Source organism: Hoplias malabaricus, chromosome 11 (genome assembly GCF_029633855.1).
Source record: "Hoplias malabaricus isolate fHopMal1 chromosome 11, fHopMal1.hap1, whole genome shotgun sequence".
NCBI classification, from domain to species: domain Eukaryota; kingdom Metazoa; phylum Chordata; class Actinopteri; order Characiformes; family Erythrinidae; genus Hoplias; species Hoplias malabaricus.
In genome coordinates this window covers 12,103,294-12,175,382 of record NC_089810.1, presented here as the reverse complement: position 1 = coordinate 12,175,382, position 72,089 = coordinate 12,103,294, and the positions used below count along the sequence as shown (strand labels likewise).

The 72,089-nt window shown below is 38.6% G+C and overlaps 3 protein-coding genes and 1 long non-coding RNA gene across 10 annotated transcripts; 1 reads left to right on the top strand and 3 right to left on the bottom strand.

The window, feature by feature from the left end:
• Positions 1–15,133: 15,133 nt before the first annotated feature.
• LOC136709386 (carcinoembryonic antigen-related cell adhesion molecule 1-like) lies at positions 15,134–22,125 on the bottom strand. 6 transcript variants are annotated; one of them, XM_066684563.1, is made up of 14 exons: positions 22,063–22,125; positions 21,882–21,904; positions 21,714–21,766; positions 19,377–19,500; positions 19,254–19,286; positions 18,856–19,152; positions 18,213–18,524; positions 17,786–17,884; positions 17,675–17,699; positions 17,435–17,481; positions 17,224–17,245; positions 17,000–17,043; positions 16,072–16,111; positions 15,134–15,361 (listed from the first exon to the last, which is right to left on the bottom strand). In XM_066684563.1, the coding sequence occupies exons 4-14, from the start codon at positions 19,399–19,401 to the stop codon at positions 15,277–15,279; spliced, it is 1,029 nt and encodes a 342-aa protein (XP_066540660.1). In that variant the 5' UTR covers positions 19,402–19,500; positions 21,714–21,766; positions 21,882–21,904; positions 22,063–22,125; the 3' UTR covers positions 15,134–15,276. The 6 variants fall into 6 exon arrangements, with proteins under 6 accessions (XP_066540660.1, XP_066540665.1, XP_066540662.1 ...); XM_066684568.1 differs by lacking the exon at positions 22,063–22,125 and adding exons at positions 16,621–16,646; positions 16,880–16,908 and having other exon boundaries at positions 15,134–16,111; positions 21,882–21,970; XM_066684565.1 differs by lacking the exon at positions 22,063–22,125 and adding an exon at positions 16,880–16,908 and having other exon boundaries at positions 15,134–16,111; positions 21,882–21,970.
• Positions 21,859–27,164, top strand: LOC136709387 (uncharacterized). 2 transcript variants are annotated; one of them, XR_010804490.1, is made up of 3 exons: positions 21,859–21,962; positions 22,655–22,801; positions 25,889–27,164. It is a non-coding gene; the product is annotated as an uncharacterized lncRNA (long non-coding RNA). The 2 variants fall into 2 exon arrangements; XR_010804489.1 differs by lacking the exon at positions 21,859–21,962 and adding an exon at positions 22,150–22,229.
• On the bottom strand, positions 22,658–33,375 carry chrna3 (cholinergic receptor, nicotinic, alpha 3). The gene is made up of 6 exons (XM_066684560.1): positions 33,245–33,375; positions 31,857–31,996; positions 28,906–28,950; positions 25,088–25,197; positions 23,268–24,429; positions 22,658–22,792 (listed from the first exon to the last, which is right to left on the bottom strand). The coding sequence occupies exons 1-6, from the start codon at positions 33,288–33,290 to the stop codon at positions 22,664–22,666; spliced, it is 1,632 nt and encodes a 543-aa protein (XP_066540657.1). The 5' UTR covers positions 33,291–33,375; the 3' UTR covers positions 22,658–22,663.
• A 6,192-nt stretch (positions 33,376–39,567) lies between these two features.
• On the bottom strand, positions 39,568–48,309 carry chrnb4 (cholinergic receptor, nicotinic, beta 4 (neuronal)). The gene is made up of 7 exons (XM_066684556.1): positions 48,211–48,309; positions 44,462–44,607; positions 44,134–44,178; positions 43,781–43,890; positions 41,265–42,118; positions 41,053–41,153; positions 39,568–39,743 (listed from the first exon to the last, which is right to left on the bottom strand). Exons 1-7 carry the CDS (start codon positions 48,257–48,259, stop codon positions 39,570–39,572), a joined length of 1,479 nt encoding a protein of 492 aa, XP_066540653.1. The 5' UTR covers positions 48,260–48,309; the 3' UTR covers positions 39,568–39,569.
• Positions 48,310–72,089: the final 23,780 nt, after the last annotated feature.

The following is a 72,089-nucleotide window of genomic DNA, read 5'->3' as shown; positions in this document are numbered from 1 at the left end:
AAGTGCGCATCTGGAGCTTATTATTGTTAAGGGATAAACAGCGAGATTCAGTGTTAGCAACTCCGGGTGCCTTAGGGAGAGTTAGCACCCCCACGACTCCGGCGTTAGAGCCCTCACAGCGGGGTGAATGGGTGACGTCTCGGCGTCATAGCCGGAAAGCTAAGGCTGATGCTAACGCTGAGGCCAAAGCTAGCCCACCGGGACACCACACTCCTCCGACTCGCGTGTCAAACAGGTTTGCCCTGCTCAGCGAAGCACCTGCTGAGGAGCCTGTTAAGAGTGCTCTGGTTATAGGAGACTCTATTGTTCGACACGTGAAATTAGCTACTCCTTTAGGGGCGCCGGCAGTAACAGTTAGCTGTTTATCGGGAGCCAGAGCGCCGGATATTAGTGGCAACCTTAGACTGTTAGCTAATAGGAGATATTCGAGGGTAGTCATTCATGTAGGGGCCAATGATATTCGTATGCGGCAGTCTGAGGTAACTAAGGGTAATATTACAGAGGTGATTAAACTGGCCCAGACAATGTCCGATGCCGTAATCTGCTCTGGCCCCATACCAATGCGGCGTGGCGACGAAGCTTACAGCAGACTTTGGGCGTTAAACTGCTGGATGTCCAAGTGGTGTTCCGAAAATCAAGTGGGCTTTATAGACAATTGGTTACGTTTTGAGGGCAAGCCTGGTCTTATAGGTAGGGATGGTATCCACCCAACGCGGGAGGGTGCTGCCTTACTTTCTTGCAGCATAGCACATAGTCTTTTAGATAGTCAGCAGAGTAGTCTAGATAGCTGCTGACAATCCAGAGTCGGGACCAGGCCGCAGAGAGACAGGCTAAACCGACCGTCTGCGAACTGTCTTGAGGCGTCACCCAGGTTCAACTGTATTGAGACTGTGTCTTTCCCCCGAACTAAATGTAAAAGTAGAAAAACAAAATCAGCCTGTTTCAGCAACCTAATCAATATTAAATCATACACAACACCTAGCAGCAACACCTCAGAACTAAAATTTGGGTTACTCAACATAAGATCACTAAACTCAAAAGCACTCATCGTAAATGATATTATATGTGATCATAAATTCAATGTTTTCTGTCTCACGGAAACGTGGGTTAGACCAAATGAATATTTAGCACTAAATGAAGCCACCCCCCTAGGCTATAATTATGCACATAGCCCAAGAAAATCAGGCAAAGGAGGTGGAGTATGTGTAATTTACCAAAATACCCTAGAAATTAGTCTTAAACAATGTGACACCTTCTCTTCTTTTGAGGTTCTCTCCACTATTATTACAAATCCGTTCACAGAAAAGGACACATTTTTATTATGCAACATTTACGGACCACCAGGGCCTTACTTAGAATTTCTGAAAGAATTCAGTGATTTTGCTACAAACCTAGCGGTGTGCAGTCATAAAGTTATAATTGTAGGAGATTTCAATATCCATTTTGAGAAGGAAAGTGACCCACTAAAAAAGGCATTTACCTCAATCTTAGACTCTATTGGTATTACTCAAAATGTAACAGGGCCTACACACTACTGCAGCCACACTTTAGACTTAGTTCTGACACTAGGTCTTAACATTGACAAAATTAATATCTTACCGCAATCCTCAGCAATCTCTGATCATTACTTAATTTCATATGAGCTACGTTTTAGCCATAATATATGTAAGAACCCTCGCTATTCTACAAGGCATATAATAAAACCATCTACCGCCCTACAATTTATAGAAAACCTACCAGAACTATCGACCCCAGTTCCAACTCCATCAGACCCAATGGACCTAGATGTACTAACTGATTACCTAGAAAATACCTGTCGATCTACTTTAGAAAAGGTAGCACCACTTAAACATAAAAGTATAAGACAGAAAAAGCTCGCACCATGGTATAATGATAAGACCCGTACGAAAACTAGAGCGGAAATGGCGATCAACCAAGCTTGAAGTGTTCCATTCTGCCTGGAAAGACAGCCTTATAGAGTATAGAAATGCCCTCACTAAAGCTCGCTCAGCATATCTGGCCTCGCTGATCTCCCATAATAAAAATAATCCGAGAAACGCACTGTTTAGTGTGTTTTCTAGAATTACAAAAAATCAAGCAGGTTCTGAACAACTAATTTCAGCAACTCTCACCAGTAAAGATTTTATGGACTTTTTTAATAATACAATTGAGAATATTAGACAACAAACTCAAGCCACAGGATCAAATCCATCCTGGCTGCCACCCGATGTGAATGATATAAAACATAATATAACTGTAAAAGAAAGACTTGAAACCTTTTACCCACTCCCACAATTAGAACTAGAGAAGATTATCACCTCCGCAAACTGTACAACTTGCACACTTGATGCAATTCCCACAAAGTTGCTCAAAGAAGTACTACCAGCTATTATTGATCCTCTTTTAACTATAGTAAACTCATCCCTTAGTCTGGGCCATGTACCCAAAGCTTTTAAACTAGCAGTTATTAAACCTATGATCAAGAAACCAAATCTTGATGCTAGTACACTGTCTAATTACAGGCCTATTTCTAATTTGCCATTTCTGTCCAAGATCTTAGAAACAGCTGTGGCCCAACAACTTAGTTCATATCTACATAAGAATCATATATATGAAAAATTCCAATCTGGATTCAGGCAACATCATAGTACAGAGACAGCTCTAGTCAAGATAACAAATGATCTTCTTGCCTCTGATCAAGGCCACGTATCCCTGTTGGTGCTTCTTGACCTAAGCGCAGCCTTCGATACAATAGACCACAATATTCTCATAGAAAGGTTAGAAAACATGGTTGGAATCACAGGGACAGCCCTATTATGGTTCAAATCTTACTTAACAGAACGTTATCAATTCGTAAAAGTAAACAATCTAAATTCAAATTATTCTAAAGTAAGATTTGGAATTCCACAAGGCTCTATTTTAGGACCATTATTATTTACATTATACATGTTACCGCTAGGCACAGTTATAAGAAACCATCTCGCGATCACTCAGGTTTGTTGATGGTGGAGCGGAGGGATGCCAGTGTTTCAGGATGCTCCCGTGTCTGTTTGTCCTCCTGGTTCTCTCCTTTTAGTTAAAGCTGTCATAGTCAGATCTGCCGGAGTCATTAGCCACACTCTGGAAATTTTCATATTTTCTACTTGACAAACACAAAACAGTTCAAAACTAATTCCATCCCTTTACATCTTTCTGAGTAAACGACTGCCCACCTGTCTGTCTGGACACTGATGGATGACTGTCGAGATCCTCCTCCACGCTTCAGACCAGCTGCCCAAGCTCCAGCAACCACCAAGTGCCTTGAAGCTGTCCCTACACTGAAGTTCTCATGGACTAATAACTATCATCACCAGTAGATTGACCAGAGGAGGATGGGTCACCCCTTGTGAGCCTTGGTTCCTCCCAAGGTTTCTTCCTCAGCTGGGGGAGTTTTTCCTTGCCACTGTCGCCCCTGGCTTGCTCACTTGAGGGTTTTACATTTGTTTTTACATTTCATGTCAAATCTTTGTCTTACTGGAATTCTGTGAAGCTGCTTTGTGACAACATCAGTTGTGAAAAGCGCTATATAAATAAATTTGATTTGATTTGATTTAAATGAAAACTTCACAGCTTAATGGCTGCGTATGTAAATGGAGTTATTTTTGACTCCATTAAGGACCCTTTTAGGTGTGTTGATCTGAAGCCAGAGGTGGGTAGATCAAGTCTTCTGAGATCATAAGGCAAGGTACTTCACAAATATTGAAAATAATAATAAAAGAAATTCTTTTAGCAAGTTAAAAGACTACTCAAACTTTAAGGATAAATTAATCTTTATCTTGGACACTAATAATTTTTTATCGCTTATGAACAGTAAAGCATTTGATAGTATTATAGTTTGTGTGGTGTAATTTAATTCAGTAATACTATAAACAGAAGATTTACAAATGCAAATTTTTCTTTTTATTCTCAAACAAATTTAATCATTTATTTATGATTGGTTTATTATTGGATATTTGCTATGCTATACTATGCTATGTATAGCATACACATCTCATTGTGCTGTAAAACATGAACAATAGAGGTTCTTTTGGAAGCTAGTATATGTAACAGATTTGGTTCATCCATACCTTCACCTTCATTAGTAAACAAAGGCAATGAGATCACTGTTAAATGAAAAGCCAGACAAAGTTTGAATTCCTAATAAATCTCAGTATTTTTTGTATATTTACTGCAGTAGAAATAACAGCACTTACCTAATGAAAGCAGGAGGACAAACATTTTAGAGCTTGATCAAAGAATGCAGATAGTTCCTCACTACTCTGTCCTTTAGTCAGAGTACTCAATGAGCTGTCAGTTTGAGAGCAAGCTAATTCTACCCTGTAAACAGTGAAAGTGCAGTATTAGCAGCTACCAGAAGAAAGAGAGACTCATACTTATTTTGTCTTTTGTGATGGAAAAATGCAGAATAACACTAATGAGTAATGGTTAATAATAACTAATGACATAATATATTCAGGGAGTAATGGTTTTGATTAATCTTGGTTAATTCTTACTAAATTATGTAAGCCTAAGTGCTTGAAGGTGAAGGGACTTATTGCATTGTGTGGTTACGGTGACCTGTGGGAGGAAGGCACTGAGCAGATTAGAAAGAAGGCAGTCAACAACTGAAGGACATCTCTCACCATATTTTTCCTGGCAACTATAAAGTTGGAGATAATGAGGTACCAATAAGGGAATGTTTGGGTTGATGGAACGAGACATGATGTAATAATGGTGTACGTGACTGGGGTCCTATATATGGCTTGAATTTGTTCAATAAACTCGAGAGATAAGAGAGAATCTTTGACTGTGTATCTTATTCCTCTCTTCTCTCCAAAGAATTCTTTGAGCATCGATCTTCCTTCCTGGTGATACTAAAAAGAGTGAGATTAATTTTAAATTTGCCATAACATTTTGGGGGCTTGTCCGGGATATCTCATGCGTCTGGTGTCTTCCAAGCGGGGAAAAAAGAGCAAACCCAGCCATCTACCAGAAGCCTCCAGAGTGGGGAGGTGGCTCAGTTTCAGGTCCACCGGCACCGCTGATATTGAACTTGGCACGGGACACCAGGAGGGAACACCAATTGAACTGCAGTAAGGTGTTGATAATTTTATGTTTTCAGAGCTGACGAGCTCCTAGGGCAGGACATTCTATTGAGTAAGGTGCCTTTAGAAAGTGTCAACTAGAGAGGAACATACAGGTGACGTCAGGTTTGTTTCTATGGGAGAAACAAGAGCAGTTTCTATGAGAGAAACAGAAAAAAAAAAGAGTTTTATCTACCAGGGGTTGGTATAATAAAAAAAACCAATAATATTAATACATATACATATAAGGGTTTTTTTCTTTCAATTTTGATTAATTAAATCAATTAACTTGGGATTTATTTTAAAATACAATTATGGGGTGTTGTTACAGCAAAACAGCACAGAACCAGGCTGAGGAAAATGATAAAATGAATAAGGCTGCATCACAATACAGATACATGCTGAAGGAGTATGGCCGAAGCAGAGTGAGGCAGATGGGAGAATGGGTTAAACTGGGGTTTCCTGAGGGAGGAAGCTTCAGTCCAAACAAGTTGGAACAGTTGACAGATGAATTCAGCTTAGTGGGTGTGGGTGTTGTAAAAAACTTCCAGAGCCATTTGTAGCAGACCGGCAGGCGCTACAAATGTGGAAGGGAGAAGTAGATAAAATAAATCAGAAAAACAACAGAAATGCAAGGACGTGAGAAGTTAATGAGGATGTTAAACCAAATGTTTGTGCTGATTCACCAATATCTAACGATTGTGCAAATGTTTATGCTGTTCTTCCATGTACACCCGTGCCTGTTCTGGCCCCTCCACCCCCTCCTGAGTATGGCCTATATCCGAAGATCAACTGGGACCTGGACGTAAATCCACATCGCCCAGCGCAGGCCTCAGCACCTTCTCCTCCTCCACATTCACCTGCACTCCCTCCACCTGCCGTGACATAACCAACCACTCAACAACCGCTGCAGACTCCACCAAGGGACCCTCCCATCCAGGCAGCACGAGAGATAAGGGTGAAGGAGGGTGAGACTGATGAGGAAGCAGAGCCACTGTTCCCAGGCTCTCCCCCTCCAGACACGCTTGAGAGAATCACAAAGCCAAGAGTAAAGCCCAAAGCCAGGAAAAGGGAGATCGCACCATTAAGCATGAAACTCCGCTCCAGGGACAACGACGAAGGAGACGAGATTCCCGGCCTAGTCGAGGCCATGAACCAGTTTAGCATGCCGATGCTTGAAGTTCCGATGGGTGAAACCATCGGACAGGTGTTCAGACCATGGACTTTTGCTGAGATCAAAGAGGTAGCCGCTTCTCTCCCCGATGAGAGGATTTCTGCAAATGCTTAAAACAGTTCTGTGAGACTTTCCGTCCGAGCCTGCACAAGCTGGGAAGAGTGCTGGCCATCCGGATGGGAGTTGACTGGACGAGAGTGCAAGGGGATCTCATGACTGGAGTGGACATTGAACCCAACAGAGTTGGGTCAGGCGTATCTCACCAAATTTTATGCATTGTGCGGACGCATCTGCTCCAACATGACCCACGAAGAATTGCAGAGTACAAACAACAGCCAGACGAATCAGCGCGGTCCTTCCTTTCCCGCCTCCTGGAGGTGACAAGAAAACATGGAGGCAACGGACCACCAACAGAGGACTGGGAGACTGCGGACATAACAGCCTGAGAAAGCCAGCTGAAATATCACTTTGTGTGCGGGTTACGCTCAGATCTACGTGCCTATGTCGAAACCAACTGTTTAGATGTGGACGTGGGCCGACTGAAAGAGGTGGTAAAGTATGCAGCGCATGCAGAAAAACTCCTGAACGCCAAGAGAGAAAAACAACGAGAAAAGGAGGAGCGCAAACTGGTTGATGCACAGCTGGCATTGTGGAAGCAGGCAACGGACCACGATCAAAGAGATGAGGGATGGCGCGGAGGTCGAGGCAGGTGTCGAGGATTTGGAAGAGGCCATGGCAGTGCTGGCAGAAGCGCAGGGTGTTTCGCCTGTGGAAGCCCTGATCACTTCATGAGAGACTGTCCCAACAGACACGGAGACCAGAGACAAGCCCTGCAAGCAATGGAGCCTTCCGACTGAGAGGAGGCCTTGGGGGTGGCGGAGCTGGACGGGGATGGAGTGCCTGGACGAACACCAGAATAGATAAGTGAACAATTTTTATTATTAACACAAACTGATTCTTATGTTGTCATGCTTAGAATAAAGATGACAGTAGCAAGGATAGAATTTAGCTTTTAGTAGATTCATGAACAACCACTTTTGAGCTTCATGTAGTAACAGAGTCTTTGGGATGTTCCATGCAGACTGAAAGAAAAAAAATATGCATTTTTGTTTTCTAAGTTTCGCCCAATCAATCTCCTGGGCAGGGATTCAGGGATTTAATGTGTAAATTGAGTATTTAATATATACTGAGTCTATATGGGCATCGAGGTCTGTGTGGAAGATACAGTGGTGTATGTGTCAGGTTAGGGACGTGAGGAGTGGAATTACGGATGCGGACACACTCGCTACAACACGGAAAGGTTTTAATAGAGAGATAACAAAACGAAACAAACTTGAAGAGAAACACGAAATAACATGACTGATAAATATAGGAAAGAGAAGGAAACAACACTAGAGGACTCGGGCAGGAAACAGGCAAGAGAGACGGGTATGAGCGAGGAAGAAAACACAACAAACGACAACGACGAAAACAAAGCAAAATGACCGATACCAGGAAGTGAGGGAAGAGGGCTTAAATAACAGAACTTAACTAGACACACCTGACACAGATAACGAGGGAAAAGAAGGCGGAACATAGGCGGGACAAAGGCGGAGAATGAACATAAACAAAGCCATGTGCAGAGACAGGAAAACAGCGAAGAGAAAGCCCAAAAGAAAAGAGAAAACAAACCAGAAAGTGTCAAGATGTGACAGACGCCCCCCCCAAGACGCGCAACTCCCGGAGCGCGAAAAACGAGACTCTCCAGGAGCTGGCGCAGGAGGGGGCCAGAAGAAACAAGACAAACTAGAAAAGACTCAGAATGGAAAAGGGAACAAGGAACTAGACTTTAAACGGACATCGGACAGGACTAGAGAGAAGAGACGGAGAATAGGCAGGAGAAAACACACGTGACTGGACCTTGGGCTGAACACTGAACGGGGACTGAGACAAAACAGGAGCAGATACACGTGACTGGACAGAGGACTGAAGAGGACTAACAGGGACTTTGACATGAGACTGGACAAAGGGTTTAACTGGGAACTGTACATGAGGCAAGGGAACAGGGACCATGACATTAACAAGGACTGAGACGAACACGGTGACAGGGACCGGAACAGAAACAAAAACAGACAAAGGCACAGGGACAAGGACAGAGACAGGAACCAGAACAGGAACAGAAACAGGAACGAAAACAACTGGGTGGTACCCAGGACTGGCATGTGTCTGTGAGACTGTCCAAGGTGCCAGCCTGGGTACAGTTCTGGGAATTGACCCTGAAGTCCTTGGGGCCGGAGCCACAGTCACAGGTTCAGAAGTGGCCGGAGCCACAGTCACTGGCTTAGAAACGGCCGGAGCCACAGTCACTGGCTTAGAAACGGCCGGAGCCACAGTCACTGGCTTAGAAACGGCCGGAGCCACAGTCACTGGCTTAGAAACGGCCGGAGCCACAGTCACTGGCTTAGAAACGGCCGGAGCCACAGTCACTGGCTTAGAAACGGCCGGAGCCACAGTCTCAGGGGCAGAAACGGCCGTAGCCACAGTCTCGGAGATAGGAGCAGCTGAGGGAGCCGTACTCACGGAGACTGGAGACCCTGCGACGACGTCCACGGAGACAGGAGAACCTGCAGTGACGTCTACGGAGGCAGGCGGAACTGCGACGACGTCCACGGAGGCAGACGGAACTGCGACGACGTCGTCCACGGAGGCAGACGGAACTGCGACGACGTCATCCACGGAGGCAGACGGAACTGCGACGACGTCGTCCACGGAGGCAGACGGAACTGCGACGACGTCATCCACGGAGGCAGACGGAACTGCGACGACCTCATCCATGGAGTCAGGAGGATGTGCGACGACGTCCATGGAGGCAGAGGAATCTGCGACGTCGTCCACGGAAACAGAGGAGGCGGGCGTCGCTCTCATGAAGACAGGAGAGGCGCGCGCCGCCTTCAAGGAGAGCTCCAGGTGTGCCATGAGGCCTGTAAGCTTCTCCTGAATGTCAGGAGTGGACGCAGAGCGGTGCTTGGGAACTGGTGTCCTATCGACGACGTCCACGGAGGCAGAAGAATCTGCGACGTCGTCCATGGAGAGAGGCGCGGCCGGAGGCACCGCGCTCATGGAGACAGGCGCGGCCGTAGGCATTGCTCTCATGGAGACAGGCGCGGCCGTAGGCACCGCGCTCAGGGAGACAGGTGCGGCCGGAGGTGCCGCGGGCACGAAGACAGGTGCGGCCGAAGGTGCCGCGGGCACGGAGAGAGGCGCTACCGAAGTGCCGCTCTTACAGGAACCGGAGTTGACACGCCCAGCAATGCAGGTGCTCGTGCTGCTCGCCGAGCACGCGTTTTGGATTTAACGGGTTTGGGCGCACTCTCGAGGGACTTTAAACTTAGGTCCTCCGGAGATGCGCCCCTGTTAGCCTCATTTCCCATGTCCTGTGATCTGAGGCTAACAGCCCTTGTATATAACGCCCCCCCAAAAATCTCCCCGGACCTGAGGGGGTAATTATCTGGAGCTGGGTTTACAGCCTGTTCTCTCCTCCGGCTCCGTCGATTCCCGCTGGAGGAATCACTCGATTCATGAATCGAGTCTTCTGTTTGTGGGAAATGAACCGCACCGGAGATGAGCTGCAGCCGTTGACTCCACTCCGAAGCCGCCCTTAACGCCTCCTCCACGGGATCTCTGGGGAAAGGAGTCCGGCGAATTACACCTCTCTTAAAGGGGTAGTCTGTGTTAGCTGTGTCCATCTTTTGATCGGTCATTCTGTCAGGTTAGGGACGTGAGGAGTGGAATTACGGATGCGGACACACTCGCTACAACACGGAAAGGTTTTAATAGAGAGATAACAAAACGAAACAAACTTGAAGAGAAACACGAAATAACATGACTGATAAATATAGGAAAGAGAAGGAAACAACACTAGAGGACTCGGGCAGGAAACAGGCAAGAGAGACGGGTATGAGCGAGGAAGAAAACACAACAAACGACAACGACGAAAACAAAGCAAAATGACCGATACCAGGAAGTGAGGGAAGAGGGCTTAAATAACAGAACTTAACTAGACACACCTGACACAGATAACGAGGGAAAAGAAGGCGGAACATAGGCGGGACAAAGGCGGAGAATGAACATAAACAAAGCCATGTGCAGAGACAGGAAAACAGCGAAGAGAAAGCCCAAAAGAAAGGAGAAAACAAACCAGAAAGTGTCAAGATGTGACAGTATGTCATGGTGAAGCAGGCACGTGGCTTACTGTTATACATATGAGTGGAAGCTGGGAAACCTTTATCAGCAGATTTACTGTCCACTGTTAAGTCTAAATTTCTGCAATCCACTGGCCTCCTTACAGACTGGGTGGATGTCATGTCAGTAGAGGACCTTCATCGCACTGTGCACATGCATGAAGGGCCTGATGAAGATTTTTTGATAAAGGAATTTGATGGGTTTTAAGTGAAAAGCTAAAGCTTGTTTATCTCTATTGGGGAAAATTGACACTCCGTGGCTCAGATCATCCTCTCACCCTCACAAAAGCAATTGTTTAAACTGTTTTTTCAAAAGATAAGTATATTTTTGCATTCTGAGCCTCATATCACTGTCTAAACTTCTTGAGGATGGGTGGAGAGATCTGGGTCCATGGCAGTGCAAGTGCACCTCCTTGAATGATTGGCGGGATCGTGGAGGAGGTGTAAAAAAAAAAGGGTGAAAAATTCTGAAATGTTCCGCATCTAATACACAGCTGTGGTTTCTTTTTTCTCAATTGACATGAACACACACACAAACCAGAGCTGTGTTTGGGTTTCAGTTCCTCCTGAGGATCTGGCTGCAGTCCCAGACTGCTGATATGCAAAGTACAAATAAAGTTGGGGATGATATGCGCCCAACCTGTAGTAGTTAATCCTAAAAGGGACTATCAACTGAAAAAGCTGCTCAAGCGCATCGCTATTGAGGGCATCACATCAGTGTTCAATTCACTCGTCGCTGCTGGTGTGATTGTTCTCCGCCCTAAATCAGCGGTTCATACTCTAATTTATTTGGTGAAGAATAATACATTTCATGGGAATCTGGAGAGTGTACAAGACCTGCAGGCAGTAAATTCTGAAATTAATCCTGAGATTCATCCACCCTCTCCAGAAGTTCCAAATCAGCATCCCAGGTACATGTTAAACCTGTTAACAGCACTTTTTTTGTGATTAATTTAGTGAATGCATTCTTCAGCAAGTGCACTTGTGCATATTTCTCCATCAAAACTGGTGAACCTAGCTTCTAGAGATATCATGGTGTTAAAAAATTATGATGTTGGTGGTTCAACATGAGGTGTTAATGGTTTTTGTTAGAACAGGAAACGTGTAATTTGTTTGTTTGGATCCACCAGGCCATGTGGATGACGTGGGACTCTTGGAAGACCACATTTTGTCCTATTGTAAGAAATTACTAACAAACTTGCATTCTGTTCACTCACAGGCCTTGCCTAAACCGTTGGAGGGGAAGTTACACTCCTTGAAACAGGAGACTGGGTGGTGAACAGCGGTGATTGGGGCACTTCCAAATCCTGCTGAATTGTTAATCTTTATCTTTTGGTTGATGTTGTTGGCACCAGCATGACTGGGTCATTTCAAGGTTCAGGCTATCCCAGCGATGCCATACAATCAGGTACAAATCTTTGGCATCTAAAAGCTAAATATGCTGTTCCTACAGCCAAAATTCATCATGTCATGTGTAATATGGGTGCTCGGGACATTCCCATTATCATGCCATTTCCTTACAATGCTTCCACTTGTGCCAAATACATGAGAGAAATGCATCCAGATCCATTAAAGATAGAATGCTTACTGCAGGGGAATAAAAGTAAAATGTGTAAGGATGAAGACATCCTAGATCAGTCAATAAAGGGGGCCTTTATGTGTCCTAGAAATTGTGCTCTTGCAGCTGGCTCAAAAACATTCACCTATTCAGTTATACATCGTGAATGTCACGTGTTTGGTGATCACTGCTGCACTTTCATTCCTAATCACACAGCAGCAAATGGGTCATTCACTGAGGCGATGAAGGAGTTTTACTGAGAAGTTGTATGGATTTCCAGGTATAAATAATGACTGGATGGCATGGTTTGATTCCTATTTTGGCAAATGAGGAGCATTGGGGCTGAAGCTGGCTGTCGCAGTAATCATTTCTCTATTAGTAATGGCACTAATCGGATGTTGTATTATTCCCTGTATCGGAAGTCCGATCATCAAAATTATTGAGCGTTCTGTTACATTCAGTATGGTGAGTGCAGATGTGTACATGGAGCTTCACCCTGCAGCCTCTGGTCGCGAAAGAAATCCGCTGGATGAGATGCCTCTTGAAATGCCCCCGCCAATCTATGCCTCATTGGATGGGGAGTAAATCTTTACATTAAACTCACTTTTCATTTATTAATGCTGATTTCAAGTTGATTTTATGATTTTAAATAATCATTTGATTTAATCATTTGACATGTAATCATTCAATATGTTTTTTTTTTTATGTTATGATGCCTAGACTGAAAGCTTAGCTAGTCTATGGTTGGTGTTATCTTTTGCATTTTCTTTTAGCAATATTATGATTAAAAGTTCACATGCATTGATGTTTTTAAATCATAAAAAGGGAGGAATGTGGTGGAAAAATGCAGATTAACACTAATGAGTAATTGTTAATAATAACTAATGACATAATATATTCAGGGAGTAATGGTTTTGATTAATCTTGGTTAATTCTTACTAAATTATGTAAGCCTAAGTGCTTGAAGGTGAAGGGACTTATTGCATTGTGTGGTTACGGTGACCTGTGGGAGGAAGGCGTGGAGCAGATTAGAAAGAAGGCAGTCAACAACTGAGGGACATCTCTCTCTATTTTTTTCCCTGGCAACTATAAAGTTGGAGATAATGAGGCATCAATAAGGGAATGTTTGGGTTGATGGAACGAGACATGATGTAATAATGGTGTACGTGACTGGGGTCCTATATATGGCTTGAATTTGTTCAATAAACTCGAGAGATAAGAGAGAATCTTTGACTGTGTATCTTATTCCTCTCTTCTCCCCAAAGAATTCTTTGAGCTTCGATCTTCCTTCCTGGTGATACTAAAAAGAGTTTAAGAGAGATTAATTTAAAATATGCCATAACATTTTTAGTGGGCAGAACGGTGGCGCAGCAGGTTAGTGTCGCACTCACACAGCTCCAGGGACCTAGAGGTTGTGCGTTTGATTCCCACTCCGGGTGACTGTCTGTGAGGAGTTGGTGTGTTCTCCCCGTGTCCACGTGGGTTTCCTCCGGGTGCTCCGGTTTCCTTCCACAGTCCAAAAACACACATTGATAGGTAGATTGGCGACTCAAAATTGTCCGTAGGTGTAAGTGTGTGAGTGAATGTATGTGTGTGTGTGTGTGTGTTGCCCTGTGAAGGACTGGTGCCCCCTCCAGGGTGTATTCCCGCCTTGCGCGCAATGATTCCAGGTAGGCTCTGGACCCACCGCGACCCTGAACTGGATAAGCGGTTACAGGTAATGAATGAATTAATGAATAACATCTTTAGTCATATTTAGCATTTTGGCTTTTTTTTTTTTTACTTTTCTTCTGACATGGGAAGAACAAGGAAATAACCAGGTTCAACAGCCTGAGACAAGTAAGGAGCCAGCCACATACACAGTCTGTAGATGCCTGTAAAGGCTGGATAAGACATTCAAAAAGGTTCTTACCATGCTGCATTGCAAGGGAACATATCTGATATGATGTCGAAGAGAATCTGTGTCATTAGCTTAAATGTGTAATAATGACATGTAAAAATTTAATGCCACAAGGGCGATGCATACATCCAGCCATGGTCTGTAACCACTTATCCACTTCAGGGTCGCAGTGGGTCCTAAGCCTACCCAGAATCCCTGGGAGCAAGGGATGAATACACTCTGGAGTGGGTGACAGTCCATTACAAGGCACCACACACTTATATATTCACGCCATACACTCACATCTCTGAAACCAGAACACCCTAAAGAAACCCATGCAGACACAGGGAGAACACACCAAACTCATCACTCACAGTCACACAACCACAGGTCCCTCTCTCTGTGTGACAGTGATGCTACCTGTAAAAGGGCAATGTTCTCCACTTAAAACAACAGTGCCCAAGGCACTGGAAATATCAAACGTTAGCTCTAGACATTTTAGATATATATTTTGTAAAGATTTCAAACTACAATACAACTCACTAAACATACTTTATGGTACTAAGTGTCTCTTCAGTACCAACATTCTGAAGAACCTTTTTGAAATTTTTACTCTGAACCAAGACTGGTAATCCTGTGAATGTCTGCAAGAAATGACATTGCTTTCACTGATGATACAATTTAATATAATTTATTAATTTTTAATAATTTATTTTTTAATTAATGTAAACTATATTTATGTAAAGAATAAGTAATGTGAGATGATAAAAGACTTAGTGAAAATCCAGTAAAACAGTGTGTAAAATATCTCACCAGTGACAGAGCTGAAATATTCAAGTTAAAGGTCTGATTAATTAAATGTGTCTGGAACAATTTTGACTAAATTAAATACTGCATATTGGTTTATTTTTTTTAATAAAGGTTTTTTTTTTAATAAAGATTATTTGCTTCCTTTTACTAAGAAATGTATTGTTTTTTTTAAGTTTTGGCTGTTTATAATTCTGTCATTATAATTCCCAAAAACAGGAACAGATGGATTTATATTTTTTAGTAATATGTTGATTTTTAAATCACATCTTTAATTGTCTTTCAGTATGTGTGCTTTGTATTGGCTTCTAAAATGAAAACCACTTTCTAGAGTAGGTGCTAAAATAAATAAATAAATAAAAATATACACACAGAATGCAACTATATGACACAGTGAAAATTTATTAAAAAGAAAAAAAAACTAAACAAAAAATAACTTATCTACTGAATGACAAAAAAGGATTGTTGTATTATAGAGGGGTATTTGACATATCAGTGAAAAATATTGATAAATCTTAATTACAATATATATATATTCATGCTTGGTTCCCAGCAGAATATTCCATTACTGTGATGTGAATCATGAGGAGCAGGTTTTGCAGAACTCTACCGAGGGCAATTCTGTTACAACAACAAACACACAGTGAGGGCATGAAATAATAATGTACACTTTTAAAGCAAATAAACTTCCTCCTTGATCAAACTAAAACCATGGAAAATCCAGTCCAAATTTCAATTAAATAGACATAATGACACAAAAATAACCTTTTCCAGGATATTATAAAATAAATGATGTGCACAATAAGAGGGAAAGTATCCTAAACAAGGAATATATGTATCCGAAACAGGAGCTTTCATCATTGACTCAAATCAATTCAGTCTTGCTTCAGAATTGAAATTATATATATAAAGCTTTTCCTATATTTCTTACTACCTATTGCAAACCACAATTTTGGTGACAAGCCTTTTCAGCAGTGTAAAAAAAAATCTATGCAATTTACAGGAACAAAGAAATGAATAATTTTGAAAAGCAGTCATTAAACGGACACTTTCTGATGTAAAAAATATTCTGTACTAAACCCATTTTTAACATGGCTGTCCCCATGGGAGAACTACTCAGTGGAACTTAAACAAGTTCAGTAAGGAACAACACGGTAGGATTCTTCATCTCATGTGAGTTGCACCTTATTTAAACAGGTAAATAATAATATTAATAATAATAATAAATTAATCTATTATATAATTCTTTGTGTATAAATTAGATGACAGCTCCTTAATAAAATGAGACAAAATCCTGCTCTGGTTTTGCTTTCTTCTGAACTGATGCATACATAGCCCTCTTGATAGAGTTTTCTACAGATCTTGACACACCTATGAACAAAAAAACATTGTTAAAATGATTTCACATGTTCTTAAAAGCAGAGTTTTTCATTCCTAGTACAATGTTGTATTAACATGTGTGATGTGGCATTAAGTTTAATAACTATATGTGACAATAGCATTTATATAAACATTAACTAATCATAAGTGGAATATGCAGTCATTTTCTTTGTCGCAACAAATATTTGGAAATCCCTGATGAAACAACATGTTTCGATGCTTTTGAAACTGTACCTAATGTCTAAAAGTTTACAGACAAATATTAGAGCCTCTTATGAACTGATCAACTCCTGAGAGCCTCTGAACATTCAATATTCAATAGTAAAAAAAGTACTAAAAGTACTGAATCACAAATTTACTACTCTCAAGCTCAACACTATGCAGTTCTGTATTTCTCTAATCTTTGTTTGGCAATCGGCATGGTGACCTTAGGTTTATGTGTCCATTAAATATATACTTTTGAACATGCAAGATGTCAAGATAAAAAATACAAACATTACCTGGGCTATTACAGGAATTAAATACTCTACAAACAGCAAACGAAGACATTTCTGTTATTTGCTATGTACAGTAGTAAATGCAGAGGGGTAAGTCTATAGTGTGCTACTCTATGGCCCAAACTATGCAGGATACTGAAATTCAGTCAATATTTGTTGCTTTATTGTCTTCTTTTTAAGTGTACTAAACAAATAAGTAACAAACACATTCTAACATACTGACATTTAAACTAAAACAAATACAGTAAGTAGAGTAGCTCACCTGATATATATCCTCATGTGATGCACAAGCTGTGAGGGCAGTTCAGTGTATCATAATTTGGGAGGATATTGAAATGGTTTAACTGGTTTAAATGGTTTTATATTAAATATAAATACTCACCAGCCTCACTGTCATCTGAGAATTCGTCCCATTCTGCAGCAGTACTGAGTGTTTGTGAGCAATTTAATTGAAATGATGGAAAACAGAAAATAAAGAGGACATTAAGTAACATTAAAAAAATTTTTTACAATGGTGTTTACTATTATTAAGTCATCACACTTTTATTCATACCAATGTATACAGCTTGAACGTGATTAGAACATCAAAATTACAGATTAGCTTACCTGGGCTTGTTGTCTGTTTCATCTGTCACATGGGAACATGTGGGAACAGTTTACAACAGCAATAAATAATATTTCAGTTCTATACATAACAGAGTCGTTATCATGTGCTTGTCTGAATGAAGACATAGTTTCAAAAATGTTCTTAGTAAACATCCAGTTATTCTCATCTCGTACGTTCATGTCATAAAATGTGCAATGTGCAAATCAATACCTAGGTTTAAAATTTCTCTCCTTGATTCAGCCCCATTTTCAGTGGACCTGTAAAACAGAAATATATCTCCATAGCTTAATTAAGCAGGAAATCCAGCCCCCAAAACACATAAAAACACACAGTATTGTACCACGCTCTTTTTTGTATTCAGAAGGTAGGAGGAGCTTAAAGAATGTATTTAGAATTAAAAAGGAATACATAACTTCTGTAATGTAATAATAGACAACAATTTAAAGAAACCTTTCACCGTGGAATTTGAAGTATCCTGCAAGAAAAGAACAAAAAAAAATCTTGAATAATGTTATTTGCAAATGTGATCAATATTTTAGTGAATTAAGGTAGAAGATATACCTTTTTCAATGAGTCTCCAAAGGCAGAGAGAAAACAGAAGAAGCAAAAGCAGGATGGAACAGCATATCACAACAATGATTTTTATGTCACTCACGTTTTCTGTCAAATAAAGCAGTGAATCACTTAGTGAAAAAAGGACAGCTTTCTTTTCCATGCTTTATATTATGCACTGTGACCATAGGCCCAAATGCAACTGCTGCAGCACACTGCATTTCATTTCATGCGTTTCTATGGAGATTATATTAACTTTGTGCAATGTATAAAAAATACCTTTATTTTATAATTATAAGAAGTCATTTGAAACTTTTGGACACATAGTGTAAGCCTTTTCTTGGTAAATCGCTAACAATCTTAAACTAATGATTTCAAAGTGCTTCTAGTCCCTTAATATTATAAATAATATTTTATCTGTCAGACAAGCACTTACCAGAAACATGAAGTTTTACTTCATTAATTCCATATATTGTCCTTTTAGGGACAGGCTGTAGATTGCCCATCAGTACACAGAAATATCTAGCAGCATCTTCCATTTTAATATGTTTTATCATAAAGATTGACATATTATTCTTTATATCCCAAAGATTCACTTGTAAAACAGTTCCATTCTTGCACAGATAGGCATATATATGGTTGTTCGTATCACTTTCAGGTAATTTAGAAGATGTACACTCAAATTCTACATCACTTCCCTCTTTCACACTTGTCTCAGGTGAAGTTATCTTGCCTGGAACTACAGAATCTGTACAGGACAGAAAATATAATGCTTATAATTATCAGTTTGTTTGTTTTTTTTTAAACAGTAACTTAAAGAAAAAAACTTGGAACTCATTAATATATCTAGCATTTATTGCACAGAAAGTTGTAATGGCTTTATTTATCATGGACTAAATTATTCTGATCTAAAATAAAATGGTTAACCACGTAACTGAAACCTATGACCAATCATCAAGCAGTACCGATCCTGCCAAGTCTCAATACATTTAAACCACATAAAAATGATTAGTAACAATAAGTAAAAAAGGAAATTCACTTACACACTAAAGTGTTCTATTAAATTCTATGAATCTTACCATTCACAGTAATGAAGATGGAATTAGCTGCATTTACTTTAATGTCCTGGGGCTCAAGCTTCTTTTTGGAGAAGGCACAACTGTAGTTGCCTGTGTAGTTTATGGTTATATCGTCTATGCTGAATTCAATGTCTGAGTCTCTAGAATTTTTCCTGTTTATTCCTGTACCATTTCTACAGAGGTAAATCCAAACCAAATTATGATCTGGATTTGAACCAAATGTGCTGCAGGTAATCTGCAGTTTGCCTCCCTCTTTAACGGTCTTATTCCCATAAATTTTTGCCTCAAGGATTTCATCTGTGAAGAGCAAACAAAGACAAAATATTTACACCGACCGCAATTAAAGGGTTGTTTAATTTCATAGTAGTATATATGTAACAGATTTGGTTCATCCATACCTTCAGCATTAATAAACAAAGGCAATGAGATCACTGTTAAATGAAAAGCCAGACAAAGTTTGAATTCCTAATAAATCTAAGTATTTTTTGTGTATTTACTGCAGTAGAATTAACAGCACTTACCTAATGAAAGGAGGAGGATAAACATTTTAGAGCTTGATCAAAGAATGCAGATAGTTCCTCACTACTCTGTCCTTTAGTCAGAGTACTCAATGAGCTGTCAGTTTGAGAGCAAGCTAATTCTACCCTGTAAACAGTGAAAGTGCAGTATTAGCAGCTACCAGAAGAAAGAGAGACTCATACTTATTTTGTCTTTAGTCATATTTAGCATTTTGGCATTTTTTTTTTTTTTTACTTTTTTCCTGACATTGGAAGAACAAGGAAATAACCAGTTTCAACAGCCTGAGACAAGGAGCCAGCCACATATTCAGATGACCCTGCTGTGATCCTAGTGGATGCCTGTAGAGGCTGGATAAGACATTCAAAAAGATTCTTCCTATGCTGTATTGCAAGGAAACATATCTGATGTGATGTTGAAGAGAATCTGTGTCCCAACAGATAGGAATGTGAGGAATGTATATCGCTGCCTATAAGGATGTTTACATTGCTGATTTATCTGATTTTTTCCCCTTAGTGCTAAACAGTCTTGTCTTTCTTTTCTGTATCATAACAATCTCCCACTTAAAGTAACGTTTAACTTTGTAGTGTTTATATGCACTTCACAACTTTGTGCATTTTCACTGTCATCAAAACGTTCAGAAAACACTTAGTGATATATTCACAATGTGACTAAATATTTTGTCTTTTTCATAATCAGTGACACAAAGTCTTGTTATTCTGATGGCACTGACATGTTCATTGACATAAATACTTCATTCTCTGACATGAACAAAGGATCTTGAGCAAGTTACAGACATTAGCTTGTGATCCACCCTGTGGTGCCGTTAGTACAATATGTTTTGAGAAATGCACAAAATGTTGTGCAAATATATATGATTTGAGAAATGCTTCAAGGCACCCACACACTTAAAAATAAAGGTGCTACAAAAGGTACTTTGACCAGTGCCATAGACAAAACACTTTTGGTTCCTTAAAGAACCATTATTGTTTAAGACATGCATGTGTGTGAAGAACCTTTTTAAGATTTAAAATCTATGACTCTGTCTTAAGGTTGTTTACCAATACAAATGTATTATCAAAAATGGTTCTATATGGAACCAAAGGTGGTTGTTCTGTGGCATCGCTCAAATAATCTTTTGTATCACCTTTGCTTTAAAGAGTGTGAGAAAAACTGCAAGCATAACCACACGGTGAAAGGGTTCATGCGCTAGCTCTGAGTGAGCTATGTTCCCAGTTTCATTCTGATGCAGCATGGTGTAGCATCAGAGGCTAAAACTGTCACTGTATTGTCTTCTGAGCAGTTCCTCTAAACATGAACATGTACTTTACCCTACTAGGTCTTGCTTGGTTACAATAGTTTGTCACTTGTAGTATGTGTTACTTTCAGCAAGTTTGATCATGTTTATATCGTCTTCTCTGGAACATAATATACATAGTACAATAGAGAACCTTGAATAGATATAATACTCAGTATAAAACATGCCTTTATAAAATGATACACACATCAAGACAACAGTGTTTTGTTCAGTACACAAAGGTACTTTTTGTATTGTTTGAGACAATGTATAAAATTAAGTTTTTTTTTATTTGTTTTTATCTGTATTGTGCCTGTTATGAAAACTAATAATACAAGCTTTAACATTTCGCCATTAGCTGTAGCTGTTATGCAATGAGAGACATACCACAGTGCAATTACTGTGTTATAAATGTGTTTGTGGGGCAGCTATGTGGTTTTTTCATATCTGCGGTAATATGGTGATCATGAACTAAGCTGCACAAAATGGCCCTCCATTCTGAGTGCACAAATACATACACCTCCCACCAACCTTCAACTAAATGTCTTCCTTTGAATATGAAAGTATGCTCCCCCTATACCAGAAGGCCTAAATAAGCTCGTATTAACTCTGTACAATGAGAAAAATTACACTGTGAATTTCCGTTTTTTCCGTTAGTTAAATCATGAACATCCAGATATACAATTTGAGAAATGAGTACAAATTACTCCAATTGTATCACTAGATGTAGATTTAAATGTTTGCAATGATTTCATGTACATAAATTCAGTGGCATTTTTTCAGTGTAAATACATATGTATGTTACACTTTAACAGTAAGAAAAATATTAATAAAGCTTAACCAGGGTCATGTCACGTGATCTGGATATTTCTGTTATTTGAGGTACAGCCTTTTTAATATTTCAATAAGCGATTTTTCATCATTTACAACTGAACTAGCTAAATACCTACTTATTGGCCCATTTGAGAAGATGTCTCCAACTGTTTAAAATTATAGAAGAATGAGGAAAAAAGAAGTGTGTGTGTGTGTGTGAGACCCGTCCTACCATTGTGCAAACTGATGCGTCAAAACACGGCAAAAAAGTCGCGTCGCTCACAGCTGAAATATAAAGTAGAGGTTTCTAAATAAATTTAGAGATTAACCACTATTTTTTTTGAATATATGAGTACTTAAATTACCACAAAACTCACGGAGCAACTTCTGAACGACCTACCTTCAGCGAAGTACGAAAGTCCACTGAGGATATGGAAGCAGAAGAGAAAAAACATTAAGAGAAGCTTCAACACTTTCTGTGGTAAGCAGGGAATATAAAACTGAACAGTGTTGAAAAAAACAGCAATGATTTTGAGAGATATAACATATATGTTATTAATATTATTTAGTTTTCATCTTACATGTTATTATATACTGATTTTGACGGTTGACTGACGGTTATAAACGTTATAATGATACTCCGCTTATTTGAATGTAAACTGGACTCAATCAGAACTTGCCTGATGTACCCACTGGATGGCACTGTCCACAAAGCAGGGACAAGTTCATATCAGAAAAAGAGTTGAAGGTGACGCTATATTTTGTTTTACTAATGTGTTTTTGTAGAGAATTTAAAAATCGAAAACGTTGAAGAATCTTTAAGATTTTTTTTATTTTTTAAAAAAAATCATATTTACATTGTACTCTCACTGTACAATACAGTCATGTAACAACATAAACATAAACATCAAAACCTTATAAAAAAGCAAAGACATTTAATTGATGATCTTTTTAGAGGATTCAATAGGGAAAATTGTCCAACGGACAAGTAAATGTATTAAAGTCATCTTGAGTTAGAGACTTCAGACAGGAAATGGCGTGCCCCTTGTTCACTGTTTCCAAAGCTGCACAGACATAAACGTCTCTCTCTCTCTCTCTCTCTCTCTCTCTCTCTCTCTCTCTCTCTCTCTCTCTCTCTCTCTCTCTCTCTCTCTCTCTCTCTCCTGGTCACAGGGTCTGTGGTCACATCTCCTCTCCCAAAAGGAGTGGCTGTAGAAAAAGACCAGCCGTTCCCAGAATGCACACCAGGATAAACACCCAGAGGAAGATTCTGTCAATCACCATGGCAACATATTTCCAGTCGTCCTGGACCTTGAACAGGTGAAGCGAAAAAGCAGAGCTGTATTAGAACATTTCCTCAAAGATCAGCAGAGCAAGAAAAATTGATCCCAACTCAGAAACATGTGGAAAATATGGAGCAAAGGAGCCATGGCTGTCTTATTGTATTCAGGGAGCCTTTGTGAACCAGAGAAAGAATTGGTTCTGTATGTAACTACGTGTGTGTGCTGTTTCGATCAACCAGCCCACTCAGAAAGTTTGCTTATGTGTATGAAATGCAACAATGTAGTCCATTCTGCATTGTTGCAAACAAAAATTGGCATGTTGTAACCTGTTTAGTCTGATTTTAAAGTATAAAACATGTATTTATCCAGCTTTTTCTAATAAGAAACATAATAGAATTGAACAGAAATGCACAGAATGTAATTTATTGTGAATCATAGTACATTTATATGAAAAGATGCCAAAACGATTTTTAATTTGATGATAATATTTTAAAGATGCTTACTTCTTTGGCCTCATTCTGTAGCCTCATATTCTCTGCGATGTACTTCACACTCTCAATAGCTTCTCGGACCTCAGGTGAAAATGTTGAGAAGGCCAAAAGTCCCTCATCCAAAGACTCTGAGCTTGAACAAGGGCTGCTCCCTCCACCTCCGTTTCCTACCAGACCCCCACTAATGGCCCCGAAGTTGCCCACTCCATGGCTTACAATGCCAAGACCTCCACCCTGGGGTAGTTTGGTGGGGTGTTGCCTTAAACAACAGGTACATCTTCCCTCTCTGCACAAAAAACCTGAACCAGAAGTTGCAGCCTCGCTTAGTGTGTTTAGCTCAGTGCTGAGGAACAGATGAGCACGTGAAGGAAGGCTCTGTTGCTTGGATGGATTTTGAGGAAATGAGGAGGTATTATGGAGGTCACATGATCTGGAAGATTGTCCTGACCCCCGGGCTCTTTCTGGGTCTTTCTCAGGCCTGGTCATGAACATAACTCTGGGAAGAATGCTGAGGAACACATGGCGAACCCAGCGAGGCATTGTATGGGTTTTGGGTGTCCGGTAGTGCACATTGAGTACAAACACAGTGATGACGATTGAGAGAGTGACAAAGATCATAGTGAACAGCAGGTACTCCCCAATCAGTGGAATGACCAGGGAGGTGGAAGGGATTGTTTCAGTGATGACTAAGAGGAAGACAGTGAGGGACAGAAGGACCGAGATGCAGAGTGTCACTTTCTCACCGCAGTCAGATGGAAGATAAAAGACCAAAACTGTCAGGAATGAAATGAGCAAGCAGGGAATTATCATATTGATTGTGTAAAATAGAGGCAGACGCCGGATATAGAGGGAGTAGGTGATGTCTGTGTAGATCTCCTCACAGCAGTTGTATTTGATATCGTGTTTGTAGCCGGGAGCGTCAATAATCATCCACTCTCCACTCTCCCAAAAGTCCTTCAGGTTGATTGTGGAACCAATCAGCACCAGGTCAATCTTGGCCTTGTCATAGGTCCATGACCCAAATTTCATGGTGCAATTCTGGTAGTCAAAGGGAAAGTATGTGACATCGATCTTGCAGGAGCTTTTGAAGATTGCCGGTGGGATCCATGTCACATCTCCATTGTAGCGAAGAAGAGCCTTAGTTTTATCATCCACCTGGAAATCTCCCACTGCACTGTGATTCAGAATTAAACAGCAATAAGGCAATTTTGTATTATAAAACAAATCTGAACTAGCTGAAATCTGATATAGCCGTTTGGAAACTTTACATTTACATCCTTTCCAACCTGCAGTAGACACCCCTTGGTCCATTCAGCCCTTAAGAATTTCAAATGTTGTGGTTATACTTTTATAGTAGTGTTAGATAGTTAAGGGATATTATCTTGAAACTCCCAGTAGAAGGGTTGTCCACTCTGTGGTATCTAGTTAAAAAATAGACAAGTAAGCTCTCCCATTGTAAGGTCTTTAGAAGCTGGATTTCAATTATCATACATTTTAATACCCCAGATAATATTCAAAAATTAAGACGGGAATGGATTAATCGCTTTTGATTTACAATATATGTAATATTAAAAGTATTGAATTTGCTGGTGTCTTGCAGTGTGTATTAAAATCTAATGGCACACTCTTAAAAATAAAGGTGCTACAAAGGGTCCTTTGAGTAAGGTTTATTTTTGTTAATACAATTTAATTAGAAAAGAATCTTTATAGATGTGAATGTTGTTCTTCACAGTTACACATCTTTTAACAAAAATGGTTTATTATGGAATTCATTGTAGCACCTTTATTTTTAAGTGTGTATATAAAAAAAAAATAAAAATCGGCAGCCTTACTTGTTATACAACACAATGTCAGGCTTCCAAATCCTGTTGGAAGGGACACGGATAAATTCCACTCCTCCAAAATCTTTGGGATCCCACCTAAGTTTGTAGTCATTCCATATCTATTACACACAGAAATATTACAGGCTTTATACATAATAATAATAATGGAACAAAGAATAAACCAGTACATGTTATTCAATTAGTGCCAGTGAAATGGCTTTGAATATGTGACATAATACTTTTGAGTTCTGTGTGGCACAACACCTATTGTTTTTGCCACACAGCTCCTAGGGTTGTGGGTTCAAGTCCGACCTTAGGTGACCGTCTCTGAGGAATTTGGTGTGTTCTCCCCATGTCTGCATCTAGGGTTTGTTCCTGCCTTGCGCCCATGAATGAATGAATGAATGCAGTTCACAAAGATCAATCTACACATCAAGTTAATAGTGTCATTGGTGTGTAATACTGATTACTATTAACTGTGAAATGTTTGTTACACGAGTGAATGTATGAATGAGTAAGTGTGCTTGGTGCCTTGAGAGCATGAGAAAAAGAGTTCTCAACATAATATTCCAAAAACGTATAACTGACCCTGGCTTCCCTCCTTTCTGTAGTGAACAGACAATTAATGTACAGTGCTTTATAACAACAGAATGTACACTGGCTTTATACAGCTGTAATATTCTTGACTGATTTAACTGTTAATGCACATAGATCAATAATATTATTTACATTTTTTTTTTATAAATAATTTTTATGTGTTTTATAATAAAAATGGACTGCTGAGACTCTGACCTCTGTGTCTCTCTGCAGCTGGCAGGAAACAGACAAGCCATGTCATTGAAGATAACAAGATAGGAACAACTGGAGAGACAGATCCAGACTGATACACTTCCCTTGGCCTAATGGGCTTTGGACAGCTGATAGAGAGCTTCACGTTACTCCAATAATCGATTACTTTGCTAATGAAATATCAAATGTTTCCGATATCTGGTCACATTTAATTACATATTGAACCATAATGTGTTATTAATTGTTATTATGTTTAATATGTAAGACATTGAACATTCTTAGAAGCAAACTTTTATATACTGTATTCGTTAATTAATGACTATTTTTTTCTTTTAATACATATGACTCAGACCTGATCATTTTTCATTTAATTTCTTTAAATTTAGTACAATTTGTCAATTTCACAAAGCTTTATTCCTTTTTTTTTTATGAACATGTCATGGAACATTACTCCATTCTGACAGACAAAACATCTTATTAATGCCTATTAAAGGGGATGTCTACGATTGTGGGAAAATGCTGTTCTCTGGTTTGTTTACATTCAGAAGCTTCATATATTTTAAGGGGGAATTGTATGTTTGAAAAAAAAAATAAACAACTGTTGTTTGCACTTTTCAGAAATATTTTTATCTACTGTATATTTAATATACTGTATATATTACATACTATATACCACAGAGACTCATTTGTAACACGAGCCTGAAACAGCAAAATATGTCAGTATTACCCACCTATGAAACAGGATTAGAGTGATATCCTCATTTACGTTCATACTTTTCACTGTTTGTGTTCATTTTTTTAGACAATGAAGAGAACATCAAACATTTAGGAAACATCCTCAAAATAAAAAAATGTTTTTTTGATTAAACTCGAAAATGTTTTTAAATTCTAGAATATCTTCAAAGACAAACTTGAGGATATAAAGTATTTAGGGTGTTTTTTCACATACCTTCTTTGGTCAGGACTGTCTGACTATTCTGATTGTGATCGTTCCAGAACAATAAAGCATTTTAGACCGTTTCTTCAAACCATAGGACCATAATTTGGTCTGACCAAAGAGGGGGACACAGGCTATCCAATAAAGAATATTATCATGGTATTTCCTTCAAAGGTATGCTCTTCTGGATTACACATATAACATCATAAGACCCTTTTTACCAGATATCTGGTAATGTTTGTGACTGATTTGTACAGGATAGGATATCTCAGTATAAATGACAGAAACCGTCATGACCTGTAAAAAAACATGTAAAAAACTGTAATTTAACTGCAAATACATTAAAAATAACCACATTGTGCTGCCTTGGCTGGTTCTGTGTGTTTTAATGTTTTGAGTGGTACACGTGCGGAAGAATAACATGTAACACCTCTCTCCAGTCTCACAATGTCATGATTGGCATCCCTTCCCTTCCTGTGTTCTGTTCCTCTTTGCTTTGTTCTGTTCCTCTTTGTTTTGATCTGTTCCTCTTACTTCTGTGTCTCAGGTATTTAGCTTCTTTGTTGTTTCGTTTTCACTAGACATCTGCTTGTTCACTTAGCCATGCCCCATCATGTGCCTCCTTGATTTCTTGCCATGTGTTCCCTGTTACATTTGTGTATTTAAGCCACCTTCTAGCATTTCTTGTCCGTTATTTTGCATTCTCGGGTCTGTTGTGTCCGTAGTTGTTTATTTCCAGTGTTCCTAATCTAGCTGTTTTAGGAAAAGTTAATCCCCTAAAACAGCTCACCAGGTGCTATGACTGTATGTGTCCACTTCCACAGTTGTGATACATGTACAGAATCTGTATCCCCAAAGGGAAATAAAGTAATTCTTAATTTGTAGTTTAGCTCTAAGCCATAGTTTGTTTTTGTTTTATGCTGTGATTATCTTTTGTGTTTCATTGTCTCGTTATCAAAATCCACCTCTGTGATTACATCTTCATCACACTTACAGACACACTGATTGTCTTGTAATTTATATTGTGTCTCACTGTAGTAAATAAGAGCTATAATTCAAACAAGGCACCATTATTTAAAGGGCACTCGATAGCATAGAATGTAAAATGCAGTCAGGTGTAGTATGGGACACAGCATTAATCAGCCAGTGCAATGAGTTCAAACATTTAAGGTGGAACTGATAATGCAAATAACAAACTGGTAAATAAGTAAGCACTGCATATGTAAGCAATGTATTTGTTGCTTGATGTTGAAGTTGGTGCTTAGAATATGATTGTGGCAGTGCTATGAATCTGTTCATTCTTTTTGACAGTCTACATTACTAACTGAAAGTGCATCAATGTCTACAAACTAATCAATATCAACTATGGGAACCTGCAGCCCACATAGGTGACAACGGTAGGACATAGGAAAATCTTTTAGCCTGATCCCTAAATTGCAATGTGAAACCAAAACATACCAGATCAAATGTATAAAATGTGACACAAACAAACTTTGGTTCCAACCGTGGTCCTGGTTTTCCTAAGACTAATGAGGGCATGTGAGATGCATCTCTCGAGATGGAATTCAGAGCGTATAAAGTAAAATCAAAATATCAAATTATTGTTTTATTATTGTTTCTAAATACTATGTATACTACTATTGTTTTGTCTATATATAATATTATGTACACGCTGTATTTGAAATAAATGTTTCAATGTATTAGCCTTTTCATTGATATTCAAATTTCCCATGATATTAGCATATTTTACCCTCTTAAAACAAACAAACAAACAAAAAAACCCCTAATAGATCAATCAGAATAGAAAATGTTAATATATGCACCTTGGCCCAAAAAGAGTAAACAAGTTGATGCCAGTTCAAATAAAATTTGTATCCAGTCCAACAAATTGCATAATCCTTCAGACATTCTGTTGAACACCACAATAACAGAAGTTAAATACTGCTACTTGATGAAATTCTAAATCAGAAATGGGTGAAAATGGGAGGGTGTGCACTGACCTGAGAAAGAAATATGCTAATTAAATGTAATGAGATCTCTTTCTGCTAAAGCACTAGAAATGGCCTTGTGACCTCTGCTGGTGAAAAGTTTATATACTTACATGTCTCAGCCACAGGTTTGTCTCCATAATCTGGTTAACCTCATCCTGCAGAAACAGAGGGACAGAATCTCAGAGAGGAAGGATAGTCACTGGGTAAATACAACACTTTTTTAAATGAATATTTCAGAGCGGGGAAGAAGGGAGCTGTCATAAACAATCACTATCTAACTGTGGGTCAGAGGAGGATAGTCACAGATGGACGAGACTTTGGTGGAAAATGAGGACCACCTGAGTCCCCTGGCCTAAAGGCACGCTACTCACACACCCGGACCCCTAGGCTCTTTGTGCAGTGTTCCGACTTTACATGCTACAGGGATGCCACAGATGACAGATCAGCAGGACACATAGCTTAAAAGAAAGAAGTATTCAAACAAAATGATATGTATATGATACACTGATGCTGTTTAACTCATAGAGGTCTATAGTTTGTAATATAATATGAATAACTAATTAGTTCTATTAAAATACATTTCACAATTTACATGCAACATCTACTTGTACAAGTGTTAAAAACATGGCAAATATATAAGGAATTTGTCATTTTATTTTATGAACATTATTTTTAGATTTTTACTAGACGAGACTGTTAAGAAATAAATCATAATCAAATCCAGTGCCTTCTCTGACATGGAAATCCTGGTGGGACATACATGGGCAGCATTTAAATTGTCAATGTACAAAGCCCATTTCCAAAAATCTGCACTCTTAGCAAATGGTAAATGAAATAATGCAATGATGTGCAAACCATTTACACCATATATTTATTTAAAAATACTTTGATGAAAGCAACTCATTCAAAAAAAGTTGAAATGGGAAAAACACTAGAAAGCTTTGTCATGCTGAAAAAAGGAAAAGGAAAAAAGAAAAAAAAAGGTTAATTGACAACAGGTCGGTGAATGGCTGAGTGTAAGAGAGCATCTCAAAGTGGCTGAGTTTTCCAGAATTACATATAAGGAGGGGTTCACCATTCTCCATTCTGTGAAAGACTTAAACAAATGAAGAATAATGTTTTCTAAGTTAAAACAGTAATGAACTTGGGGATTTGTAATTCACCTTACCTAATGCCATTAAGAGTTTCTGAGAACCCAGAGAAATCTCTATATGGACAAGGCCCAAAACCAATATTGGCATGCCTTAGGTGGTACTGCAGTAAAGCCAGACATGTTTATGTAGTAAAAATCACCCCATGGGCTCAGAAACCCTTCCCAAAACATTGTCTGTGAACACAGTCTGTTGTTGCATCCACAAGATGTAATTTGTTAAACTTACAAATGAAAAGAAGAAATCATATAAACAGGATTGATATATGCTGTCAACTTCTCTGGGTCCAAGCTTATGTAAAATGTACTAAGTGAAGTGGAAAAGTGTCCTGTGTTCTGACCAATCAAAATTGTAAACTATTTTTGGAAATCATGGATGCCATGCCCTCCGGGCTAGAGAGGATGGGCCATTCGGCTCATTATAAGCACACGGTGTGAAAGCCAGTTTTAATGATGGTATGGGGTGCATTAGTGCACATGGCATGAACATCTTTGAAAGCACTGTTAATGCTGAATGATATATACAGGATTTGGAGCAATATGCTGCTATCCAAACAGCTTCTTTTTTTAAAAAAAAGGCTTTTCTTGTTTCAGTAAGACAAGGCCTGTCCATATTTTGTGTTAAGTTCATAAATGAGAAATATTTTTTGAAATAACATTAAAAATGTTTTGTTTAAACGTTTAAGTGGAAAGGTCAAATCAGAAACTTATGCACAGTCATGTCTATAAGCTTCAGCAGAAAACAAAAAAAACTCTTTATGGATTTATATATATATATATATATATATATATATATAATTAAATGAACTTTGTTCGGCTTATGAACACAATTTTGGTTTGGAATAAAATTCCAAGTTGCACTTTCAACAGAATTCTATTTGAAATCTTTCTGCCTTACAATGGAAACACTTCTAAAGTAATCATGCGAAGGCAATAAACATATATAAAAGCAATTATCTCAATTAATTTAAAATGTTTAAAACACTTTTGCAGGATTTTAAACAATGAGCAGTTGACTTCATAATCTTGCTTGCCCCAATGGTGGTAGGTGGTATTTTAACCTTACAATTACAGCTTCAAAATCATTGTAATGATTCACTGTCCTGTAAAAGGGAGAATAGAATCTTTGTCATTGCTACTTTGGGCACATAACTGCAGAAACTGCACTATGTAATGTTTGAAAGAAATGGGGCTCCTTTTTTTTCAAAATAATGCCTTATATTCTAAACATGTCAGCTGTGACAGAGAAATGGCAAGAGAGAGAGAATGAGAATCAGTGGAAAAACAGGCACTTCCTGTCCCCTCCTGGCCGGTCAGATGCCCAAGCGGGAGGAACGAGCAGCTATGAAGCATCAGGACTGATTCAGACCTAAAACTACAGCACTGGCCACAGCTTTGAACTTCAGTCAGATCAACCAACGACCCACACTGATTCCAGAGTTCTTTATATTTTTTACAACTTGAAAAACTCTGCACTGACTCAACAAACTGCTGGGTTTAAAAAAGTGCACATATACAAGTGAAGATATCATAATTAACCTTTTAAATATTATAGCCCTCACAACCATTGTTTTATAACCATTAATATTAAGATAATGTAGTCACCTTCAAATAATTACTTTGCTGTAGTTCAGCCGTTACAATTTTAACAGCATAAGAATCTCCTTGATACTCTTGGCAGTCAGCCCCAAAATATATAAGCAAAGTGTTAAAGGGGTTAATGACTGTATTTTCATTTAGCTTAATGGATCTGGAGATGCTCCTTGAATGATTTTTCGTATTGGCAGTGTCCTGTCTCTGCACAGTTTAATAAATTGACCACAGTGAGGATGAGGCCACAACACATAATTGTATGGTACAATGTGGATCATCATTGATTTTTCCTTGCATACTCGCCTCTCAGACACTTACCACTTTAACCAGCTGGGACATGGACACCTCGAATTGGACAATGACTGGGTCAGACACATTCTCCACTGGTCTAATGTACTGGTTATAGCTGGAGAAGATCACAGAGAATAGCCTGTGCTCTGCCTCTGAGCAGGATCCACCTGAGGGAAAGAGAAAGTGAGTGGAGGTGGTGCAATAACTTCATCAGAGTCTGCAATATTTACAGATTAATTGATGTTGCTAATGAAAATGTTAGGAATACATTGCTAATCATTGGGCGTAGTAATAAATGATTATGAATGCTACTGGGCAGTTTTCACAGATACATACAGGGGAATTGGTGTGTCTGCAGTTACAATATGTATTGTTGCACAATCTGTAAACCTCTCTCTTTTTCACCACAGGACCACAGCTGACTTAATATTATTTACTGTGTTTGACCAGCAGTAAGCCAGACTTGTAAATTCTCCTGTATTCAGAGCAGTATATGTACAGCCAGTGTCAGACCAATACCTTGTATCTCCAAAACAGCAACCTTCCAAATGTTAGTGGAAAAGGTGAAAAGGTTGCTAAATATATTTATTAAAAGTAATTTAACACACACACACACACACACACACACACACACACACACACACATATATATATATATATATATATATATTTTTTTTTATTTTTTTATTTTTTTATTTTTTTTTTTTATACCACAATTTGACCCTATCACATTTTCAGTGTAATGTTCAGTCAACACAGATTCAAATGAAAAGAGAGCAATGCAGAAAAGCAAATGAATGCTTTCAGCTGTAAATGGTTGTGGCATGTAACGTGCTCCATAATCAAAACCACTTTCTGTGATGGTGCTGCTGCTCTTGTAAAGGAAAAACTGAAGTGGTATTTTTAAAACCAGACAAGTTGACATAAGCCAGGTTTAACCCCTTAACTCCTTAGAGCTGCCAGTTAGTACAGGCTTAAATTAATTTGCAGCATTTGTATATATTTCTGTGTAATTAATTTATAGAAACACACAGGAAATCTGGGGGTTTCAGGGTTTTAAGCACATTTAATATATTATAGTTGAGCTCATTTTGATCCACATGTATAAGGCACAAAAGCTGATAATCTGTCACAGTTCAGATTTGAACTGTAAATAACTCCAGCAGTTTAAAGATTCAGTAAATATTAGCAGTGTTCGCTTGTAATATTCTTCATTTTCATTCCTCATTTCTCACTTAAACAAACACCATATGATTGGTAGCTGTAGTTATTAAAACATCTATAGTTCATATTCCTCTATAATATTTCAGGTCATGTTTTCAAATCAATTTACATTTTTATCCTCAGCAACAAGTAGCTCAGTCTTCTTACCTTTCATAACAAAACCATTTTTGAAACATTTCTTTAACACTCACCCTGGAAAAGGAAAAGGAGACAGTAGCAGAGAATTCCTGCGTCCATTGTTATTAAAATGGAGTAATTGTATCTGAGTAATTCCTGTTGTGTTAATCCATGAATCTTGATTGGACCCGGAGCACTAAGTGGAGCAGGACGAGCAGCGAGAACGCGAGAGAATACGGAGAGAGAGAGAGAGAGAGAGAGAGAGAGAGAGAGAGAGAGAGAGAGACCGCCTCTGTCAATCACTCAGCTGAGACGCGCACGTGGAGAGCGGATGTTTGCAGGGTGGCTTGTCGCTGTGGTGATTTATCATCCCGTTAATTAATAGTGCAAGTTAATGCAAGAACGCAATCTCTGCTGTAAGAAGAGTGACTCCCGCGTGATGTACCGTTTGTATTTAGTCCCCTTCCGGTCATTCACCAAACCTCACCTCTGTTCATTAAAATGATATACTGAGAATTAGTTTCCAGGAAAATATTCCCTAACATCTAAAAACAATCTTAGGTGTAACTCTACACTATGCAGCTCCATGAATATGCAGAGCCCATCTCTATCTCCGTTTAACCCTCCCCCTTTTTTATACAGCTCGGAAGCCCAACCCCAGGAGTAATGGGATTGGTTCCATGGGTTTATGACCTAAGAAACCCAGAATGTGCTTATTTGCTCATCTGCTCCTGCATTTTCAAGGTGCTTTGACTGCTTATTTCAGTCATGAGACATCTAACATGTACAATCATCACATGAACATATTATTAATTCATTCATTCATTATCTGTAACTGCTTATCCAGTTCAGGGTCATGGTGGGTCCAGAGCCTACCTGGAATCATTGGGCACAAGGCGGGAATACATCCTGGAGGGGGCGCCAGTCCTTCACAGGGCAACACACACACACACACACACACACATACACTCACACACTTACACCTACGGACACTTTTGAGTCACCAATCCACCTACCAATGTGTGTTTTTGGACTGTGGCAGGAAACCGGAGCACCCAGAGGAAACCCACGGGGACACAGGGAGAACACAGCAAACACCTCACAGACAGTCACCTGAAGTGACTGACTCAACCCACAACCTCCTTGATTTTCACAGGAGGGGGTCTTTTACATTTTGACATTTCATGTCAAAACTTTGTCTTAACAGAATTCAGTGAAGCTGCCTTGTAAAAAGTGCTATACAAATTTGATTTCATGATATGATTAAAGGATGTTAATCATGTAAATTATTGTTCAGTTTTTAAAAGTTAGATGACTGTCTAGAAAATAACTGTAATCACATATTTCTCCCCAAGAATGTAAAATGTAAAAATATATGTTAACTCGGTTGTACAGTATAACCATTATAATGTCTGTGTACCCTGAATATTTTTTTAAACATTTGCAAATGTGCATATTAATAGAATTAAGAATTTAAACAAATTAATATAGTAGAAGTTTATTCCCAAAATGTAATGATGTATATTGAAGATGCCACCCCATATTTAAGTACTTTTTAACTTATTTATAATTGAAAACACTTATTTATTGTTAATGTACTGTAGCATTGATAATATATTACTGATATAACTTCTGTGTGTAAAGTCCATTCTTAAATACACATCCTGAAAAAAGAAAGTTTGAAATCAGTCTTTCTGATTTCATTTATATTTATTTATTTTTGATTTTTTTTTATCTTTAATGCAGCAGTTAGGCGTAGTGCGCGACTGTAATATTCTCTAGTAATGGTGATAATACCAATCTGAGCACAGCAGGTTCTCACTAACCTTGGTCTATGCTTATGCCTGTGAATTAATGCAAAAACATCTTAATTCTGGGAAAGCGTCTGTTGTTAGTTCAGCCATATTTCACATTCCAGGTTTTGAACTATATTTGGAACTGTCCAGCAGTGACCAGAGGACCTATTTTCCCTGGACAAGTACTCTTTTTGGGACCTAAAAAATGCATGTTCAAGTGGTCAGAGAGTTGAGAGCTGAATTGGGTCACACTCGCGCCGCTTCAGGGCTGTAGGTCCACCATCCACCGCGGTGCAGCTCAGTGTTTTACTGGAGCCTCGAACAGAAATGTGTTGAACGTTGTTGAGGTAATATTTATCACAAACTCTTCTTTATGTTTGGAGAATGTTTCTGTGACACAGCCTTTTGTTTTCTACTATATATTTAACAAAGAGAAATTCATCTTGTCTGTCATTATAATGACATGAATACACGGACACATCTCACATGTCCTGACTTTCTCAGTCAATTACATCTACACAGCTTTTTGTTTAATTTTATGGGAAAACTGACAAAATCTCTGTATTTTTAAAGCCACCAGAGCGAGGTGTTACTCAAAATAAATGAGGTTGTGAATTAGTTACAGCACCGTTTTATCAGTCGGACCCTTATAGAAATGTAAGTCAGTAATAAATATCTAGTTCCCAGCGATGCCCTGATCTTTATCAAGTATAGATTACTTTGCTGATAAAACGTTAAGGTGCTTGGTTTTAGAAATGTTAAAAAACAAGTAATAAACTTAATAACTTTTAGTTTAATACTTGTTATTATTGTAAACAAAGATATTGATATGAAGCACCAAAGCTTCTCCAGACCTTCCAAAGACAAGGGTATGTATTTTGCGCTTTCCTGTTGAAATGCCAGAAAAACCCCACAATGACAATGGCTATATGGCTAATGGCGGTCCGGCTAAACTACGCTTGCCTAGTTTCTCTTTGCTCTTGTTTGAGTGGCATGCCGGATTCGTTTTATTCGGATGCCTGCACAGTCTCTCCCTTTCCTGGTATTTATTGCACAAGAATCTGATCAGGAAGTGACATCACTGACCACAGGTTTCCCCATTGAAAACAGCGGGATCCCTGGGTCCAGTTTATATATGCTGTCAATGGTCGGAGCCAAATCTGCAATTACTCGCATCTTTCTCTCGTCTGCCCTGTAGTGGAAGCCTCCAGTTACAAGCATAGCACATTGTGAACCATTATGTTCATAACACAGGAGATTGTCCTCTCGAGTTCCAGTTCTGAATCTGACTTGAGAGAATGTGCTTTTGTGCTGAACAGTCAGAAAGGAGAGTGTCCACGAATGTGCTCTCGCACACAGGGAAATAGCTCTGTTTGACTGGGTGGGCCTTGGTCCAGTTTAGTTTGGCGCAGGCCCACCTGTGGCTACGCCCCTGAATTGCAGTGTTAATAGTGAATTACCATATGATTTTTTTTGGTTAATAATATAAATGTTAGACTAATCGGGAATAGTGGCCATTAGAAGTTAATCTGGGATTCTTGGGTTAATATACAAAAAAGGCTAACATGTCCACTGCTGTAATTTGCCACAGTTTAAGAATTTAGAATTCTGAGATGCTGAGAAAATGATGACCTTCAAAGGCAAACTAATGAAATTTCAATGCCAATAAGTCATTAATCAGCAAAGCATACGTGCCAGCACTTGTAATATAGAGCCTCTGCTTAATAATTAGTGGATTTGTGTCCAAAGCTTTCAATAGACAATAGTCCCCAAGAATGGGCTGCAAAATAAGAATTCATTCCTACAGCATCAACAGTTAGTCAGTTGAAGCATGCAGGCTCAGTGGTCTTACAGTGATACAGTATATGAAGTAAATTGAAAAACGGAACTAAACAACCCTGACATCAGCAGACCATGCTGTTATATCACACAAGTATCTTTGAAGTCGGCAGAATGTCTAACGAGCCAACTCAGCACTCTGGACCAGAAGTATTTAGCCAGACAGAGAGAGAGAGAGAGAGAGAGAGAGAGAGAGACCGACCACTGTTGGCTTTGTCCAGTGTCCAGAAGGGGGCAAGCTGTGTGAGCACTTCCCTTTGTGATCCATGTTTAGTTTGATGCTGCATTCTCTCTTCATGGAGGAAATGTTTTAATAGGTCTTAGGTTAATGAATAGGGATCAAACCAATATTAAAAAAGTATTCTCTGGATCAAGTTTGTAAATATGGTTTTACATATAATAATAACTCTAATACATATATTATTAAAAATAATAATAACTCTAACATAAAACTACTAAACTTTGGGCAAACTCATTAGTTAAGTAGACCAACTAAAGTAGCTGATGTATGCTTTTATTATTACAAGCATCTTGCATGACATTTTAAAGAACACAGTAACACAATTTATGAGGGTCTTAAATAAATGTGACCTATACTCCACTGGCAAATGAAATTAATATCACGTCAGAACATATTCATGACAACCAGAGGCTAACAGTTAATCAGAGGTAAACACCACAAGTCAAGGCAATTTTCACTTTTATTAGATTATTATTTTTGCCACATGTTAATGGAATAGTTGGAATAAATAGCATCTGTCAAACTTTAAAGACCAAGGCTGCGATTCATCCAAGATTATTCACAGGTTTGTAGAGCTTAAATAATGGGTGCAGATGAGCAGGGCTTTGTTTCAGCATGGACTGTTCTCATTTTAATACTATCATTTTGAAGCACCAGTGGCTGCCCATATCAGGTGATTTTATGTGGATGGGTAACACTATATAGTGTCTGGCTCATTAATACTCCTCTTAATCAAAAGTCAATGGATGAGATACTCTTAAAATAATGGTACCACAGGAGGTTCTTCGGAATGATGCCACAGAAAAATTTATTTCTCCTTCCAAAAATTTTTTTAATGCTTATGTTCAGCACTATGGAAAAGTCAGAGACCACACATCATTTGGTTCCTGTCCAAATGGCAATTAAGTACAAACCTCATTTCCAGGAAAGTTGAGGCATTTTGTAAAATGCAATAAAATGGGAAACCTGTGATTTGTTCATTCTCATGATGCTTTACTTAACTGAAAAAAGCACATAGAACATATTTCCAAAGTTTTCACTGGACAATTGATTGTATTTTGTAAATATAAACACATGTAGAATCTTTTGTCTGCAGCACATTCCAAAAACTGGAACTGCATGCAGGTCAGTCCAGCTCACACAATCTGTGCCTATGAAACCATATTTCTGTATCATCTACTGAATCAGGCCTGGCATTGTCTTGCTGAAATAACCATGGACTTCTCAGGGAAAACAACGTCATCTTGATGCCATTATATGTGTCCCTAAAAACCCAGTGTTTGCCTTCACTTCAATGAACACTTCCTTCTCACATATGCAAGTCACCCATGCCGTGGTCACTGATGTACCTTATTACCATAAGAGATGTTGGATTTAAACCAGTCTCAGAAGACCCTTTCATCATTAGCACAGCAAACACGATGTTCGTTTTTCATGAAAACCTACTGAATTTCTGACCATCCAAGATGAGCCTGAGCCCAGAGAGCCTGTTTTTGGTTTATTTATTTTTTATTTATTAATTTATATTGTTATTTTTTTTTACTTTACCTTTCCATAACAAAGTTTCAGATTGCATTTCTTGAGGCACTAATGTACTCTGTTAAGTGACAATAAGTTTTTGTGGTACTCTTTTCATTTATAATGCATGACAGTAATGCATGAGGGCTCAAACATCACACTGATTCAACACTGGTGTCCATCCATAACCTACTCGGACTGGTATTATTTCCTGAATCATTTCACATTCATCATTTCACAGATCTAAACTTTGCAATATTGCATTTAATTTTCTATTTAAACTGTCTAAGAATTCTGTCATCAGGTTTAGCAGAAATGGATTAGTTGCTTTTGGTGAATTTTCCATATACATATAGAATAATGATTCAAAGCACAAAGTTTCCTTAAACATTTCTCTCTTGTTTTGGCCCTGTCTCAACTTTATTTTGAGTGTGTCATAGGCGTCACATTTAATAATTCTTTATATTTAAAAACATAATCAAGTATATCAGTAAAAATTTTGTCATTTCTGAGAAAATGATATACGACAAACCATTCAAATGGGAAGTCAAGGGCAAATGAGTGAAAAAATTTAAATTTGCAAAACTGTAGTTAAAAATGATTAATACATTTTAAAGAGTATAATTTGGATAAGAAAGAAGTATGCTTGGGACTGGAAAATAACTGGTTCCTTCATGACAGGCAGGAAATTTTGAAAAACTGTGTATCCTCCTTCAGAAAACATGGCTGAAGTGTCCTTGAGCAAGCCACCTTTTCCCCAACTGCTTTCCTTTGGTTCTGACTGAAACCAAAATAATTAAGGAGGTGGTTTCTGACATTTGCACAGTAATATACATCAACGAGGAACCATCATATTATGTAAAGTTTCAGCAATGAATGGTTTCTTATTATTAAATGTGTGGTTGACATGAATACAGCTTGTCACAGTATTGTTGGTATGTGTTTGGAGCTGGTATTGTGTTGGGTCCATTTGGCTTTGTTTCAGAAGCAGAAATCTTGCATTCTTTACATCCCATCTCTCCTGGAGGACTCAGGACTGGACTGCTGGACAGGAAGGATCTGGTTCTGGAAAAGGGGCTGGAGGAAAAGCCCCAGCGTCCCCACCACACATACAATCACAAAAATCCAGAGAAACATTCGATCTACCACCATAGCCACATACTTCCAGTCCTCAATCACCTGGGGAAGAATCAAGAGGAACATACTGTTATTGTAATTTGTTCAAACACAAACAAGGAGTAGAATGAATGAGGCATAAAGTAAGATGAAAAATAGCAGGATGAAAGGAGCTTTAATAAAATAAAGGCTAAGGACCCTAAGGACCCCATAGCCCGTCTGCCTCACTGCTGTCCTCTGCGTTTTCTAAAGGACAGCATTAGTCAACTGTAGATACCATCCTCCAATATTGATTTATTTAAGAAAACAATCAATGGCCATGGCATGGTAGTTTGAATTTACTGTAGTTTCCAACAACTCTCATTTACACCACAGCTCGCTAATTGTACCCCTACTAGTGACAGGTAGCATAGGAATGTCTAGGTAATGTGTCAGTCAGAGAGCTCCCAATCCAAGTTTGTCTTGCTGGCATGTTTAGAAGTGCATTTTCTTGAGGGTAAAATTAACAGCTTGGAATTCTCTCATGCATTTAGCACAGCTTCATTAATGCAATTTAAACCATACTAGAAGAAGCATTTTCCATTGTCCTGGAAAAATAGATCTGCATCATTTGTAGTGTTTTTCACCACTCTGTGTGAACTGGTGACACTACCTTGATAATTGAGTCATTTTGATGATACTAATAAGGAGTGGTGTAAGAGAGAAGTGAAGCATGATTCACTGACTGGTGCATAATGGCAAATGTTATTACTGTCATATTAACACAATTTTATGCCACTGATATAAAGATAATATAAAAAGTATAATAATGCAGATACACCCCTTTAAAAAGCAACAAACTGTTAGCAAATATGTTTTCATTCATTCATTGTCTGTAACCGCTTATCCAGTTCAGGGTCACGGTGGGTCCGGAGCCTACCCGGAATCACTGGGCGCAAGGCAGGAATACACCCTGGAGGGGGCGCCAGTCCTTCACAGGGTGACACACACTCACACATTCACTCACACATATACTCACATCTATGAACACTTTTGAGTAGCCAATCCACCTACCAGTGTGTGGTTTTGGATGGTGGGAGGAAACCCACACGGACACGGCGAGAACACACCAACACCCTGTTTCCCTTATCAAAGTATTATCAAAAATTCCTCAGTCATTCCAAATATCTCATAGTTAATTTCTAAATTGACTTATATAGTTAAATTGATTGTCAGATATATTAGTCTCATAACTTCAGTTCAAAACTAATTAAAGAAGTAAACATGAGTTGGTAGATTGGCCACATTGAGGGTTATAACACATTGCTTTAAAACTGTATATAAACTATATTTAGAACTAGGAATAAATATGGAATGATGCTTCATGACTTACACTCTGATCATCGTCATTTCCCATCATATGGTCAGCCACGTAGCGAACCCCATCCACCGCTTCCTGAACATCAGCCCCCCACTCCAAGCCTCCCCTTCCAGCCCGCAGGTCCTGGGTTGAGGCATGACCATTAGGTAGGAAGTCTGTAGGACGCAGGTCCCCTTTCCTGGAGCCACGGTTGACTCCAAATTGCATGCCTTTGTTGTAAAAGTGTCCTGGTGATGAGAGTGCAGAAGCTGAGGATGCTGCGAGTAAGACAGAGGCAGAGGAGGAGATGTTGGACTTTTGTGGAGCTCCATAACCCAGTCCAAGCAGGGACCTGCGATCGTGAAGACGTCTTTGATGCCTTAGCCTCTGCCTCGCTGAGTTCCTATGGGGCCTTCGCATGAAGAGCAACATGGGCAGTTTGTCCAGGAAGACCAGCTTCACCCAGCTGGGCATGGTGTGTGTGCTTGGGGATCGATGGTGAATGTTAAGTACACACACACTTGTGATGATGGAGAATGTCACTAAGACCATGGTGAACATCAGATATTTTCCAATCAAGGGGACATCCAGGGAAGTGGGTGGGACAATTTTGGAAATCAGTAAAAGGAAGACAGTAAGGGCTAGAAGAACAGAGATGCAAAGGGTCATCTTCTCTCCACAGTCTGATGGTAGGTAGAACACCAGGATGGCTAGCGATGTGATAAGAACACAGGGAATGATGAGGTTGATGGTGTAAAATAATGGCTTTCGCTTGATGATGAAGTCATAAGTCAGATCCACATAAGTTGGATCTTGAGGATTGACTGTCCTCCTCCCTGGCAAGGCCAAAATATCCCACTCTCCACTAGGAGTGAAGTCGTCCATGCTGGCCACCCCAGACTTTAAGACCAGGTCAATCTCTGTGTGGTCATAAGTCCAAGAGCGGAACTTGAGCGTGCAGTTCTGCTGGTCAAAGGGGAAGTGTTTGACCTCAATCTTGCAGGCGCTCTTGTAGATGGCGGGAGGAAGCCAAGCAATGCTGCCATTAAACAGGACTATGGCATTGGTGAAGACTGTCACCTCATAAGTGCCATCAGCACTGAAATGTAGAACAGATGAAAGACGACAAATTTGGTAATTATGTTTATGGTTTTGGAATTAAATAATGTTTATTTCATGGTAAGTCTCTGTCTCCATCTTAGAATTTCCCTGGAGGATGAATGCTAATAGTATTAATTGGTGTCACTCATTTATAGAGGATATAGTGTGAAATGAATTACAAACCACATTTCCAGAAAAGTCGTGACACACAGTATATGACCTGTTACCCAACAAATTAAAATATGAAATCAAGGATGTTGCGTCCTCCTGGCTAAAGTAGAGAGGAACCATCTAGCTGGTTATAACCGCACAGTTCAAATGCCAGTATTTATGATGGCACGGGGTGCATTAGGTGACTTGCACATCTGTGAAGGCACTGTTGAAAGCAACATATTGCCATCCACATTCTGCATTGATTACAACAGCATGGCTTCTTAGTAAAAGAGTTCAGGTGCTATATTATTGCAGACCTGTCACCCACTGCCAACAATTGGTGGATTATTAAAAGGCAAACACTATAATGCAATTGGTCTTCTTAGTTCTCAAATTTTTACATCAGTCTCACATTTTTGGATCCAGTTGCTGTCATCCAATTCAAATGTGCAAAGATTTTTTTGCAGTTTCAAAATTTTAAATATGATCATTGCACAATTTTCATTTAATATATGGTTTAAATCATTGCATTTTTTATTTAGCCAACATTCGCTCATTCCAGAGTGACTTACATTGTATTTGCCTTAGATAGGTGAAGGGATAATTTGTAGTCTTTTCCAAGGAATAGTTTAACAGCATGCTTTACTTGCCTAGGAGGGGAATCAAATTCCTGTCTGCTGCATTAGGGGTGCAGAGGTGTTATCCACTATCCTATAACACCATATGCCTTTTACTCCAAACTTCACTCCAAACAAACTTCATAACAGACCTGTCAGCTGATTGATTACATCTGAGGTATGTGTCCTGTTCTCATTTCTAATGGTCTTGACAGTGACTGCATTATTTCTTAACACAGCTCTAAGCCCTAGCAGTCAGTTACTGACGGAGGCATGTTTCTGTCCTTTATTGAAACTACGAATACTGGAAGCCTGTGCTAGCATTTCTCCTGTGATGTTGCTATCAGTGTCTGAAGAGTGGTAGAAGAGGGTTGCATTGAAAATCCAACACAATGGGCAGCACTTTGAACACACCATTTTTTTCCTTGTGAAATTCCCAATAAGTTTGATGTGTCACATGACCCTCTTCCCATTGAAAAAACAAAAGTTGGATTCAAAATGACCGACTTCAAAATGGCCACCATGGTCACCGCCCATCTTGAAAAGTTTCCCCCTTCTCATATACTAATGTGCCACAAATAGGAAGTTAATATCACCAACCATTTCCATTTTATTAAGGTGTATCCATATAAATGGCCCACCCTGTACATGCATGTAAATAATTACGTTAACGATATACAAACAACTTATAAAATTATTACAATTACAATGACATGAACAACGTATCAGACATTCTTAATGATCTCTCCCATTATTATTCACTCTAGTGTCTGTAATACATTGCTGAAATGCATAGGTAATGCATTATGTATGACACTCTCATTCATTCTTCATTAAAGCAAACATAACCAAACTATCTTCTGACATCTCCCTGAATACACTGAACTTACTTATTGTACAGTACAATGTCGGGTAGCCAGATGTGTCTGGAGGGGATTCGGAGTTTGTCAATGCCTTCATAATCAGAAGGGTCCCATGAAAGTCTGTAGTCATTCCAGTTCTGAGAAAAGAAAATTACAATTGTAATCCAGGTCGTGTTGAAATAATTGTGTCCCAGCAGCGAAATGATACTCAATTACACACTTCATTATCATTTTAATGAGTGGGAGTGAGTGGGACTGATTACTGCACTGCTATTCGAGAGGCATGTCTATGGTAAATTCAAGTTCAAGGACAAGGGTACCAGCATTGTGCTGGAGAATACTACCTTTTAAATGCAGTATAATGGACTCTTCACACTTACCTGTGTGAGCCACACATTGGTCGTCATGATTTGCTCTCGTTCATTCTGTGTGAGTTGGACATTTATGAGTTTGACAAATACACAGACGAATACATCCACAATATATATTCTACATCTATATTCTAGGTATTTAAACAAATAATATAATATTTTATAATGCAGTACTAAGCAAAATTGAGGCCTCCTTTCATTCATTTTCAGCCATTCATACAGCCATTTTAGCATAAAAAAGCAGTAAACGTTGATCAGAACATTACACAGAAAAAATATTAAAGATATTAAATAATTATAATGTCCTTATTCCTCCATGTTCAGAGTTTATTCTCACCACACTGATGAGCTGAGCAAGAGAGACCTGCAGTTTTACTGTGACTCTCTCCGTCCTGTTGAGAGCTGGACGAATTAGTTTATTATAGCGCTCCTTCCCCAGGAGCCAGTTCATCAGCCGCTCTTCAGAGTCCGCACATAGGGCACCTGCACATGCAGAGCACACCAGCACTTCACTCTTAGCGCCACAGGGGAGGTAGCTAAGCTTACACTGATAATACTAGACAATTCAATGAGTGGGTCGACTAAGAAGTGTCACAGGCTTGTATTTTCCTTCTCAGATCTCTGCAGCTTCATGTTACGTTGGATAAGGTTTATGTAATTTATTCCGTATGTCTTCTGCCTGCCCTGATTTGCAGTATGGAGGATGGTTTATTATGCTGCCTGGAGACTTGTTGCTGACTCTGCAGCATCTCAACCTAACAACAGGAAATATGCACAGCACAAGAAGAACTAACTGCACTCTACTGAAACAAATCCACAACCTTTCAGTATATTTAGAGTAATCTGGCCTTTATTAAAACAGAAAATACTGATTAAAAAAAGAATATTGATTGATTAATGCAAAAAAAATGATCAAAACTCCAGCCATCTGATTACCCAAGTGGTCATATAAACAGCATAGTCTCATTTCCTAGATTGGATCAAGGCCTAGAAATCTGATAAAGAGAGCTGCATTTTAGCTCCGTAATCAGATTTCTCAGTGCATGTATAGGCTTATTCTGATTTTTCCATCAGTCTGGATGTGCATGCAAATGTAAGAGAACAGAGTGTAACGCCATCTCCAACAAATCTAAAATTTTTACTATTCTATATCAGAAAATCCAAGCACCACTTGCTCCCACAGGTCTTTACTACAAACACGAATGGCTCTTTAACAGAGAGACACACAAGACTTTTATTAAGTGCATATAAACACTGTGGTTGTGCCCTTTTATATGTGTTTTGGACTGTTTTGAACCTTGAAACTTGACGTTTAATTACCATGGGTTACCACAGCATCTTCACATTATACTTCAGATAATCCTCACCATTGCATATCCTATTTACAAAAGAATATCTTATTTTCTGTAGGGAATCAAAGAAAAAATGTTTATGCCATTGCTGCAACATTTTTGCCATGTTTTAAAAAGGGCACTCAAAATAAAGTTTGGGCCTTAAACTGCTTTCCTTGATTCTAAGCAGGCCTTGGGTTTCTAAGTGTGAGTAACTGATACAAATATGCGGGCGGTTTTGTAACATTACTTTAATTAGCCATTCTACTGGCAGAGCTGTAAGCTTCTCCATGGTGATGCTGAGTGGAAGAAATGGACAACAGAGACAAATTAACTCCAAGCCTACACTAATAAACAGGACAGTGAGAGTTCAGGGCCTTGATTCAAACAGATGGTGAGCATGTCCTGCAGGAACTAGCTGAGTTCAGTATATACTTTAAGGCTTTTGAAATTTATAAAATATTTTGGTTTCCTTACCATATTTTATACATTCAGAAATTTCATTAAAAACGTTACGTATAACTGATCACTCTGGCCACGTATATGTCCACAAAACCCAAAATATAATAAATCTGAATATGGAACTGGAGCTTTCTGTTTGGGATCATGTTTCTTATTACTGTATTACATAAGTTCTGTGCTGCCTTTTTTGTTGGATGCACTGTGTGTCTATGAACCAACATAATTAAGAGTTTATTAGTAACTGATTTAAGTCATGACAATAAATAACTGGATTTTGAAATATAACCATATCTATAAATATACAAAAAAAAAACACCAAAAAATCATTTGAACATTGGATGATGTTTAAGTAAATGCATTGTAAACTAAGGTATTTAATGAAGAAGGGTACATAGAGAAGTTGAATAATAGCTACTTTTCACATGAGAATTAAATGGCATGCTGGCAGACACACAAGCCCAGGCTTTATTCTCCTAAGGCATATATACTCCCAAAGCAGCCACAGGTTGTCAGTGAGATGCCTGTAGTATTTCATTATCCAAAGTCTCCTTGAACCATGGCCCAAAGCTGATGTGAACGCTTTTTTTGTCAGGAACTTGGCTGTAGTCCCTCACAATGCAGTGAGCATTGTACAACTGGCCAAAGCTGGTGGTTTACCATGTATGATGACAGTTTATAATATACACCAAATATGCTGCATGGTCAGAAACTGATGAATGATGAAGGTATAGAAGAGGACCTAATCATTAATAGATGGCCTAAATAAGGTGCAGAAACAAGCTGGGGGCATGTAATGAAGTAGCAATCAGTTGTAGGGTCAGCACACACTGCTATTGCACTATAATACTGTATCACAAAATGATCAAACACCCAAATTATATTTGGGCAGCGGTGGTCAAATACTGGTTCTTCAACTTTGCTGGGCTTAGGCTGAAGTGACATTGGTGTAGCCACAGGTGTGCTAGAATTGGTTCTTTTAAATCTACGAGGTGTATCTTTATGGTAGACGGTTCTTCATGCAATACGCAGTTATGCAAGTTAGGTTTCCTAAATAAGCCAGTAATTGGTACAGGTTCAGAAGTTAGAACCACACATTAAAAACTTAAAAAGTTAGGCCTATCTACATTTAAAGAACTTTATAAACTGTTCTAGCTTTTATACTTGCATTCTTTACGCCAATTTCCTGACTTTCTCCTTACTCCAGTTAAACAAAATTTGATCATCTCAAAACCAGAAGTCTATATGAAAACATTCTTTGTGGATGTCTCAAAAACACATACATTTTATTTTAATGTTCAGACTCAATGAAAACCCTGTTAATGGGAGAAATTCAGTTGTCTAAGGCTGTCTAGCACTTTGCATTTAAAAAAAAAAAACACCCACTATCTGACAGGTGTAAAGTGAACATATGAATCATGGAGGACGGCAAGCAAATGTGCCACCCAGAGAGTGACAGCTGTTTTTATTTATTAATTAATTTATTATTGACCACGGTTATGAGCTACTGAGCCCATATGAAACATCTACTTTATCCTGTAGTGTATATAGGAGTCTCTTACACAGAACACTGGAGCACGCCAGAACTAGAAGTGTATTACTCCAAAAGTCATTCATGGATATTCTTGGCGTAAAGATGTTGGGGTGTGATTTATATTCCGGAACTGTCAGTGATATTATGATTAATGCCAGATTTATTCAAGGAAGGGTGTGTTTTCCATGAGCTGTTTTAGTTACAAATGGCCATGCAGCATTTTGGAATGAAACTGCTGAAGCAATATATAAACATAGACATTAGTCTGGAAGCAAATACACCAAGTATTTCAATGAGGGAAAAAATCATGGCATTGCTATGAAGTTACTTTTTATTTAAACAATGATGTAAGGCCAGTGATGCATTTAATCTGGGTTACAGTTCACAGAACAGAGCTGAAAGAACAGTTCACACTCAGCTTTAAGTTCAGTTCCATTTTAAAGCTATTTAGATGGACACCTACAAAGCCACTACAGTTGGTAAACCTTTTTAAACCAAAAATACTAGGTAACACTTCACGGTTATATGCAGGCTCTGTGACAAAACATTCCATGACAACAGACATGCATTAACATCAATTATTCAGCTGCCACGGAAATTGCTTTTGACCCCAAAATGAGGCTTGCTCGAGTAAGGATTTATAGCTGTTAATGCAGGTTCATGTCATGAAAGACTACTTTAGGTGCTTTAGTGTTATCGGCTGCATGCAAGTAATTACACGAACTTTACAGCGTGCATGAATGCTAAACTGAGTTTACTCACTCTGAATGAGGCTGAAGGCGTAAACGAGGGTCGCGAGAGTCCGTCTCATGCTCGCGCCGTCCCTCCCATCCCGCTAAGCACTGCCGTGGCGATCCGCGCGTAAAAGCGCAGTGTGTGTGTGTGTGTGTGTGTGTGTGAGTGAGTGGAGCTGGTGGGACCCGGTGAAAGAAATGTGTTGCTGCTCCTCCTTCCCTAAAGCCTCTCAGCACTGTCTCACAGCCCGCGAGAGACCGTATAGACTCCTCACCCGCGTCTGAGGGGTGACCCACCACGGTAAATTTGGTTTTATTTTCTTTATTCATAATGTGTGGCCCTAATACATTTTTGAACGGCTAGGGTAGTTAGTAAATAATGTATGGAGAGTAAAGACAGGGATTCATTTCTTTTATTTTGCGGTTTGGGTGATATTTTTTTGTTGTGAATACCGTAAAACGGAAACCACATTTCCCAACGGAATTCATGAATTTTTAGGCCACGCCTACAGCTGTGCTCACGTGTTTGATGTCCGTCCAATTGTTTCTTCAAAATTAATAGGCCTACATATGGCTTTACACAAAAGTGTCAATAGTTTCAGGAATGCCCTAGTAAATTAAAATTAGCATCTTAACTCAGGAAATATGCTAAAAATGTATAGTCGTATGCACAAATACTATAAACCCTTATGCTTAGGACGAATACTTCTAGCACAATAATATTAATATAAGAAGAACAAGAAGAAGAAAATGGTTTTTCGCTTAAGTTATTTGGTCATTTCTGTCTTTCTGTTTGAGCAGCAAGTGGATGTACAAATTGACAAGTGTCCTAATGCCACATCACTGAATATTGTAGTAATAAATGAACACAGTCTATATAAATCTAATAAATGAATACACCCTGGAGGGGGTGCCAGTCCTTCACAGGGCAACACACACACATTCACACCTACGGACACTTTTGACACCAATCCACCTACCAACGTGTGTTTTTGGACTGTGGGAGGAAACCGGAGCACCCGGAGGAAACCCACGCGGACACGGGGAGAACACACCAACTCCTCACAGACAGTCACCCTGGAGCTGTGTGACTGCGGCACTACCTGCTGCACCACTGTGCCGCCCCAACACAACATCAATAAAGGCTTATAGCAACAATCCTAAGTTCTCAGAAAATGTACTTCAGCCTGTCACTATCCAATGTGGATTTACATAGGATCGAGTCCCAAGACAACGGCACCCAATGGGCACACACAGTTTGTAGTCAGTAATAGTGATGCTTGGTGTAATAATAAATTAGACGCACAGCTAAACATATTGGAAACTGATGAAACTGTTCACTGACGTCTTTAAAAGCTGATGAGTCTTCAGTGTCATTTAACTGTGATGGAAAATTGAGGGTCATGAAGGGGTCAGTTCAGCTTATGACAAGTCAATAATTTAATCTCTCTATCTATTTATCTATCTATCTGTAATTATTTTTTTACTTAATCTGTTTAGTGTTCCTCTGCTGAACACTAAATCAAGATCTTCTTGAATTATGACTTTATGCAACACTGCCCCTACTTTCTGTCCCCATACCTCTCCCCTTCAGTGTTTCTCTTCTCCACAGAAAGCAGAGAAACTCCCAGTATCTCTGATAATGTAATCACAAATCATTTTCTCCTCTCTTGGTTCCTGCTGCGGCAGATCATTGACCCATCTCCCAGTCACACTCAGGACAGGCTCAAGGTTCACTCTGTGATGGATACGACCCTTTCTGGTATAAAGAGATTTACACAGCTCATGCCCAGGCCTGGTGAGGGTCAGTTGTAATTTCAGAGACAGCTTTAGCACTTGACCACACCTTTTAAAATAGAAGCTCTGACATAAGGTCAGGATCACTTAGCTTTAGGTAGTTAGGGGGGCAAGAAATTACTGAACATAAATTCAGAGTGATTTCAACCAAGGAGGAAGCATCTGCTAGCCTTAACCCTTGAGTGACTGGGGGGTACTTAGCAAGTAGCTAGTTTGTGTAATTGGTAATAATGAAAACTAAAAAAAAATCTCTAAATAACATTACAGTCACTTGTATTGTAGGACTGAACATAAAAATATATTTAAGTAAAGCTACAAATCACCTGGATTATTAAACTGAGAACTGAACATTTTTCTCTTTACTTTATCTAGTACAATTCCTTTCTCTCATCTCTTGCAGTGCATCCTTATCCTCAGAACCATCATTACACACCTACTCCTCCTCTCTCAGCAGCCCTCCGTCTTCTCCGGTGAAATGGCCTTGTTTTAATGACCATGAGCTTGATTTACTGAGACTGAAGGTGAGAAATTTTCATTCTCTGACATGTTTTACTAAAGCAAACAAGGGGAAAAGCCAGCAATGCTTCTAGACCTTGTACCCAGGCCTTTCTTTGACATGCAATTTAAAGCTAGACCCGGAGGCAAATGAGTGCATGTGTCAGTGCCACAGATTTCCTGTCTCAGCCTACACTGTGTGTAATGTGATTTTAAAAAAAAGAAAGAAAAAAAAGAAAACACTTGCTGAGAAGATTAATCAGTGCAATGTTTATTCATTAGTTATAACTCCTGGCTTGTCAGATCTAGTCAATGAATGAATGTAGAATGTCTTTGTATTTCTCATGACGAGGCAACCATTGATTTCAAATGAACGCTGTTCAGATTAACATGCTTAAAGTGCTAACTTTCAGATGTAAATAATTTATCACATCTGAAACCTTTAAACCTGAGTCAAGTACACCTCCATTTAAAGAACCTCCATCCATCCATCCATTATCTGTAAGCGCTTATCCAGTTCAGGGTCCAGAGCCTACCTGGAATCATTGGGCGCAAGGCGGGAATACACCCTGGAGGGGGCGCCAGTCCTTCACAGGGCAACACACACACTCACACATTCACTCACACACTCACACCTACAGACACTTTGGAGTTGCCAATCCACCTACCTGCATGTGTTTTTGGACTGTGGGAGGAAACCGGAGCACCTGGAGGAAACCCACGCGGACACAGGGAAAACAAACCAAACTCCTCACAGATTTAAAGAACCTTTTAAATAGAAAACATTCTACTTCACAATAGCAAGAGTATAGCATGTAAACAGTTTTTCACAATTTACCATTTCACTCTATATATTTAATACAGTTAAATTAATTTTGATTTTCATTTACTGTTTCTATGACAAAAATCAATGCATCATACAATTACCAACCAGAAAATTTGAAATATAATGACCTCTTTTGCCTTTTATTCTCTTACCCTATAGGCACATTTAGTATTTTTACTATTACAGAGTGTAGTGCAACTTTTGGTTTGCATACTTTGTAAGCCCCCTTTGACCCATTTCTTCAATGCCAGCACAGAGTAGGTATTATTTGGATTGTGGATCATTGTTAGCACATGACATGGTGGTGGTGTGTTATTGTGTGTTGTGTTGCTATAAGTGCATCAGACACAGTAGTGCTTCTAGAGTAATTTTCAGAGGAGGTCATATTAAAATTATGACTGATTAGTGATATGTGATTTTTAATTTTGCATCAAGTAAGCTCCACCCACTCCCACTGTTGTTATTAGAAGCTTTATAACTCTAATTTTTGAACCAAGGCACAATAACAGAGCATCCATTCAGGACAGGGGTCATTTAATATATCACTCTTAAAGGCACAGTATAACAAGAGTAAGTGACAAAACATTATTGGAAAATAATCATATAGAATACAACATTATATTTAAAACAAACTGCATAAAATGTATAAACAGAAATGTGACTCAAGGGAGGAACAAGAAAATGACTGAAAAATACAGACTGCATTTCCTTAATCATATTTTTATAAAGCAACAATTGATCAAGGTCTTACTTTCTTCATGGTTATAATCCTCTTCTTTCTTCTAATAATGACATGCTAATCCATTTAATTTTACTTTATTATGCCCCACTGCATTTGAAACATTGTAAACACAAGGAGAGAGAAAATGAATTTGAAGGTGTAATTAGGTGCATGAGTTGGCTTATTTCACAGACTGCTGACTCATATAACATCTACAATAGTGTGATAGGTGTTAGACATGAGGTGTTAAGTGTTAGAATATGAGCATGTGAATAAATGAACATTTTCCTCAGTGTAACAGCCCAGCTCACAGTCTCCTAACTGACTAATTTTGACTACAGTATGGTGAAATGGAATATTTCTCAAATATCTTGAAGATATTGGGGTTTTTTTTGTTGTTGTTTTTTATGGTGTGTGCAATAACTCTAAATTAAATGTGTGGTCATTGTTTTAAAGCATCCTCAATGTCACAAAATTTGCTATAAAAATACATTACACTTTGCCCGAACAAATTAAATTCAATGTAATGTGTCCACTAATGAATCATTAATATTCATCCATTCTTACATTGGTGCACACAGCTTGTAATCTGCATTGGAAAGCACTCCTCAGAGAATGGGACACTGAGGACTCATTTATAGATAATAATGATAATAAACAGGCAGACCCTGGTCTAAATCCAGACCTTAATGCAGTTTATAATGGAATAAGAATAAAACATCAGAGAGGGGAAAAAACTCGCCTTGCAATCGACATTCTGCACAATCTGCTTTTGTTTCCTGAGGTTCAGTCACAGAGCTTTTAACCCATTAAACAATAAAAAAAAATCACTCAGCATGCACTTTCTTTGTAACTTGTCCTCATCAAAAGCTGCTTAGCAAATCAGCAAAGGTAAGGTAATGTCATGTCTAAAACTAAATTGGCATCTTCAGAATTCTTAGTACAAGGAAGATAGAATTGACTGTGAAAACAACTTGTTCAAGGACAGACATAATGACAGCGTGTTCATATTTCTCATTTATAGAGAGCCAAAGAGCCCATAAGAGGAGGTGGGAAAAATAAAAACATTTAGTAATATCTCACCAATGTTTTGCATTCCTTGCTTGCTTGTTCCCTGCTTGTTGTGATTAAAAAGAACGGTGGTTATGCCATCTTCACAAAGATTTCTTTATGCATGTGTATATATATATATATATATATATATATGCATAAACACACACCCACACATTCACCCACATACACACACCTATGGACACTTTTGAGTCACCAATCCACCTACCAACGTGTGTTTTTGGACCATGGGAAGAAACTGGAGCACCTGGAGGAAACCCATGTAGACACAGGGAGAACACACCAAACTTCTCACAGACAGTCACCTGGAGCTTTGTGGAAATTCAGTAAGATTAATATTTTAGTACCGCTGCTCTAGAGCCAAACTAGCTACGCTGGAAAGAGGGCTATAATTGTGCCTAGCACTGGGCTGTGAAGTGGAACTACATCTGCAGGGATCAACTTCCCCCATCCAAATTTTTGTTAAAACTTCTCAGTGCAAATAACAGAGACAGTTAACAGAAAAAGAACATAGATAGATAGATAGATAGATAGATAGATAGATAGATAGATATATAGATAGATAGATAGATAGATAGATAGATAGATAGATAAAAAAATAAGGGAAGACTAAAGGGCATTCCCATATTACATGTAAGAATATACCTGCTTCTACCTTACACTTCTATCACTGGTCATTATCCATTAGCCCCATTTTTTAGAGCGTCACCCATGTTTTAAAATCTATGCATTAATTTATAATGTGTAAATTTGCTCAGTACATCTTTCAGAGAACATTCCACATTAGACACAAATATTACCCACTTATTCTCCACAATACCCAAAATTCAAATCGTTTTCCCAAAAAGGTCTTAAATTATCACTTTTACCATACATGTCATTTACCATAATATTATAGAACACTGAAGCTGAGTGTTTAGATCAAGGTGAATTAAAATAACAAAATATTTCAATCCTTCAATAGTGCCCTGATCCAGACCTTATAGACCAACACCATTACCTGATCTCACTGATGTTTTTGTGGCTAAAGGCAACCAAATTCTTACATCAATGATCCATCATCTAGAATGAAACAGTCCCAGAATAGCAGCGATTTCTATTTAAGCAAAGGGGATCTCCTTAATACCCTTGATTTACAAAGAAATGTCTACAAAGGTGTCATTGTTCAGTGCAGCCAAGGTTTACTGTACATTTGACAAACTCTTAAATCTTGAATAAATGTTTGGACATAATGTGGGTGTATGAGAATGATGTTGGAAGCTCTGCTAGAGTTAAGAGCGAGGTGATACAGAAAGCCACTCTGATTACCCTGTGTGCCAGTGGTGGTCTTAGTCAGTGGGGGTGTTGGGGTACAGCAAGTGATGGAAGAGAAATGACTAATCAAAGAATTGCTGCTGTAGCAGAGCTGTATTCCTGCGCCCTGCTCGAGGGGAGATATATCAAACAGGCAGTTCATTACCTCAAGTGCTTGGCTCCTATGTTGGAACAGCAGGAATACTGAGCTATTGATTCTTCTCCCAGTATCTGCAGAGAGACTGGAAAAAAGATTGGGGTGGGGTGGGGGAGGTAAGAGGAAGAGCAAGAATAAAAAAGAAAAGGGGAAGAATGAAAGGAAGAGAGGTACAAAGAGACAAAGACAAAGAGATGGAAAATTGGAAATTAATGTGAGAACAAAAGAAAGAAAGAAAGAAAGAATTTGGAGAATTTGTAAAGTGGGGAAATTATGTATCAGAGAGAGAGAGATTACTGGTATAGCTTATGATGATGATCAGACAGCCAGTTTGAAGTTAGTAGGAGTGAGTCATTCAGGTGTAATTACAATACGAATAATAAGATTCAAATATTACTCACAAAAAAATGACTAACTAAGAATGATCTGATTTGCATCTTTCCTGTGTCTAAAGGCCTAATGACCACTTGTTGATAAAAGAGGCATTTGTTATTTGTTGGATGAAATTATGTTTTTCTTAATAATATTTAAATGAGCTTCTGTCACACCCTCGTCCTGTCAGGTCTGTTGTCCCCGCCATGTGCTTTATCTGCACATGGCTTTGTCTGTTATTGTCCTTGTCTCCGCCCTTGTCCCGCCTTTGTTCCGCCTCCTCGTCTGTGTCATTTGTCAACCTGCCGCCTCGTTATCTGTCCAGGTGCATCTTGTCTGTGTCTTGTATTTAAGTTCCCTTGTGTCTCTCCTGTTTGTCGAACATTTCACCTTTGTTTTGTCGTGTTCCCAGTCAGGTCTTGTCGTTTTGTGTCATTCTCGTTCTCATTAGATTCCAGTTCCCAGTCTCGTTGTTTTGCTTACTTTGTCTAGGTTTATCTCTGTCTGTCTAGTTCCCTCTGTTTAGATTTAGTTAGTATCTGTCTCTTTAATCTAGGTTTCCGTTTGATTCTCTCTGTCCATGTCTGCCTGTCTTTGTTTAGTTAACTTCAGTTTAATAAAGTATTCTGTGTTTTAGCGAGTGCGTCCGCTTCAGTAAGTCCACCCCGCTATCCGTGACAGCTTCTTTACGGATTTGAAGCTCAGATTCACGTTCATCTAATTTATAAACATGTAAAAGCATAGGGTGTCCGAAAATATAATAGTGATTAAGGCTAGAGGTTGGCTAACACAATATGAACCTACATATAGCATTTAGTCCCTGTACATGAGGTTCAAGGGCTTGTGTGCGAAATCACTACTCAGAATGGTTCTGGAGGCAGCACTGCCTTTGAGCCAGAAGGAATATAATTGGGTTCCAGCCAAAGGCAGGGATGAATGTGATTGGCTAGTGTACCTTCTTTATCTTTGTTTCTTTGCTCAGAATGGAGAGGGATATGTTTTTTTCTTTATAACAAAAAATATCATAGTGGCCTCTGTTTCTTGCTGGATAAGCAAAATATGGGGGAAAAAACACACAAATACAACTCCCATAGGCAACATATCAGAGTGGAAACGTACAGCTTCTACACCACTAGGTTTAAAAGTAAATGGGACATGATCCAGGAATAATTCATAGTGTTATTCTCCTGTTTCTTCTCTCAGAGAGAACAAAGATTGAATGTGTGTGTGCGTGTGTCTGTGTGTGTGTGTGTGTGTGTGTGTGTGAGCGTGTGTATTATATGACACAGATGATTCACTGAAAGGGGGCTCTTACATTAACAAACTGATTCTATTTGTCGTCTGTCTGTGGTCTTATCCCCATGAGAGATGTTTCAATGCATTATTGAGCATTTATCTGAAATCTAAATATGTAACTGTGAGTCAATATTTAATGTAAAACTATGTAAAATATTCTATATCAACCAATGTATGCAGGACCACCGTCAAACACTCTAATTAATCAACTAAAAATTATCCACATACATTAGACTGAATAAGTAAGACCCTCTTCCTTCTGTGTGTTTGGCATGTTGCGACTTTGTTGAGCTGCTAGTAAGCAATGAGGTGTAAAACATGAGGGGTGTGAAAACAATTTACAGCTCTCATAACATCTGGGCCAAGATAAAAAGACAGCATAGCTGGAGCTTTATTGAAATGTAGATTTTGTATAAGAATATGATACACTTTTTAAAATATCAAGCTTTTCTGAAAGTCTTTTTTACTATGTCCATTAGCAGCTCAAATTGATAAGGATCAGGGCTTGTGTGCACAAACATGAGATACTAAATTGGGAAACATTTCTCTGAAGTTGATTTGGTTGAGGATGTTGGGGCCATAGGATGATAACACTGACCTCTTCCCATAAGCAGGTTTGGGATTGTTTTCATCTGAATGACTGCATTAAGGAAAAATTATAGCCAACTCCTCCCTCCGTAGGTTTACAGTGTGAACGTTACTAATGCAATCAATAGCCATCAATGCCTCATGCGAAAATTACCTGTCACACTTTGGGCTAAATGCGAACATAGAACCAGGTCAAAGGTTCCCACTGGATCAATAACAATGACAAACAAGCAAATCAAAATCAATGTTTCATTCATCAAGGTGAGGAGATAAAAGCAAGGAACAGAAATGAGATGGCAGGAATGAGCCAAAGTAACAGCACCAGAGTAATTGCTGTGACCTTTGTAATTTAATATGGAGGACTTTTTATTATCTATATGGAGGTCCTTCTGTGGGTCAAGTCCTTAGATTTCTTTAGTACTGTGTATTGATCGTAAAGAAATACATTTGCTAACTTTTAACCTTTTTTATTTTTAGTGAAATGGGCTTCTTATATAATACATTTTTATGATAATAAAGCATCCTCATTTCTAGGGAATAATGAAAATCTTTGAGCTGAGCACAGTGGGTTTATGGTGTATATTATTGCATAGATTTCTGGAAATAATATAGACTATGTGAACATTCACCACTTGAATTCCTGAGTTTTAACAATAAGAGTTTATCATTTGTAATGCATACAATAAAATAGGATTAATGAATATAAGAATTATCCTGCATTTTCTCAAATTTTGTCACATTTATGCCTCCACCTATACAGTATTCCATGATGCTCCCTAGCTAGAGGGGTGAAAAAATCACATCTGCTGCAACTTAAATTAAACCTGCCATTCTGTCTTTTTCAAACTGAGGCTTTATTGTACAGTTCTGAAAGAACACTAACAGCCAATTCTGCCAGCTGCCAGATATCAGACACATTTGGACCCAATCTGTCTCGTTTTTGGCACTTTCAGGTTACTTACGCCACTGACAAATGTTGCGTGGACTGGACGCTGGCCAACTTGCTTGACTTGGCTTATGGTGTGGTGGGCACCACAACAGCACATGCTGTGTGGGATACACATGGGCCAGATATTGATTTGGCACAGGTTTGTTCCACACCACACCTGATATCTGGCCTATATAAGCTGGACTTGTGGATGAGTTAAGCGAACCAGACTAACACAGAGTCAACACCGTCATTAAAGCCAAGCCAAGGTGTGGGCCAAGTTTGGAAGCTCTCACAATGTATTTTTTGAAATATACAATCATTTGTATTTATTTTATTAAAATGTTAAGAATACATTTTCACCCTTAGAAAATGTAGTCCATAAATCGTATCATAAATTAGACATAGCCACAATAGGCATGGGTATAAATATTTATAATTTATGTTACTCTACAATAGAAAAATGTCCTTTACCATAGACAAAAAAGAATATATATATATATATATATATATATATGACCCAGTATTAGATAATTAAACCTCATTTACATACCTTAACTTCTGAAATGCAATTTCAGAGGTTTTATTATGACAGTGATGATAATCATATTAGCTATATTTCATTGCAATAGCCACTAAGTGGTTGTCACATTTATAAGGTAATGGGCCACCAGTGTTTAATGCAGGATAATATTTCAATCTTGGTATAGCTAAATGTTCATTGGGCTTCAGTTAACGTAACACTGGACAAAATATAATTAATCATATTTAGTATAGCTGTGAGAACAGCAATTGATTTTTCCATCAGCTCTTCCTAGATCACTCTTATGGAGTGTTCAAAAGGTTAAATGATTAATTTGCTAAACCTTCTTGGCTGACAGTATTTCTTGCTTTCAACGTTATTGAAAAACTACATTTATATTGGATTTTGTGTCTTCTTTATCCAAAACACAAACATAAATCAGGCCAAAAGCAGTAAAGTGAGCTGTGAAATGCTGTCATTCCTGACAGAGATACTGAATATATCGATCACATTACAAAATGGTATTAAAATCTGTGCAAGTTTGGCAGAGAGAGAGATTTCGGTCAGGAAATGTTTGCCTCTTGAGTCAAATTGAGCTTGATCTTTATCAGAGCCTCAGGATGTTTTAAGCTGCCAATGTTTAGGTGAATTACCTGCCTACTTACTTTGCTTTTCTGGAAGCTGTCCAATCCCTGGAGTTAGGAGAGACCCATTTGTCTATGTTACTTAAAGAAATGGCAAGTGCTAAATGACAAGCTGCATGTTAAGAAACTACAAACCTTTTTTCATTATAAATAAATGGGCTACTTTTAATCAGTTGATTGCACAGTGTGTGTGTGTGTGTGTGTGTGTGATTTAATAAAAATTATGTTTTCTTTTCTTGTGATATAAATCCATGTGGGTTTTGCAATATTGCTTGTTTCTTAACTGTAAAGAAAGCAGTAATTATTTGGAAAATTAGCCCACGGTGAATCCAGGTTTGACAGATGGTAGCTGTCAGAGATATAACCGTTTCTCTTGCATGTTCTACTTTGTAAGTTTATCCCGTCAGTTTGGCAGGACAGTGTCCTTTGAGGTTCATGGAGCTTTACCTCATGCTCTCACAGGTGGAGATATATTGGAAGTGTCAAAGCACTCTTGGGACTCCAGATGGTTGACTGCTGCACCCCCGTCAGCCTCCTGAACTCAGCCTCTACTCTCCATCCACTCTCCACACGCCCTTCTCTCTGAGGCCTGACGTACAGGAGAAATACGCTGTCTGTCACACTGGGATTTTCAGAGTAACACAGTATGGCCTGACACGTAAAGTTGTCATGACTGGTTAAAGGAATCCTACACTTTTTAAAATAAAAGTGTCAAAAGGACACCACCTTTGGTTCCAAAACAATATTTCAGTTGTTGAAGTACACTGTTTCAGTACATAATATTGATAATTTACTACAGATGTGGAAGATGAAAAATAATCATTTGATTACTTTTAATTCTGGGACTGAACTTGTCCATTCTTTCATTTTGTATACATTATTTTGCAGCTTCCATTCTTTGTGGTTTCCAGATCCCTACATGCTTTCAATCAAAGATATGAAAAAACAGCCAAAACACAACAAAGTATTTTAGCTAATATGGTATTGGAAGTGTCCTCCAACTGGTACATCACCACCATTTTGTTACCAGTCACCGCATCACTGGAGTCTTCTGCAGTACTGAGAGTCATTCATAAACATCATGAGAATAATAAACCTGGTGCCACTGTTTCTCTCTTCATGCTCTATTGAAAAGTGAAAACGCATTGTGCATGACATTCAAATACAATTTGATCTAATTTTACAGCAACAGATAATTTCCAATTCTACAAAATACATATTTACTCTATTTTAACTGAGAAGTGAATATTTATTAATCTCCATCCATCAGTGTAGAAAGACCACCAGTGGCACCATGGCAACAGCAGACAACATGCCTGAGGACAGGTTAATTTCAGGAATGACCCACCAGGGATTAACACAGTTTAAAACCTCTTCTTGATGTTTGACGGCTATCTTTAAGGTTATTGATTATTTAATAATAAACAGACCAAGAGACATATTCCAAAAATAATAATAATAAAAAACAGTAATAAACTTGTAGTGTCGTATGACTACAGAGACACTACAATATAAGTATATTTTAATTAGCAGATTCAAAGTAAATACGAAGTATGCTGACATTTATATTTTTCCTAAATAATGTTTTTAAATAACATAATATAGCAAAAGTGCAGAATGCACCTACTTAAAAACATATATCAAACAATGTATAAATGTGTATATACATACTTACATACATACATATAATTGTTGTTTTCAGTCTTTAGCAGAGAGGTAAACATTGTGATTGTGGGGAGATGGTAATGGGACAAATCTGTTATGCCTTTTGTAATTAATGCAGCTAATGTTATGTTAGCATTGTTACTTTGATCACATGACTGCAATTACTTTATAATCATCCAATAGTGGAATGAACCATTTTCATAATCTATAAACATCAAAGATGCTGTACAGATCACAGTCTTGGCCACAATCTTACCACATAAAATCCTGCATTTTTTGTTGTTCAGCATTTTGACTTCAATTTATGTCTATTTCTCTGTTGGATTCTTTCTATCTTTTATCTTTTCCTCTACCTTTCTACCCCTCTGTTTGACTTTCTCTTGTTCTTGTTCACTATTTCCCATAACATTCTCTCATCTCTCTGATTCTGCCTCTCTGGCTGTCAGCTCTTTACCCATAACTCTAGTCGTAGCCCTGACTAAGCACTCCACACAGTTTCAGTCTCACTCTCCCTCTCTCTCTCTCTCTCTCTCTCTCTCTCTCTCTCTCTCTCTCTCTCTCTCTCTCTCTCTGCTGGGTCTGGTCCTCTTTGCTAATTGATTTAAGCCATGCCTGCTTCACCCATTGTCAGTGTTTCAGAGCCCAGACAGCCCAGTAAACTGCATTAACTTCATGACTGATGGATAAGCCCTGTGCTTTCTGGTACTTATTTGGACATAAAAAAGTAACCAAAAAAAAAAAGGGAGGCTAAAGAGAAAAGTAAAATAATATTATTAATAATAACATTCCACCTTGGGCTTATTATTCAGTTAATAACCCAAAGACTTGTATCTACTCTAATACATGGGTCAGTTTTGAGAGTTAAGATCACAGCTCTTACACTAAGTTTACATTATGACTGATGGATGGATGATGGCAAAGATAGATGTTCAGATTCTGTCAGTGAAAGAGGGATGTCACTGCTGTAGTCAGATGACTTTAAAGGCCTTGTAATAAAGCACGTGTGACTGATATGCATCACTGTTAAAGAAGTAACTTTATCAATATGGTCATATTTACATGGCAGCATACATTGGCCAATGATAGTTACAGATTATAGCAGTTTAACTGAGGCACAGACCCTTTTTTTATTTATTATTTATTTGTATTTGTATTTGTATTATGTATTTCAGTGTAATCTAATCTCATTATTAAGTCCAAATATTGCGTTGAGTATTTGATAACTTTGTCATGTCAGCTTAAGTCAGGTACAAAATGTAATTACATAGAAATGTATGGACTAGTTTAAGTCTATGTAATAAAACTAAAACATTTTACAATACAATATTCAGCAATATTCTAACATTTGACATTGCACACACAAGGCAAGAAACACATGCACACGTATTCAGTTCGTAAATGTACCCTCACTTCAAGTCCACCTTTGTCCTGCACTGATATCATCGCTGAATATAGTAAACAGATTCTGGTGTAGGATTTGATTAGACTACCATTTATGTGGTTAGAGAGGATGGGCAGAAACAGAGCTCATGTCTGACATTGATGTATGATAACGTTTATCCAATTACACAGTCCATTATTCTATTACACTCCTGGATTCATGCAGTATACATGCAGCTCAAACTACATGATGACCTACAAAGATAACCCTCAAGTACTGGATATTTGAGACTTTACACATTATTTATAAGTGCCTTGATAAACTTTATAGTTTTGTTTTCGCTATCTTCATTAAATGCCTGTTGACTAAAACAAATTTTTAAATTGTACAGCAACAATCTGTATTTATTTTATGGCTGTATTTTATCAAATGAAAACATTAAATAAATAGTACTCAAATCACACGAGTTATGTGTCACATTTTTATTTTATTCAGCTGTGTGTCACAACAATGTGCTACACTTAACAATTCTTAGATGGTTTAAGCCAAATGTTTAAATTAAAAACATAAACTTTTCTGAAGAAGGTTCATGAAAAGAACAAATGTTCACAACTGATTGATCAGTATGGAAGATGCCTTTTCTCTAGTCACTGACACGTCAGACTTTGGTTAATGTAAAAATGGAGTGAAGTTAGAAGAATTCTCTCTCTCTCTCTCTCTCTCTCTCTCTCTATTCATGATATAATCAAAAAGGACCTCATCTGCAGAATGGTCAGACTTTAGAAAAGCACACAGACTCCAGCTGGCACAATCGGCAGATTACACTCAGACAGTTTTTTTTCTTTGATAGTCTGTGTACCATGAAATTTCATAGACCGGACTTTGTCAAGCTCTTTGAAGGCCTTAGGCCTCATGATGGTAAAAGTAGAAACTGTTGGTAAAGTCTTAGGCTAGTCTTAACTGTACTGAATTGTCTTACTGCAGGCCCAGTGCCCTCTGAATAGGCCAGGTCACAGAAATAAGATACCATAACGCAATTGTTAAAATATTTACGATAATCACAAAACATTCTCTGATTAATCATGATTAATTGCAAGTTAACATGGTAGTTTATTTGGAAGACATGTAAATCAAATAAACATGTAGAGTGATGGGTTAGACCAGTGGTTCTCATACTTTTCAGACCCACCCATTAGTCTTCGTCTTTTTTTTTTTTTTAAACAGACAAAATTGATTACAGCATGACAATTATGAAAAATTATGCAATGGCACTTGAATATTACATATTTATTAATTCCTTAACAAATAAGTAATAAGCAAATTTGAAGTCATCTCTGACTTCTTCATATATGACCAGTGGGACTCGTACCAAAGTTTGAGAACCACTGGGTTAGAGAAAACAGTTGCTTTATTTGAGAATAATTCCAGTTTCACCAGCTTTATAAGAGATACGTGCGTGGATTAAGCATGACACAAGACAAAATGTGTCAAAGTGGTAAGCGTAGGTGCTAGGTTTAATCCTTAATTCAGCATAAAAATAATGCAATCAGCAGGAGTGACACTGTGTTTACATCCTCTAGTGAAAGCGATTATACGTCACTATGCGCTGTAAAACGAATGAATTATGGAAGGAGAATGTGGACAAAGAGAATGTGGACAAAAATTTGTTCCCAATTTTATTTTATTATAAAAAAAATGTTTGATGTTGTTTCAGAAAAGTTTAAACCCTTAGTATAATCCACTGTATTCATATAAGGATATTCAATTTATTGTGTCTGTGATGCCGCAGAGAATCACTTTTGCCGATATCCACAGCAATTCAAGCTTAATTTATTGTGATGGATTCTGTGTTTTAAATGAAGTAGAATACAGGCGGGTCATTCAGCGAGAGGTCTTTGTTATTCTTCTCTAATATGTTATTTCCATCTTGTGAAAAAATCTGATCACCAAAAGAAAATAGGGCTCATTCAGGTTGCAAACTGCACTGCAACGCTTATTTAGAACATAAGCAAACCGGAGAAAATTAAGACTGAGTGCTAGGACATTCATCACTTCTTAGTGAAGCATCTCCAGCAATTGTGAACGCTTGGAAAAGTTCATATGTCACTTTCAGATAAGAGTGTGCCAGGAAATCTCCCTCCATCCTGAATGATAGTGTAGATTGACTTTGTGCCAGAGATGGAGCTTATATATGATACTGGGGCAGCCTGAGATACAGGTTTAATGTGCCATTATTTAAATCCAGTACAGGTCATGACATTGGCTTACGGGTTGAATTTCCTGTATTAGACCACTGTGTTCTTGAAATCAGCCAAGTCATTTTCTGTTCATAAGAGTTGGCTGGCCATTGTCTCCAAGCAGCTCTTTAATCACAAAGAACTGTTGAAGTGTTCAAAATAGCTGAGAGCACCTTGAATGTACTTTGCAAAGAAACTTTTGTTAGTAATATCTGATCAGGGACAAATTGTTCTTTTACGTGGGTTCAAATTTAAATGTTTCAGGACAAAGAAGGTTTGATAATCCAGCACAAGTCATGTACAAATATACAACAACAGTTTATAGAATTACTAACATCAATGTGAAAGCTCAAAGAGTGTGGAGGTCTAAGATTCCTTGCCTTTTTAAACCCCGATTAGTCCTCAACACAACATCCATTTCATACTGAGACAGAAAGCACAACCAGCTACAAATAGTCCATCTTTTCCAAGCAAGAATTCTTTCTGCATCATAAAACACAAAGTAGAATCACGGGCAGTAAATGGAGGGCATGATTTGCTTGTGCCCGAGTAGGAATGAAGATGTGAGAGCTTGTGGGTTTTAATTAACTTCAGCAGCCATACTGTTGTAAGACAAGGGCCTAAATCAGCAATGACAACCCCAATCTGCCTCTTTATTAGAGAGAACATGAGCACTCTCAGCCAGACAAACTATGAGATGCTGCTGCCATCATAAAATACAAGCTGGGAGACAATTGGATTTAAAGCAAGCACATTTGTTTTTGGCTTTGTCACTGAATCTGACAGCTTTAGTACTGTTGTGAATGAAGCTTGCTGTGATTTGCAGTGGATGCTGGCATGGAACATGCGGTCCAAGGCTGTGATGAAATTTATCAGTGTAAAAAAGCAATAACAAAGTGGACGTTGATTGTAACCTATGCAGTCATATTTTGATGCTAAGTATTGTACAGTATTAGTCATTTGGATACAGCGCTACAGGAGTCCATTGCAACATTTAACAATGAATGGCAGGCCCAACATCTTTCCAGTCGGCCACTGTGAAGTTGCTTTCCATGACACTGCATTAGATCCACTCAAACATGCGCAAACACATGGCCTTGACTCTCTGCAGTTCAGTGGGTTTAATGAGTGAAAATGAACATTTGCTCACTCAGCGAGGAAAAGGGCTACAGCAGCTTTAAATCCTCAGGCCTATGAAGTGCCAAGTGGAGAAGATACTGAGGCGAATAAGGGAATGAAATCTGTGTCAATTACTGTTTATTACATTTCACTGGATATTCGCTAACAACTTACGCCAGGCATGTTCTCAGACATGAGCCACTCCTCTTCTGTCCAATGACAGTAATTAGGCGAACACGCTGGATTCTATTGATTTAACCAAGAGCTACTGGAGCCCACACAGAGATGTGTCTGCTACAGCTTTTCAGGAGTGTGTCAAACTGAATGTAATTATGGCAGAGAGTATACATATAATTAGTAACCTATAAATCTACTAATTACTTTGATGATGCATTGAGTAATAATAACATGCTCCATGGTAGGATTTACTTCTAGGAACAACCCAGTTTGTATTACATTTCATGTGCATACTGTTTAATAATTCCATTCATGGTTATTTCTCACTTCAGTTTCAGAAAGGTGAAGCAGGCTGCCATGACAAAATGTGTATGTGGCTTAAAGAAGGTCACAGCGTGTTTGCAGACACGTTATTGCATTTTAACTGAGCACATTTCACCATTAGCAGAAAAGGTCACCCTCACAATGGACTGTCACTGGCTGAAGGTTGAAGGGACAATTTCTGTGGTGATAACCAAACAAGCTTAGCCCATTTGAAATGTCACTTGTGAATACTGCCGTTTTTCAGTACTTTGAGACAGAAATATATATATATATATATATATATATATATATATATATATATATATATATATATATATATATATATATATATATATATATATAAGCCAGTCAAGCACATGACTATGTGTCAATGAAGACACCCAGTTGTAGCAAATGCAGAATGATGTCTTGCTGAAATTTTTGGAGATTTTGTCGTAAAGTTTAACAAAATGCTGTGCAGATGTACTTGACTTGTTAGAAACTCAGTAATGGTGAGATGTGCCCCTGTATTTGTGTCGTTATAGGGACAGACAAGATGACTTTCTGTTTGTTAAATATATAGTAGAAAACAAAAGGCTGTGTCACAGAAACAATCTCCAAACATAAAGAAGAGACTGTGATAAATATTACCTCAACAACGTTCCACACATTTCTGTTCAAGGCTCCAGTAAAACACTGAGCTGCACCGCGGTGGATGGTGGACCTACAGCGCTGAAGCGGTGCGAGTGTGTCCCAATTCAGCTCTCAACTCTCTGACCCCTTCAACACTTGAACATGCATTTTTTAGTTCCCAAAAAGAGTAGTGGTCCAGGGAAAAGAGATCCTCTGGTCACCGGCGAACGGTTCCAAATATAGGTTATGAATTGGAATGTGAAATATGGCTGAACTAACAACAGACGGTGTAGTGGCACCACCTTAAGTTCTCTCTGTGAAATAACAGTTCCTACTCACGAATGCGTGTTTCAACATTAGGTGTCAGTCAGTCAGTCAGTAAGCCATATTGCTCGGTCCGGCAAAAACACATAAATTACAAATGTGCCTTAAATTGAATTTTCAGCATTGTTGTACCATTTTATAAAAAAAATCTTTTAACATAAATATAAATATGACAGCAGGACTTACTTTTAAATGATTAGAAAATATAAAATCCGAGAATAAAGATGTACAGACATTAAAGTGTTAATGAGAGTTTACTGCGAAGAGAAATAGAGTATATCACACAGAAGCTCAATGCAGTATTACTTTAATGTACAATGTCTCAGAGGATAAACTGCACTATCAACTTCCCAAAACTATGGTTGCCATTATGTAGCAAATTCAATAGATGCCATTAATCCCACAGCTTATATATTTCTAAAAAAGAAAAAAAAATAACAAAAAACAACAAAAACCCTGACCCCCTCATAGGTACCTGCTCAAGCTGAATTACTGTGGTGGTGACATGACCAATACCCTGACCTCTTCTCCCCATTAATCTTGTACACTCGGATGCACTCTTGGCAGTAAAAAAAAAGAATTAGACCAAGAGAAGGAATGGCTGTAAAGGCACCATATAATTTTCACTCCACCCACTCTGCTGTTTCTTTAATAAACATCTGTAGAACAGCCAGCTCTACGTCTGCCACCCGCTTCCATCCGCAGCCCATAGCAATGAAAACAAATTACAACCAGGCAATGAGATGGAACCATGGCCTTTTCCCAGTGGTCATCTAACTGCCTCTTGCCCCCTCATCTGCCAAGCAGTCAGCAGAGAAGTGTGGCCGTTCAAAAAACAAAATAAATGTACCATATCTTCCTAAATCTATACATGATAATTGGATAATAAAAAATATTATTGCTGTTCTATCTTACTACAATTGTATACTGTGGGTTGGTGTATCATCAAAAGATTGTTGTTTTCTGTTGGAAAACTAAACCAAATATAATGGGCTGTATGTTGTATCGTGGGACTGGCATGTTTTACAGTGTGTGGTATGTCAAAAACAGTGTAAAAGACCTGAAATCTAATCTAAACTACACAACAGCCAGTGTTTAGGTTATTTATTACTGCTTGTTAGAACCTTGTAGCTTTGATTTGAAACCTACTTCACCTACAGTCGCCCTTCCTTGAACATTTAGACACTGTGTCTTAACTGACGAGTTCTGTGCTCCATTGTTGGTGAGGGATGAATTTGTGGCACTGTGTAGGGTTGTTCAGGGAGCTAATGCAGCCTCTAATTCATTACTGTAATGCACTGCTAGTATTGGTGTCTGAAACACACAGAGCAGAGACACAGAGGAACTGTGTGCAGTAATAGTATAATCATTTTAGGAAAGTGTCTCTTTAATCAGTGGGACCACACCAGAGGGAGCTGTAGGTAATGTGATGCAGGATGTAGAGCTCTGCTTGTGTTCACTGTGAATTATTCATAAGTGCTGTCAGCTTCTGCCACTTTTTTTCTGATAACACCACTCCACCCCCAAGACCCCCTGCTCTTAAAATCAAGCACAGTGCAGTTGGTGCGAGTGATTTAGAGTGTTTGATTTCAGACACTACAGGCCATAAAACACTTTAGACAGAGAGGAGGGATGCCCCCTGCACTCCTGGGTGTGCTATGTTGGAGAGTGTTCAGGGTCAGTGACTGTGGTGGATATACTCTAGCATAATTAATGAACAGGTCAAAACCCAGTAGGTAATGCAAACGGCGTCATAAAATACACTGTATACAAATAAACCAATATACAACATTTGAATTTTACAATAATTAGTGGCAAAGTGGATATATTTTAGAGCTAAACCTATCATGTTTATGAACATTTCTAAACACGTGATAGCATATAGATGTGATAGCTTATGTTGTGCTTTTTCTTCATACTAAAGAAGAAATCATACTAAAATCTGTGAATTAGCAGTGACTAACTCAAATTAAAACATAATGTTTTCAAAATGTCCAAAAGTAGTCTAAAATAGAAATGATGCAGAATGATTTGCCAGCCTTATGCCAATATAAACATTGTAGTTGGGCCAGGATTGGGCCAATATTCGGGTGACCAGACGTCCTCTTTTACCCGGCCATGTTCTCTTTTTTAGACTTAAAAAAATGTCCGCGGCGGAATTTCACAAACGTCCGGGATTTTGTTTTTCTAGAGCTTACATAAAACTTCGAGAAGCGTTTCGTTCACAAACTAGTCCCGCCCTCCCCTACTCCGATTGGTTCGATTGAGTGAGAAGGGGGCGTGGTGAAGTAGCCTGACATCTTCTGATTGTAGTTGTAGAGCTACGGTTATTGGTCGACAACCTTCTCTGTAAACATTTAATTGGTCAGTCAGCACGTCAGTAGTCCTTGTTTACGTCAGGCAAAGCTCATGTACCTACCCTCATCTCGAGCAGCTATGCCGAAACCTAAATTCTCGGTTGAATTAAAAAAGAAATTCCCATGTTTTCCCATGTGTAGCAAATAAAGGTGTAAAGGACCTAAAAGCACACATAGGTTCAGCTAAGCACACAACGAGGGGCGAGAGCTCATCACCCCCCACCCCCTCCCCCTCCCTCCCCCCGAGAAGTGTCCTCTTTTTCTGCATCTCAGGTCTGGTCACCCTAGCCAATATATAATTGCTGTTTGGGCCATAACCCACAGCCTTGTGCTTGTGATTTGTTGCGTATAGCTTTTATATTGTATTGACTATAATACTGCATAGGAAATTGTAGAAATAAAAACTTAACACAGTGTTTGTTTTCCCCCCTTCAGAATGTTGTTTCTCAGACTGGGAAATTCCTCCCCGAGACATAGTGAATCTGCTAACTTGAAAACATCTCCAGGGGAAATGTCATTTACACAGAGAGCATCACAACATTTGTCCAGAAGAGACTTCTGAGATGCAGTAATGTCAAGGGTTTGAAGGAGACTCCCATGCACTTGTGTGCTTAGACCGCTCTGCCAGTAAATGATACTACAAATGGGGAATCACATTGGCCTCTACTGCCATCTAGTGGCATTCACATCGTTTAACAATAATGAACTGCTTTATTAACTTTAACTACGTGTGTTCCAAACTTCAATCATTTTTGGCAAAATGACTGAACTGATTAAAATGTATTAATGTAAAATGAAATGTATTAAATACACAAAATGTAAAAGGTGCAGTAACTCCAACATCTAAATCTTCTAAAACTCATAACTTTCCCCCTGTGCACATGTCATCATGATCATTGAATTGGGCTTGGGTCAGTGAAATAATGATGAAGGGAGGTGTAGTGGTGCATCATAGAACAGGGCTTGGGAATGGGCTGGGTCGTATGTTTAATCCCAGTTGTTAAGTACAGGATTTTCCATCGTCCTGCATAATTGCACTTTCCCTTAAGAGATTTTACACAGCCCACCGAAGGTTAAAGAGACATTTCACTCTAAATGTTCTAGGCAATGGCAGCAGTTCAAAGGAGAAGGACACTCCTATGTGTGTATTCTGTCTGAACATAAATAAGCAGTTTTAAATCTCTTGGGTGACCTGCCAGTCCGGGAGAGGGTCTGTTTCTACCTCGTCACCATGTGTGGACTTCATGTGTAGCCTACTGTTTAGTCATTTTTCTGTGGGCTGCTGTCATGGCAAAATGTAGGTTGACAGGCCTAGTATTGGGCTGGGTGTGCGTACAATAAAAGTAAAGGGTCAGACTCCTCAGGGAGTGGTGGGATTGTTTACTTTAAAAGTTTGCCATGCTCCAGCGAGCCCCTCGCGCCTGTCTGCTCACATTTCAGCCTCTTCTCATCTTCCTCCAACCTGCACAGGCATCTTCTCTGCCCTCTAATAACCAGAGAATTTAAATCATTCATTTAAGCTTTCTACCATACATTACAGTCCTGGCTTCAGTCATCTATGTTTAGAGCTAAAATAATTATGGCACCACCTTCAACACATCCAAATTACAGCCATGACACTAGTAATGTAGGTTGCTTACAGGCTTATGGTGTGCTGTTCCCTGCCTTGATGGTTCTACGTCATCATAATATAAAGAATGACAAATTAACCCATATAATCTTTCTTCGTTTGTATAGTTACTATAAATATATACTCCACAGGTATCTCCTTGAAATTGTTAAAAAAAAAATCATCTCCATGACATGTGTTGTAAAGGCCTGCACAGTAGAAGAAGTGAGACATCTGCTGGGTGTAAAATAAAAATGCAAGCACACTCACACAACAGAGACACTTTACATTCTGTATTGGACAGTATGGTGACAATATCTAATAATTTGTACTCTCCCAACCTTAACCAGTCTTTAGGGAAACTGTTACATCTGCTTAACTACAGGGTTTCTACCAAGTGCTTCTGAAGATGCTGAAAGGCCCAGTTTAATTTGGCCAAAGGGCGGCACGGTGGCGCAGCAGGTAGGTGTCACAGTCACACAGCTCCAGGGACCTGGAGGTTGTGGGTTCGAGTCCTGCTCCGGGTGACTGTCTGTGAGGAGTTGGTGTGTTCTCTCTGTGTCTGTGTGGGTTTCTTCCGGGTGCTCCGGTTTCCTCCAACAGTACAAAAACACATGTTGGAAGGTGGATTGGTGACTCAAAAGTGTCCATAGGGTGTGTGTGTGTTGCCCTGTGGGTCAGGGTCCAGGGTGTATTCCTGCCTTGTGCCCACTGATTCCAGACAGGCTCTGAACCGACCCTGAACTGGATGAGTGCTTACAGATAATGAATGAATTTGGCTAAAGGCTGGTGTATATAGCCTATGCTTAAAGGCACAGATCACAGCCTATCCCAGCCAGTGTTGTGTATTCTACTCACTTGCATTCTTATGTTCTTTCATAGACCTCTTTACTTAAAAGAGTGTCAGCGAGCTTCTCTTCTCACAGGTTTGTTTGCAATTGAGAAATGGGCTATGAATGACACACACAGTATCATGGATGTGAAGCACTGCTGTTATGTGGCAACAATTATAGCTTATATCATTCCATTGTACAGAAATTTGAGCCTGCTGAAAATGAGTGAGTGAGTGAGTGAGTGAGTGAATTAAAATCCAGATCTATGTTATGTTTCAAATATTAATTTATGTTTACAGTCTATATGTCATTTCTCCCAAAGCACGCCACTTCAATTAGGAGTATTAACCTTCATCATACAACATTTTAAGAATTAGAAATAATAATTTCTATAAAATACTGCAGAAAAAGGTCCTATAAGTCCTACAAATTGGTTTCCATGGAGGATATGGATTGTGGAGAGAAAGATATTTAGATATCAGTTCTTTAAGTGTAGTGTTGATGGAAGTTTACTGCTGAGGTTAAGAAACTGGAAAAAAAAAGATAACCAATATCTTC

Excerpts from the sequence above, each read along its gene's own strand:
- LOC136709386 (XM_066684563.1), bottom strand. The coding sequence starts at position 19,401 with ATGTTTATCCTCCTCCTTTCATTAG. Across the intron at positions 17,482-17,674 it reads TTCAAATTCCACGGTGAAAG|GTCCACTGAAAATGGGGCTG; the intron begins GTTTCTTTAAAT and ends TCTGTTTTACAG. Across the intron at positions 16,112-16,999 it reads CTCAGATGACAGTGAGGCTG|GTGTGTCAAGATCTGTAGAA; the intron begins GTGAGTATTTAT and ends TTTTGTTCATAG.
- chrna3 (XM_066684560.1), bottom strand. The coding sequence starts at position 33,290 with ATGGACGCAGGAATTCTCTGCTACTGTCTCCTTTTCCTTTTCCAGG. Across the intron at positions 24,430-25,087 it reads GACATTGTGTTGTATAACAA|TGCAGTGGGAGATTTCCAGG; the intron begins GTAAGGCTGCCG and ends TCTGAATCACAG. Across the intron at positions 22,793-23,267 it reads TACAGAATGAGGCCAAAGAA|GTCCAGGACGACTGGAAATA; the intron begins GTAAGCATCTTT and ends CACCTGTTCAAG.
- chrnb4 (XM_066684556.1), bottom strand. The coding sequence starts at position 48,259 with ATGAGACGGACTCTCGCGACCCTCGTTTACGCCTTCAGCCTCATTCAG. Across the intron at positions 44,608-48,210 it reads CGCCTTCAGCCTCATTCAGA|GTGCCCTATGTGCGGACTCT; the intron begins GTGAGTAAACTC and ends CTGCATGTGCAG. Across the intron at positions 39,744-41,052 it reads GAAATGACGATGATCAGAGT|GTGATTGAGGACTGGAAGTA; the intron begins GTAAGTCATGAA and ends ATTCTTCCCCAG.